This window comes from Onychostoma macrolepis, chromosome 09, assembly GCF_012432095.1.
Source record: "Onychostoma macrolepis isolate SWU-2019 chromosome 09, ASM1243209v1, whole genome shotgun sequence".
In the NCBI taxonomy this organism is placed as follows: Eukaryota; Metazoa; Chordata; class Actinopteri; order Cypriniformes; family Cyprinidae; genus Onychostoma; species Onychostoma macrolepis.
Genome location: NC_081163.1, coordinates 175,574 through 247,662, shown reverse-complemented (window position 1 = coordinate 247,662; position 72,089 = coordinate 175,574). Strand labels below are relative to the sequence as shown.

General features: G+C 37.4%; 2 protein-coding genes across 4 annotated transcripts; both read right to left on the bottom strand.

Annotated features, from left to right (window-relative positions):
• Positions 1-2,893: 2,893 nt before the first annotated feature.
• On the bottom strand, positions 2,894-20,604 carry LOC131546587 (NACHT, LRR and PYD domains-containing protein 3-like). Of its 3 annotated transcripts, none has more exons than XM_058786268.1 (9): positions 20,474-20,604; positions 20,154-20,235; positions 19,786-19,899; positions 19,088-19,201; positions 17,193-18,986; positions 15,095-15,265; positions 9,124-9,297; positions 5,013-5,191; positions 2,894-4,669 (listed from the first exon to the last, which is right to left on the bottom strand). In XM_058786268.1, exons 2-9 carry the CDS (start codon positions 20,201-20,203, stop codon positions 4,614-4,616), a joined length of 2,652 nt encoding a protein of 883 aa, XP_058642251.1. In that variant the 5' UTR covers positions 20,204-20,235; positions 20,474-20,604; the 3' UTR covers positions 2,894-4,613. The 3 variants fall into 3 exon arrangements, with proteins under 3 accessions (XP_058642251.1, XP_058642252.1, XP_058642253.1); XM_058786269.1 differs by having other exon boundaries at positions 2,894-4,661; XM_058786270.1 differs by lacking the exon at positions 9,124-9,297.
• Positions 20,605-27,235: 6,631 nt separating this feature from the next.
• Positions 27,236-65,306, bottom strand: LOC131547487 (NACHT, LRR and PYD domains-containing protein 12-like). Its single transcript, XM_058788085.1, is given in 13 exon segments — positions 27,236-27,654; positions 27,987-28,165; positions 31,097-31,267; positions 33,436-33,606; positions 36,729-36,834; positions 36,837-36,898; positions 53,762-53,944; positions 55,599-55,772; positions 61,516-61,689; positions 62,348-64,141; positions 64,222-64,335; positions 64,411-64,524; positions 65,224-65,306. Coding segments are annotated over 13 exon segments (3,378 nt in total). The 3' UTR covers positions 27,236-27,601.
• Between the last annotated feature and the right edge of the window lie 6,783 nt (positions 65,307-72,089).

The window sequence follows — 72,089 nt, the reverse complement described above, 5'->3', positions numbered from 1 at the left end:
CAGTTCCGTGAGCACCAGAGACAGGTCCCAAGAGGGTACCTCTAAGGAACCTGACGACCAGGTCGTGCTTACCAAGGGACTTACCATCAACTGCGTCGTGATGTGCAGCAATTGCGGCAACATACACCTTCAGGGTGGAGGGAGACAGCCTACCTCTCCTGCAGGAAGGAAAGCACGACTCTGACCGGACATCTTCGGGGGTCTTCCGGTGGGAAGAACACCAATCAACTATGGAGTCAATTTAATGCCGCATATATATGCAAAAGAAAATAAGTTTTGCAAAGAAAAATAAAGAATTGCAAAAGAAAATGAAGTATTGCAAAAAGAAAATAAGTTTTGCAAATAAAAATAAAGAATTGCAAAATAGATAAATAAAACAGAGCAAAAGCAATGATTTTGCAATACATATTTTCCATGGCCATATCTACTAATTTATTTGCAATGCAGCTTTTATTTTGCGTTTCAGTCAAGTTTGAGCTTGCGATACCGTTTTCCCTTTGCGCTTCACGTTTCTGCGTCTCACTTTGTGGCGCTGTTTTGACATGGGGTGGAGTCAGGGGACGGGGCGTGTCCAACAGGCCTGGGCATGCCTCCCTGGAAGTGACGCCATCGCCCAAGACGCAGATCACAGCTGATCCAGGCACCGTCATTGAGCAGAGGCATGCGGGCGGATCGTTTCCTTTTATTCACTAGCTTTAAAACATGCATGCTTTCATTTTATTAACAAATGTATATGTGCATTAGCAGCGTTTGCTCAAGTTAAAGAAGTTGTTAATATGAACATCTGCTGTTTATTTCTCTCAATGTGTGCACACTTTTATAGCATTAAAATGTGTATTGTTTCATCCTTCTTAACTAAATGTGCATTAATAGTGCTTGTTTAAAATCTCTTAACCTGTGCACAGCGCTCTTTGTTTACATTAGTTCAGAGTTACTGCTAGTTTTAATGTAAAAGAATGCAATTAACTTCACAAACTATACATCATTAAAAAGGTCTAAGACTCAAGCTTCATATCCATCTCGATTTCGTTTTTCATTTACATAACTCCTGGCATAAATTAAGAAATGACTGTCACTGGAAGTTTAAAAAAAGATTAAAAAGTCATTTTGGTTTAGTTTTGTCGTGGCCACGAGATATTAAGTCGTGGGAACATGATAATACTGTATGTCGTGGCCATGAGTTTAATCATGCATAAACAAACCCGCGTGACCATAGCAACCTGGAATTATCAGAGATTGATCAAATATATTTATCCATCCCACAGTCTGTTGATCGTGTCTTTTTATGTAATATATGTGTAATGTGTATATTAGGCTATTATTATTATTATTATTATTATTATTATTATACAGCCCTGAACGTTAAGAGATGTACCTCTTAGCCGCCCCGCCATCGAGGGTAGTGAGGGAGGGGTAGTGTACCTCCTCATGCACTTCCAGAAAGAAAGGTACTGGGGCGGAGCGCTGAGAACCAGCACGGGCCACCCCAAGAAACCAATCGTCCAGCCACGGTGGCCCAGGAAAGCATAGCTGCCATCTCTGGGTCAGACTCGGGCAACGCTGCCACACCCAAAGGGGGCAGCGCAGCCGAATCTTCATCCCCGGAGGACATACGCTCACCCTCCGATGCAGCGATCGACGTCTGGTCCTCCGGGGGAGCCCCAAAAGTGACGACTGGTACCGCACGAGGCGGATCAGCACGCCCTCTTGGAAGCTCCACTGGTTGCAGTGTCATGGAGGAGTGATGAGCCCGAGGAGGTTGACTCGGCGGGGTATTCCTCACTATAACCCTCAGGTCACCTAGGTTATTAACCGAAGTAGGCTTCTTCTGAGCTGGCCCAGAAGAAGGACTAGATCGGGATATATACAAAGGAGCTCCAGTCTCCTCAAGATACTGGAGTCTCGACCTTAACACTGAGATGGTCATGTTCCCGCAGTCAGAACATGTATCATCCATGAGTGCCACCTCAGCGTGTGCGAGGCCCAAACACGTGAGGCAGTAATCATGACCATCACCGGGGGGCAGGTAGCGACCGCATCCAGTAGCACATGGTCTGAATGACATCTTGAAAAAGACGCAGGGTCAACCCGTTTGTGCTCTTTTAGGAATTTGCTCTCTACTGGTGCTGAAACGCACAGGGAAATCCAATCGACTGTTGGTGCTGATTAATCATCAAAACTGATCAATCAGTCGACCTCTAATATTCATTGCTGTTGAAACAGAAATCCAGCAATACATCCAAGCTATTTCATCCTCAAAGAACTCCAACGTTCTTAAGATGATAAACCTTTGCCAGCATTTATTTTTATAAATTTTAAGTCTATATTCTGTATTTCATTTATAATTGATATTTTGCTTTCATTATCAGTTTATTTAAATAGGTACTTTTACACTTACTATTTATTTATGTTTTGATACCTTGGCGATAATAAAAAAATAAAAATTATTATTTTTATTTTTTTGGGTGACCTCAATATAGCTGAAGCTCATTTCAAAATAAGAGTTTTGAAGTGTATTTAAATCAAGACATGGCAGGGCACACATTTCTCTAGACGGTATCAAGTGGAAGCCCTCTTCTCGAGACGGCACATATTTTAATAAACGTACATACAAAGGCTACACACTCAAATTTTAGACTAGATTAAGTACAAGAAAATGTACAAGTGATAAGTTGTCTGTTTCTGAATTTCAAAATACACAGTTATGATGATCTATATTAAATCTATGCCTGAGAAGCTGGACAGCTCAGGATATAAGAAAATCTTACATTGATTTTCCTTGGTTTTCAGTGGTGTATAAACATATCAACAATTTTCTTAATGTCCTTTGGATAACAAAAACATTGACACCCCATTATTACTATGTTGTTTTGTAAATGTGTGATGACCTCTGTCTTATGTGGGGTTTTCCTCCCGAGTGATTGTTCTCTGGTAGTTTCACTGATGATGCCTGTTGTTGACTTCCTTTTGGGCCTTTTAAAAGAAACGAGATGAATGGCCACGAGAGAGCTGCATACTGGACTTGATTTAGTTTAGATTCCTTTAAGCTTGTTTCTTTTGTACATCCAACACTGCTACACTACATTACACTTCCATGCATTCATTTAACTTTACATCACTGATTCCTGACTGTTACTGTTACCGGGCTGACGAGACGAGAGGTGTGCTGATCCATTTGCAGACTTTTATTGGCAAAAGACATGGTAATAACAGGCAGGGTCAAACAGGGGCAAACAGGTATAACGTGGGCGAGACAAAGAGTAAACAGAGGCAAGCGTGAGACGGCGATCGGCGAACAATATCCAAAGGGGTGAGACAGGAGGGGTAAACCGAAACGTCAGCGATAGTCCAGGCAGGGGAAAACACAATCCAACAAAGGCAAGGCTAGGCTAGGCAAGGCAAGGCAAGGCAAGGAAAACTAACGGGGCTCCATAGGGCAGCGATGAAGCATACAATACTCGGCAACGAGGGAGAGAATGTCCAGGGTTGAAATAGTGTGTGTGATCAGTGATGCTGTGTGATCAGGTGTGCGTGTGATTAGTGCAATGAGTGATTATTGACAGCTGTGTGCGTGTGCTTGGTGAGATGGCTGATGGGAAATGCAGTCCATGTGATGTGTGGTGTGAAAGTCAATATGATGAGCGAGTGACCTCTGGTGGTGAATGAACGGGAGTGCAGACCAGATTCGTGACAGATACATTCTGTGTTGTTCTTTCTTTTTTTTAATAAAGATTGTATTCTACTTCTTTCTTTCTTGTATGTCGCTGTTTTTGTTCCGTCTCTTTTGAGCCACGGGGCGTAACAAATGGGGACTCGTCCTCGTCGCAGTAGGATCCAATCAGTGTGAGGACGATTTGGAAATATTTGATAATTTTTGTCGTTTCATCGTATTTTGTCGTTTTTTATTCTTTTGAACATATTTGGAAATGTTTGGTGATGACATTTTGAGGGAAAACCAGTTTGAATTATTTTACATCACAGTAAGACGTCCTGCAGTGAAAGACCCTCAAGACATGTTTTTATTTTTTTGCAGAATTATATATTGTAACTTCGCACATCATTAAAACAATTACTATATTATAGTAGATGATAAACATCACACACTCCTACCTCTTTTTTTTTTTTTTTGTCAGAAGTGACCAGTGTGTCTCATAGTGCCGTTTATATTGCAAACTTTTCTCACAACCATGGGTCATGATTAAACATACCAGTCTGAGTTGACCTCAAAGAACATACCTTTCGTTCCATTTCTCCTCAAATATTCACCCTTACAGCTCAAACTTCTTCTTTTGGACATGTTTAAAATCACAAGCTGACACACAAGCATCAGTTACAACGCAGCTATCATCAATTAGATCCTGCTCCAGATTCTGGCGCTGCTTGATCCATTACACACATGTTAGTGTCTCAAGGCATAACATCAATGCAAATGAGCAAACCAAAAAAATTGCAATTGGTTCCAGTTTAAATTAAAAAATATTGTAATGAATTTTCACACCTGCCATTGCTAGCTCTGCCTATAAGCCCTGTGTTTTAACTTTCTGTGATGCTGTGTGTCTCTGTGTCTTCAGTCTCTGTTGATTGTGTGACTGTGACATCTCTGTAGCGGCTCCTTATTCACCATCAGCTGATCCTGAGGAAACTGGACTGATGTCTGAATACTGAAAGTCTCCAATAAAACACACAGACAGTCACATATGAGTATGATATATTACTGCTGTCACATCACATCAGCAGTTCAGAAAAAACTGTATATTCACATTACAGCCAGAGATATGAATTATAGATTAATAACAGTGAATGATGAACAACTCTCTCTTTATCATTTACACACAGAGACACTGGAAGAGATTAAAATATTCATATATTCATAGATCACAGAATTAAACACAGTAGAATGTACTGGGACTAAAGTGAAGCTGAATTATTATCTTATATTCTCCAATTACACACATATGAGGCCTGTTACTCACCTTTGGCCATTTTAAAGATTTAAATAATAATAAACTCACAATAGTACAATCTCTCCAGTTTATAATGTGGATCATCTTTCAGATCAGTGAGTGACTTCACTCCTGATTCTCCTGGTTTATTCCTAGTCAGATCCAGATCTCTCAGGTGTGAGGGGTTTGATCTCAGAGCTGAAGCCAGAACAGCACAACCTTCATCTGTGACGCCACAATCATTCAACCTGTAGAGAACAATGACACAATGTAAATTGTAGTTGAAGTGTCTGTAGTTTGTTATTGACTCTGGTCTCAGAGCAGGAGAGGAGATATAACGACAAGCATTGCCACAAACTGGTGCTGATAGAATGAGATTTATGCATGTTGATGCTCAGTGGTGCTGTTTGAAACTGTCATGTGCTTCAGGACTGAACAGATAGACAAAGCTGAATGTGAGATATTGTTTCATAATGATATAAGGAAACAGTCCCTTTAAGGCAAGTCATTTCACTCGGTGACCATCTTTGAAACGCCTCTCGGGCGTGCAAGTGCAGCTCCTATCTCTTTCAATGGGGAAACATCAAATTCTCCAAAACTGGTGGCCAAGCTTATGATTACATTTCATATTTGAAATCACCAATGAAATCTGGCAACAACTGTATCGTAACTGTTGTTTATTTTGCTAAAATAGCATTAAAAGCAGCTTATTTCTCAGGCTAGATCAGCCAGTGCACATGCGCAGTCCTAAATGCGCGTCTCAGAACGCTTTCTGGGAGCTTTCCGCAGCTGCAGTGACACGCTGATTTTACCGATTAGGGATTGGCTCTTTTCCTCAGAAGCCGGGGCTTCGTTCGATAGTGCAGCCATATTGACCATTTGCATTTTTCCCCATTCAAAAACGTCTTGGGTGTTCTATAGTCTTTGAAAAGGATGGATCTATCTGGAGAAACAGTCAGTTGTTTCTCTAATAAACACCTACCAGTGGCCTAGCCACAAGGGGGCCCTAGGCCCCCTCATTTACATGTCCGGCAGATTTCTCAGATTTCTGAAGGCTTAAAAAAAAAAAAAAAAAAAAAAACTTTTAAGCCTTTATCACACTTCCGCGTTCGAAAAGCAGAAAATTCAAATAGTAGTGCGAGCCATTCATGTCGCGCCTAAAAACGCTTGGAAAACGTTGCTTTATCCTTATTTCAAAGCGCTCTGTAGCTTGCGTGCTAGGCTTGCGCTCCCGTGGTATCTGCCATTGCTAAGCAACCTAGACCCGTGCTCTCCATGAAGACGCAAGTTTCGGCAAAGGATAAATGGATTCATTTAAAATGGCTATCCCTGTACAGCTATGATCAGCTGTTCCTCCATCTCGGCTGAGCTTTCAATGTTGTTATGGGAAAGGATGAAGCTGATCGGTTGGTTCTTGTCAAATGACCCACGGTACGCTTGCGGCATTCTGAAAAGTTACGTTTTTATCTCGATGCGGTGCGGACGCACCTGGAAAAAATGAGCGCGCCTGCACATTTGAAATAACGGACTTGAGCGCGCAAAAGACGCAATATGAGAACTTCTGCTGTAGCCTCTATTAGGGCTGGGCGATATGAGCAAAAATTAATATCTCTGTATTTTTTGGCTGATGTGCGGTATATGGTATATATCTCGTTTTTTTGTATTTGGATTAAACAAATAAAGTGAATGTAAGCATGTAGGCATATATTATGTGCAAAAACGGTTAAAATCACATTACATTCTAACATTGCAATCTAAAAATAAAAATAATGCTTTTAAAGTAGAAGTTAAATTTACTAAACTAAAAATAAAAATTAGACTAATTGAGTAAAGAGGCTATTTTGATTACCCCATTACACATTACAGTTAGTGCTATCATACAAATATACTTTTTTGTACATGTCACATTTGTTGTCCAACTACAAATATTTCAGCAAAATGCATATTTTAGTCAGAGTTATTGTGCTCCTATTACATTGCGCTCCGTCTGTTTGGCACGCATGTGCGCGGTGGAGCTCGTTCTAAATAGTCTGTGAAGTTTACCGGACAATCGCAAAGCAAAAGCTCACGCACTTCTGACAGCAAAATGGACATATTTCCAAGGCTTTCTAACATTTAGAGATGGAAAATATACCTGTGAAATGTAAGTTATGCATTAAGGAAAACCGCACATCTCAAACACATCAAACAGCGTGTCTCTGTCAGCAGCCTTTCTGTCAGAGCATCTGACGGGGCGAGCCGCTTTAAAACTACTGTATATCGATATTAACGGTATTGCTTCATACCATATCGCTTATAAGGAATATATCGATATATCGTGCAAACTCGATATACTGCCCAGCCCTAGCCTCTATCAATGGCTGTGCCCATAGCACGGCATTGTTGTGGATTATTTATGTAGAATTCAGCATAGATACGTCTTCTAAAGACACCAATCTCAGTTTACAACAATTAATTGAGTATTATGAAACCAAGGAACATGTTGCCAAGATATCCCGATGCATATTTCGCAACTTAAACAGAAGCGTGTGAGCAATACTGTATGTGTATAGGCAATTCTTCACTGTCTGATCACATTATTTCATTACAGAACAGCGAGAAAACTATACAAATAACATATTACATTAAAAAGCATTAGAATTAGCGAAGCTTAAAATTATTTACGACTGAAGGCTGTATAGAAGGATTAAATTAAAGGTTTAGGGCAAACTTGTTGTATTAAATATAATGCTCACATTTTTCATGTGCTGACTTTATGATTTAAATAAAGAAATATTTCCAGCCCATAGACGATAATTAAAAATAAGTTTGATCATCTTAATCTATATCAATAAATATAATGAAAAAATAAACAAAATAATATTAAAAATAAAATTAAATCAGTCCGAGTATTCCTCTGGCAGTAAGTTGAGCTGCGTGCTTGTGTGCACGCAAGTATAAACCAGGCTTTAACTGTCATGCAGTGCAAGCGCGCTGCTATTCAGCTTCCACACGCTGCACAAACACTTGAAAATGCGCACATTTAATATTGACATTATAGCCTACATGTAATATAGAGCGGCCCCCTCATTTTAAGATGAGCTTACTTAAAGGGGGTCATATGATGCTATTTTAAAGAACATTATTTTGTGTATTTGGTGTAACAGAATATGTTGACATGCTTTAATGTTCAAAAAACACATTATTTTTCAAATACTGTATGTTATTGTAGTTCCTCTATGCCCCGCCTCTCTCAAATGCGTCGTTTTCTACAAAGCCCCTCCTTCCAACAAGTGCAGTCTGCTCTGATTGGCCAGCTGACCCAGTGCATTGTGATTGGTCGAACACCACAAGCATGTGTCGGAAATGTAATGCCCCTTACAATAATCGCGAGCTTCAGCTTTCAAAGTAAATATAAAGACAGTTAATAATGTCCTTAGTTTTACCATCAGTTCAAACCCGAGAGGGGAACAGAATTGCGTGACAGACACAGTGATAATGCTCGTGTGTATTTGCACACAAGCCGCGGTTAAAACAGCTGACTCCACTGTGATGTGACCCTGTCTCTCTCTCTCACACACACACACACGTGCAATGCACAAAACTCTGTGTTTGAACAGTCAATAGCAAATACTTAAACTAATAACAAAACATACTTACAGTCGCTGATTCAGAAGAATTCCAAATTGTCATAGCAAAGTCAGAATTACCTCCTCTCCTAGGTTCACAAAATGGTCATCCATAAAATGCATTGCACAAATTCGAACATCTTGGTTGTGCTGTTCTGTTGTAAATAATCTTAATGATTCCTAAATGCATCTATTTTCAGTAGGCAGTGCTTTTGCTTTCGCATAGAAACACACAGCATCTCCCTGACATGGCTGCATCAACACTACTGCGGTTACTGAAACCACGCCGCCTTTCTTTGCGTGAACATTTGGGCAGCATTACGCAAATATTTCCACACCGTGACGTAGACATGTGGGGGCGTGTGTGAATGAGCCGTTTTAGGAGGGCGTGGACAAGTCTTAACTTTTACAAAGAATATCTCTTTGGTTTTGAGACTTTAGTCTTTGCTACTTCAGGGATCTTATCTATGCACAAACAGCTTGTAACACTCCAAAGAGAAAGGAAAACTTGAAATCGCATCATATGACCCCTTTAATACAAAGACATGAGACTATCAGAGAGATGATCTTACCACAGTTTCTCCAGTTTACAGTGAGGATCCTCCAGTCCAGCACAGAGAAGCTTCACACCCAAATCTCCTATTTTATTCCCAGACAGACTCAGTTGTCTCAGGTTTGAGGGGGTTGATCTCAGAGCTGAAGCCAGAGCAGCACAACCGTCATTTGTGACGCCACAATAACACAACCTGTAGAGAACAATGGCACACTCTTCACTCTCTCAGATCAGATCAGTTTAGCAGTGAATCCATTAATAAAGAGAAAGTACAAATCAATATGTGATGCATCATTGGACTGAGATTTAAAATGTCAAAGAACAAAAAACATGATCTTTAATCATTTAAAAACTCATTCAAGAAAAATAAGTACTATTTCTTTATTGCACTGTCAGTATTTTTAACCAAATTGTCTGTCTTATGTAGAAATTCATACAAATCTGTTTAATTACACTATTCATTACACAGCTGAGCTTTATAGTGTTATTATGATCTGTTTTAATATGTATGGAGTAGTGGTTGATGTGTGTGTGTGTGTCTCATCCATCACCCAAAGACAGCAAAGCCTGAGATCACCTACACTGTGAGATATTATTTATAGGGTACAACGGGCTAAAGGCCCACCTTAAGAAAAAATGTGCTATTCAATGCGCCTAAAATGTATAATTGAAGAAAAATATATACGTTTGTATTGAACTGGAGCAACAGATTTTGTGTGAAAATAAATAATTCAAGTTGTTTATTTTGTTTAAAAATCTTATTAATGTATGAGGTGGCAAGAGGGGCCTTTTACCCCACACACAGGGTATCGATACAAATACTTCAGCTAAAATAATGTTTTTTTAAAAAATAATGTCTAAGTTAATACTTGTTCAAAACAATCACTTTAGCGAAGTTTGTACAATTTTCTGCTTATTTTGAAAAATAAAAGAATACATTTTTGTTCAACAAATATACTGCCATTAAAATATAGTTAAGTTAAGTTAAGTTAAGTTAAGTTAACAACTTTATTAATCCCACAAGGGGCAATTCAAGTAGGGTAGTAGCATCATATAGCAGACACAAAATATCACATAAACGGTACAAAAAGTAAATAAATAAAAAAGGTAAAAACACAACCTGACATGGTTCATAAATAAAAAAAAAATAAAAAATGAAATTTTGAATTGCAAAAATGAAAAGCCTCTGGAACAAAAGTACATTTATATCTATTAGATAAGCATTTAATGCTTCTAAAATTTTCTTCCAGATGGCACTGCAGTACTTCAAAGTAAACCTTCAAGGGATGAGAGTCATCTCCCGTGATACTCCGAGTTTTCCTTAGCATTTGTTGCTTGTAGAATTCTGCTAGACTCCGCAAAGGCACACCAATAATTTTTGAGCAAGTCCTAACTAAGGTCTGCAAACGATTCTTATTCCTAAGAGAGAGTGATGAGTACCAGTATAAAAAAGAAAAACTCAAGATACTCTCAATAAAGGTAGTATAAAAAGTTCTTACTATCTTTTTTTTTGTACACAGAAAGAGTTCAATTTCCTAAGAACATACATTATTTGATTCACTTTCTTAATAATGACCTCTGTGTTCTGCTGGAACTTTAAAGTAGTATCAAATATAGTTCCAAGATACTTATACTCCTGTACCCTTTCAACTTCTTTTCCATAAAAGTACACAGGTTTCACCTTTGAAGCATTTTTCCTAAAATCAATTACCATCTCTTTCGTTTTACTAATATTCAGTTGTAGTTCAGCTTTTTTGCACCACTCAAAGAACTCATTGTGATCATTACTGTCATCACATTCTGCACTAGTTAACAAGGATAAAAACTGTGTCATCAGCATATTTAACTACATGACAGTTATCCTTAGTGCTGCAACATTCATTTGTGTAAAGTATAAAGAAAATTGAAGACAGTACACATCCCTGAGGAGATCCAATTGACGTAACCAGCGTATCTGACAGCACTCCATTCAGCATGACTCTTTGCTGCCTACATGTCAAAAAATCTAAGATCCATAAAACCAAACCATGACTTACATCAAATTCACATACAAGTTTCTTCGCTAAAATTATAGGATTCGTTGTGTTGAACGCAGAGGAGAAATCAACAAACAACATTCTAGCAAATGTGCCTCCCTTCTCTAATAATTTTCACGTCATAGTTCAGACGAGGGCCGGGCCTCGGGCCTGTTTTAGTTTTCTCCTTATTTTTATATTTTAGACATCCATCAATGTCTAAGCCAAGTGCTTAGAAAAGCGCTATATAAATGTAAGGAATTATTATTATTGTCAATTAGTGATGAAAAAAATTGCCGCGCTGGTGGAAACAACACGAGACTGTGCCGCGACTGTGAAGAGCGGCTCGACGGTGTTTAGTGTCCCGCAGCAGCGATCGCGCCGTCAGCGCAGCTGTTCTGCGTTCAAACACACGCAATAAAGCTTGCCGTAAAGCCCCAGCAAAAGTAATTACATGAATGTGTCCGAGGGAAATAGTAAGGAGATATTTGAATTACTTGCTAATAAACTAGTGTTTTCTGTGTCAGTGTGGATTAATCTCCTCATTAGACGCGCCTTTAGAGAGAAGTGCATCTTCACGGATTATGATTATAATGAATGAGTTTTTGTTATCGATTTGATTTATTTCGTTAAGTAGTAATTTAAAGCTTTCTATAGATATATCATGTCTGTGAGGCATGTATTCGCTGACTTTCGGTTCATTTTTGTGAAACGCTCCTGTTCAAGACGAGACGGCAGAAAGCGTATCGTTTTCTTAAAAGCATGATGATTTGTTGATATTGTGAGTGCACACAAATAGAAGTAGACCCTTTACAGTTCCGAATGATGTATTACTCTTACCTTTATGAGCAAAAATTATGGCCTATTTTAAGTTGTTTCCATTGAAAAAAAAAATGCAATTGATTGCGCTGGTGCCTCCATGTCCTGCGCTTTAGCTTCGACTCTCCGCACAAACTATTGGATGCAGCGCACATTTATCTAGGTTTAATGTTTAAACTTTGTTATATGCTTGAACTGTTTTAGTATATCTATAGATTTTATTTTAGGCAAGTCGTGATGATTTGAGAAGGCTAAATTGATCAAACATGCTATGATCAGCCTGCCGGTCTGCCGCTGGCTGCTTGGTCGTTACTTTAAGAAAGAAATAACTTGTTTAAAGAACAAAAAATGCTCCAAACGTTTTTCAAAATTAACTTAATAAAAAAAAAAAAAAAGGAAAAAAACGAAATATAATCACTTTGCCATTACATACAAAACTGAACTATTTTAATAGCTGAAACATGAGCCGTTTTGGGAGAAGGGGGAAAAAAACGATGGGCTCGGGTCGGACTCGGGCCGGTAATTCTGTTAAGCTGTCGCACATGGGCCGGGCTAGGGCCTGAGCATCTCGGGCCAGGGCCGGGCTAGGGCCTAAATTTGAGGCCCGTGCAGGGCTCTAGTTGACTTTACACGCTAATCCCCAAGACTTCAAAACTTTCAAGTTTATAACTGACCAACTTCTAAAAACAAATTTATAGTTGTCTTTGTAAAAAAATATGTCGCTTTGGAGCCGCTGCTGTGACGCTGAACAAACGCTTCCAGTGTGAATACTCTGGCGAGCCTGCAGCTGCAGTGACGCTGTAGTTACGCTGACGTGACGCTGCAGCGAAGCTGACGCTTGTGGTGTGAAACCGGCGTTACAACTGGCGTGTATGCTGAAGTCAGAAGAATTGTGTTATGATCGGCTGACCCCAGCAGAGGCAGGGGAACAGACTTATAAGCACCTTGAATCACACCATAACACCTGTCCAGAATCTTGTCCGCACGCGTTGCACATGAGACATACTGATAGTATCCTTTTAAAACATTGTCCAAATAACACTGATTAAAATCACCTAAAATAAATTTAGGAGAATCTGGAGATTTGGCGTCTAGTTTGTTCAAAGTTTTCATCAGCACATCTGAAGCTATATCCATTTTTGCGCGAGGATGAATATACACAACAAGAAAGTAAAGTTTGGGAAACTCACGTGGGAAAAAATTCCCACACAATTACATTGTTGCACCAGCTCTCCTTAATGTACACAAACTCCACCAACATGCTTTTTCCCCGTAGTCTCTTTATCTCTATCCAGCCATACAGGTCCAGAGTATCCACTGAGCCATAGATAGTTGTCATTAACCGAATCATCCAACTACGTTTCTGTTAGCACCACCATGTGCGAGTTTCTGTACTCGTGAAGGAAGGCATGTGGCATGTCCCTTGCAACTCCTCCATCTTGTGTCAAAGGGAGCGCACTAACTACATGTTAATATAAAAAATACATTTTAAAATACAGAAACAAAATCAGTTTAATAAGCAAAGATTCTGAAAGTACTGAAAGAGATCAAATAATAATTATATATATATATATATATTTACAGTAGTAACAACAAATTATATTTTATTATATGATACGATTAATATCATGTTTTTAAATATGATGATTTCATTCTAAACATGGTGATTATCTCTTATATGGACACCCAACATAATATATGATATTTACCATCTGAATCTAACCATGTCATGTCAACAAATGGAAAAGTCAGCCATCTATTAATTATCATGTTAATTACTGTGCGCCTTTAGTCCCAACAGCAGGTGCGCTTTATACTCCAAATAGCATACTTTTACATATTCTTTCATTATTTAAAAATTGTTTCCTTAAAAAAAATTAAAAAAAATCATAAAGAAGACCTTTGTCTCAAAATATATGCATTTATTTTAGCGATTCTCATTTACTACTTAAATCTACAACATTTTAAAAAGCATAAAATATTAGATCAAGTAAGCACAGAATCAACTTTGCACTGCTGCGCCTTGACGTTTTTGTGCCATCTAGTGGTTTAGATGAAAATAATATCAAAGGCGCCTTTTACCCCGGGGCACGTTTAGCCCCGTTGTACCCTACTAGTGAGATATTATTTATACTTGGTGTAAATTGTGGCATATAGTACTTACACCTCAATGTATTGCAGTGCTTTACAAAACAGTACGTAATAACATATTCTTTATATGATTCTATTCATTATAAACAGATGCTGCCTTATAGTGTCCTTACTTGTGTGTATTCCTAAAGCCCCCGCTACACCTGCTCCTAATCACACTGAAGCTGCTGATCAGTAAAGCTGTTCTTGAAGCTGCAGGAAGAGACTCACGGTTTTGAGTTTGGGAACAACATGAGCTGCATGTGTTTGATTCACCAGAACATCAGATCAACGTGAGGATTTAACTGTCATAGGCCAGTAAGTGCTGTTGTGCGTAAACCTCACTCCCCTGATCTCAAGAGGTGCTCTAGCAATTGATACTAGGGGCCGTGGTCTTTAGCCTCCTTGTTAGAGTGCCCGCCTCCCATGCCGGAGACCACGGATCAAATCCCGCTCGGAGCGGGGCGAGTAGAATCGGTTACAAGGACATCACATACAAGTTTAATTATATACATTAGACATATTATTTCCATGTTTTGAATATTTTCTTATGTTTTCTTTAATATAAACACCTCTCTGAGCTAATATACAATGGAAAAAAGGAGAAATGCAGATTTGTACTCGGGTTGGTCGCCTCAAAAGCCCACTGTCCTTACTCTCTCACTTATCTGACTGGTTTCTTTAGTAATTTTGTCTGCTAACAGTCAAGCCTTTGCTAACAAAACGAGCTATTAGCACTTAGTGTAAACAGACAATCCAATTAAAGGTTTTGTTAATACAAAAACAGGTTTAACATGAACACAGAAGTCCACACATGTACAAGAAACAAAGCCACACAATGTTTTACTTTCTGTATCTCTGTACCTTGGTTGACAGTTGTCTCATCCAATCAGTAATAAGTATTCCATTCACAAACAATACATCATTTTTACATTTTGTCTGACTTGTTATTGTGTTTTCAGACTTTTTTGGGTAATTTGTTTTTCACTTCACACATATTTTACAGTGCGTCATATATAATCTTACCACAGTTTCTCCAGTTTACAGCGAGGATCCTGTAGTACATCAGAGAGCAGCTTCACTGATTTTCCTATTTTATTCTTAGACAGATCCAGTTGTCTCAGGTGTGAGGGGTTTGATCTCAGAGCTGAAGCCAGAGCAGCACAACCTTCATCTGTGACGCCACAATCACTCAACCTGTAGAGAACAATGACACACTCTTCACTCTCTCAGATCAGATCAGTTTAGCTGTGAATCCATTAATAAAATTACAGTACAAACACAAAAAAACAAATAAACATGTTTGATGATCATTGGACTGAGATCTAAAATGTCACAGAACAAAAACATGAGCCTCATTTAGGAAAGATAAATAATATTACTTTGTTGCACAATAGTGGTTTAAAGGGGTCATGAACTGAGAAACCAAAATTCCCTTGATTTTTTTACATAAGAGGACAGTGTACTATAAAAACATCCTGTAAGTTTCAGAACTCAAAACTTTGTCGTTAGTCTAAAAACAGCTTATATTGAAGCCAAAACGACAGTTTGTGGAATGTTCTACTCTATGATGTAATAGTGTGGATAAGCTCCGCCTCCGCAGAAGAAGATCGACATCACTGTCTGTTTAGCCCCGCTCACAGATTCACATACAGTGTTTACGAGACAGAGGCAGACATGCAGGTCTATGCAGAAACCAAACGATAAAGATGCTCTGAAGACAAGAAGATGTTGGTCAGTGCCAAGCTGTGGAAAAAACAGTCTTTGCATTGCCTTCCTTCTGATCCCAATGTTAGGAAAGAGTGAGTGAACTTTATTTCATTCACTCTTACACATCAGTAAGAAATCTGTCTTTTGTTCACTCATTTTCCCGTGAATTATTTTACAAACAAAAATTTGATGTGGGATTTTCAAAAAGACAAACTAAAAGACGATGTTGTGCCAACTATATCGGAGTGTCTATTTACACTAACTTCGCCCACCAACGTCCGATAGGGATAATCAACACTGAAAAAAGACACTTGTCAAACATCAGTTTCAGTGGTGTATATGGTAAGGCACATGCTTTTTGACGTGATCAACCTGGGTTCAATACCGCCTTTTGCTGAACTTTCTTTCTCCCTTTTCAAATCTCATATCGCATTGGGAAGGCATTTATTTTCAATAAAAATTAAGGAAATAATCAAAAAGTTGAAAATAAAGTATCGGGTAGGGTTAGGCTAGGTGTAGGGAGGGCTTTATTGCCCAATAAGGTGGCATCCATTTATTAATTTGAATTAAAATTATAATTTAGACTCAATACATTATTATTGCGTGCTGTTTTATAATTCACTACAATACTGAGGTGCAGATAATTGCTACCATTTGCAATAAGTAGTATAAATAGCAGAAAATCTTGCTGTTTTAACAGTGTAAATAGAATCTATAGCTATTTGCACTTAGTGTAAATATCATATTGTTAAAAAATACTGCTATTTTCACTTAGTGTAAATAGTATCTATCGCTGCCCGAATATATTGGATCTGATGTGGCACCACACAAGTGTGAGTAACTGTTTTTATTACGTGATCACTATTGCTTTGTCTCTTCTTACAGATTGTTTGATATGTATTGAGTTTTTTAAATGTGTTTTTGACCTTAATCACAGAAGCGCGTGAAGGACGTAGACTGTAAAAACACACAACTATTAGCCAATCACAGCAGTGGGCGTTTACTTCTGAGTCTACAATCCTCCACGTCTATTCAAACAGAGCGTTCTGATGAGGGGGTCACAAACAGGACAGAAAATAGCTTATTACTCCTAAATCTTGACATTGGCCAGTGGACCTCAGAGAACAATACAAAATAATACACAGAGGCAGTTCATGACCCTTTAAAAATTACAATTACTTAAATTCCTTTTTTTTTTTAAAAGACATTTTTACTTATTGACAAAGCCAAATAATTTATCATATGACACTTCTCTGTCTCTGAATCTTGCAGTCTCACTGATTTGATATAAAACACATCAAAATACTGACCACTAAACTCTGGACAACATCTGCAGCACTGAAGATTTATGAGCTTTTAACTTTGATTTTCTTAATGTTTTAACAGTGAAGTGATTGTTCTCAGTGATACTTACTGAACTGATCTGGATTCTTTAATCACAGGCAGCAGCTTCTGAAGAACTTCCATATTTTCAGCCTTATTCTTACCTTTAACAAATTTATCAAGACAAAACTCATTCAGTTCCTCGTCTGATGTCAACAACACAAAAACTAAAGCTGACCACTCAGATGAAGAGAGTTTGGTTTCCTTTATTCTTCCAGATTTCAGATACTGTTGTATTTCCTCCACTAGTGAACGATCACCCAGTTCATTCAGACAGTGGAACAGATTGATGGATTTCTCTGGAGAGTCAATGGTCCTGATCTTCTTCTTGATGTACTCAACGGTTTTCTTATTTCTGTCAGATCTGCTTCTTTTCAGTGTCATTATTTGTTGTAGGAGAATCTGATGAGACTCCACTGACAAACCCAGAAGGAACCGCAAGAAAAGATCCAGATGCCCATTTTTACTCTGAAGAGCCTCATCCACAGCTCTCTGATGCAGCTCAGATAATGAAACATGTTGAAACCGGGTCTTCACTTTAGACTGTAAACTCTGTTTGGTGATTGGCTCAAACACATTTATGTTGTTGTTTGTACAGGAGAGGTGCACATATAGAGCTGCTAGATGTTCCTGTATGCTCAGATGAACAAAGCAGAAGACTTTCCCCTGATACAAGCCCAACTCCTCTCTGAAGATCTGAGTGCACAATCCTGAGTACACTGATGCTTCTGTCACATCAATGCCACACTCTCTCAGGTCTTCCTCATAGAAGATCAGGTTGCCTTTCACAAGCTGCTCAAAAGCCACTTTCCCCAGTTTGAGGATCATGTCTTCATCTGTCACCTTCTTCTCATAGTCCTTCTCATGTTTGATGTTGGTCTGAAGGATCAGGAAGTGTGTGTACATTTGAGTGAGAGTCTTGGGAATCTCTCCACTCTCTGCTGGACTCAACATCTTCTCCAGAACAGCGGCTGAGATCCAGCAGAACACTGGGATGTGGCACATGATGTAGAGGCTCCTTGATGACTTCAGGTGTGAGATTATTTTTTTAGCCAGTCTCTTTTTTTTTATTCTCTTCCTGAAGTATTCCTGCTTCTGTGGCTCATTGAAGCCTCGTACCTCTGTCAATCGATGGACACACTCAAAGGGGACGAGATCAGCTGCTGCTGGTCTGGAGGTGATCCAGATGAGAGCAGAGGGAAGCAGATTCCCCACAATCAGGTTCATCAGCAGCACGTCCACTGAGGCTGATTCACTTATATTACATAACCTCACAGCGCTCTGAAAATCCAGAGACAGACGACACTCATCCAGACCATCAAAGATGAACAACACTTTATATTCATCACTGGATATTTCCATTTCTTTAGTTTCAGGGAAAAACACATGAAGAAGATCTGAAAGACTGAGTGTTTTGTCCTTCATCAGGTTGATTTCTCTGAAAGGCAGTGGAAATATGAGCTGGACGTCCTGATTCTCTTTCCCTTCAGCCCAGTCCAGGATCAACTTCTGCACAGAGACTGTTTTTCCAATGCCAGCGACTCCCTTTGTCAGCACAGTTCTGATGGCTTTGTCTTGTCCAGGTAAAGGTCTAAAGATGTCATTGCATTTGATGGCTGTGTCCTCTGTTGCTGCTCTCCTGGATTGTGTCTCAATCTGTCTCACCTCATGCTCATTACTGATCTCTCCACTCTCACTCTCTGTGATGTAGAGCTCTGTGTAGATCTCATTCAGGAGTGTTGGGTTTCCCTGCGTCGCTGTTCCCTCATACAGACGACCAAACTTCTTCATCAGATTTGATCTAAACCTGTTGAGGACTTCATGCCTGGAAAATTAAAATACTGCATTATTAAATCAGCTAATGAGCACAGTGTATTCCATGTATTCTGTATCATAATCAAATAATATTTTACAGAAATATTATACCTGAGATATGTCTTTGTATCTCTACTCTTAAACTCTATTGGAGGAATCATAGACTCGTCACTCCTCATAGACACACAGCTGGACTCTGCTTCTGATCTCTTCTGATGAACTGAACTATAACAGAGAGAGATTAAAGTCAATCCTTTACCATATTCAACAAAGTACATACTCATATTATTTAAACAATCACTTTAAAGAACACTTCATGGTCATTTTGTTTACAATATTTTATTACAAAAGATGTTAAATAGAACAATGCTTTCACAAATGCATCTCTCTGTGTAACACTATGTTAAAATATCAGATGAAGATATTTAAAGATAAAGATAACAATATGTGGATAATATAAAATGGCATGCTATTAGTGCTGGACAACGATTAATTGCGATTAACTGCATCCAAAATAAAAGTTTTTGTGTACATAATATATGTGTGTACTGTGTATATTTATTATGCATATATAAATACACCCACATGTACAGTCTACATTTTGAAAATATTTACATGTACATATTTGTATTCATATAATTTATACGATATATAATTATATTTAATATATAAACAAAGCATATTTTTCTTAAATATATACATGGATGTGTGTGTATTTATATAGACATAATAAATATACACAGTACACACATATATTATGTACACAAACACTTTTATTTTGTATGCGATTAATCGTTGCCCAAACGTACCTAAGATCAATCTTTGTATCTCGAGTCTTAAACAGTATTGGAGGATCCATAGACGCTTCACTCCTCAGAGACACACAGCTGGACTCTGCTTCTGATCTCTTCTGCTGAACTGGACTATAACAAAACAGATTTAATCCTTTATGATGATAATATCTTTCTTTTCAGGTCTACAAGTATTTTTCATCAAAAATACTGCAATGAGGAGGCTTTTTGACCTTACTATTATTATTTTAAACATAATCTTCATTTTAACTTAAAAGCCTCCAGACAATTAAAAAACAAAAAAACAAAAAACAAAAAAAAAAAACAATAGAGACTCCCATCTCCCATCATTCAAGGTGATTTAATACAGTGTTTATTCAAAGTACCTGCATCCTGGAGAAAACTCTTCATCTGTGGATGTTTGTGTGTGATCCATGATGAAACAGAATCTGATCTCCAGCACTGACTCTGAATGGAAATGACAATCAAACACAATAATTCATCTGAACGGATCCTGAGAGAAACAGATCGTGAGACGCGGTTCACTCAGATATACAATGTTAGTCATGTGTTAACAAATGATCAAATAAACCACAGACAACACCAAACACCAATCAAACCACGTTCATCTGCTTCAAAAAGAAAAATATTTAGAATAAATATGAATGCGGAAGTCACTGTAAAGCACCTGATCATCAGCACTCACCTTATTTCTATGAAGCAGCTACACGTAAATCATGGCTTAGCTTTGATAAAGGTTCCTATGAAACACTGATATTCTGTATAGAGTCGATTCTGGCTGTTTAAATGGAGAAACATCAACTCTGAACATTTGCTTTCACTTTTTGTGCCGCGAAAAACAAAGATGGCGTCACTTCACTCACCTGTAGTGTTTAAGGGAGCGTCTGTAAAATACAAAACACACTTAACACAGACAGAGACAGAACAATTCAGGAAACCCAGGAAACATAGGAGTATAAATACTAAACCAAACGAGTACTAATGGGCTAATTAACAGACAACACGTGAAATGAGTATGACAGACAAGGGGCAAAAAAATTAAATAAAAGAACTTGCAGCAGCTAAACATTTTAGCTATACATAAGTATAAAAACATAATTCAATCAGGTAAAGCTTTAAGCATAAATGGTTCATGGGTTTAGAGTGACTTACAAACATTTAATAACATATTAATGCTGCCTTCACATGCTATTGGAATTACTGTATATGAGTTTCCTAATCGGAAATTGGACATGAACAGCCTCTCAAGTCGTATTTACTTATACATTCACAATACACACACACACACACACACACACACACACACACACACACATATATGAAAAATGTTGAATAGGCTGTCATTCATTTCAACGTGCAGCAGGTTTTTATTCACATAGTCTAATGCTCTTTTCACATAATTAACTTTCTCTAATCCAACCTGTTACATTTCCTAATTACGGTAATGAAATGAACATTAACTTCTACTCAGCCAACAACAAGAAGGCAGAGGCTCTCAAAATAATGAAGAACAGATGAAGAGGAGATGGCCACAATACCAAATATTGGAAGAATATTAAAATCCAACAGGAAAAATAATAACTGTTGCTTTTGAATTTGTAGGAAATAAAGATGACCAAATACATTGTGAATCATTAGTATTTTATAAACAGCGTGGTGGTGGTTACAGCATATATATTGTATACTCTTCCATCTGACATTAATCTGTTTCATTTTCAGGAGATGTGATGATGGGAATATGAGTCATCAATGCATCCAACCACACTGGAAATCCTAAAGGAAATACTAATTATTAGGTTAATAACTAAATGTCCATGTAACTCCCTAAGAATGAATGCATCCTCATCTCCTCAAATGCTTTTCTTACTTAGTATTTTTGTCTTCTTGTTTACAGTCAAAATATCTAAATACTCTTAAATCAAGATGCATTTTCTACATAAGAAAAAAATAAAATATATTTGGTCTTGCTTCCTGGGTGAAAAAAAAAAAAGAAAAATCTTATTTTGTTCCTGTGGCTCAGTGGTAGAGCATTGCGTTAGCAGCGCAAAAGGTTGTGGGTTCAATTCCCAGGGAACACACATACTGATAAAACAAAAATGTATAGCCTGAATGCACTGTAAGTCGCTTTGGATAAAAGCGTCTGCTAAATGTAAATGTATCAATGTATTTTGCAAATTTTCAGCCAATAGGGTAAGACAAATAAAATATAATCTTGTTTCTGTTCGCATAAAGATTATTTTTCTTACCCCATGGTGGATAATTTTACTTGTTTTAGGTAAAATGCACTTAAATACACTTGTTTCCCCAGGAGACTAAATCTCTTTTATTATTTTAAAATACTCAGAATTAGTATTATGAGAAAAAAGTCAGAATTGCGAGACTAAAAAGTATGAATGGTGGGATATAAGAGAAAAAGCTGCAGTTCTCTTCTTTAATGTGTTTATTGTGTGTCTTCCGTGTCGGTGTCTTCCTCGCAGGAGCAGACCTGTACCCTGGTTAAATGTTGATACACGTGCTCTTAGACAGACTTGCAGAAGAGCTGAAAGTAGATGGAAGAAAGATAAACTCCAGATTTCTTATGAAATCTTAAGGTCTTCTTTATCTCAATTTCAGAAAGCCGTAAGATCATGTTCATAGACCAAGAATGCTCTTCAATACTATAAATGCGGTTGTGAATCCACCTGTTTGTAATTATCTTTCTGAAACAGTTGATACGTGTGAAAGTTTTTGTCATTTTTTTGTAGAGAAGATAAGGAAAATTAGACAAAATATCAGGCCTGCTACGTTTAGCCAGTTCAGTTCTATTCCCTTTTCTTTCCTACATGAGATTGTTAATCAGCTAAAGCCGTCTGGGTCTCCTTGTGATCTCCTCGTCTTTTTAAAGACGTTTTTGATGTGGTTGGCCCTGAAGCTCCACAGCAGCTGAACGAAGTCTTGCGAGGGTAAATAAAGATCTTGCTGTTTGAATAAGTACAGCGTTTTCTGTACGTGAGAAACACTATGTCTATAAAGGCTCATATTTGATGTATTTGAGGTCTGAGACGTGTGGGACCGGAGAGAGAGGGCTAGAGTTTGCCATCTAGTTGTAGCCAATACACTTAAACAGCCTGTGCATACAGTCACATTTCATCTCTTTTATAAAATTAGATTTTGGCCAAATGTATTTTACAACAGGAAAAACTGAGCGCCCATATAGCTACAACAAACTGTAACCTGAAAACGTAATGTGATGCCGCCGTTTTAATGAAGGACAAAATGCACATTTGCCAACCCGATCTCATGAAAGTGCGTATAAATAAAAACAAAAACTCGTGGTATTGATACGAAAAATGGACTTTAGCGTGTATATGCTGCGCGATGGGTTGGATTAGGATTGTAGGTAGATGTGTATCATATGCACGTGAAAACTGTATTATATGCACGCTAAACGCGTGCCTATCATATGAACACCAAAGTCAATTTTTGCTTGTCAATACCACGAGTTTTCGTTTTTATTTGGCGTACTATTTATACTCATTTTCATGAGACCGCGGCTCATTTGCACACATTCGCTGGTCAAAAACCCCGTAACTGCTTTTGAGTTTTACACAAAGCGACTGAGTGATCCTCGTCACCTATGTAAAATATATTTCTAAAAAATGTCTTCTTTAATTTATGATTGCTGATACACCTCATTTATTAACATTTAATCATATATGGTCGCATGGTTCATGTTGACTGTTACGGGGCTGACGAGACGAGAGGCGTGCGGATCCATGTGCAAGCTTTTATTAGGCAGAGACATGGTCATAACAGGCAGGGTCAAACAATGGCAAACAGGTATGGCAGGGACAAGACAACGAGTAAAACTTAGGGCAAGCGTGGGTCGACGATCAGCTAACAGTATCCAGAGGGGCGAGACAGGAGAGATAATCCAACAACGTAAGCGATAGTCCAGGCAGGGGAAAACAATCGGAACAAAGGCAGGGCAAGGCAAGACTAGGAAAACTAACGGGGCTCTGTAGGGCAGCGATAATGCATACGTTGTGATGTCCAGGGTTGAAATAGTGTGTGTGATCAGTGATGCTGTGTGATCAGGTGTGCATGTGATTAGTGCAATGAATGATTGGTGACAGCTGTGTGCGTGTGATTGGTGAGATGGCTGATGGGAAATGCAGTCCATGTGATGTGTGGTGTGAAAGTCCATGTTGTGAGCGGGTGACCTCTAGTGGTGAGTGACCAGGAGTGCAGACCAGATTCGTGACATTGACGCTGTTAATATGCAGGTGTTCTCTAGTTAGCTCATTTCTTTATCTAGTATTCTATAGCCTACTCTCTGCTCGTCTTCACATGTATAAATGTAGTAAAACATGGTTTTAAGTAATGTTTTCGTAATTAAAAAATAAATAAATAAAAAACATTACAGAATCAGACCACAGATTTCACAATCTTTATATTTTATCATGCAGAATGTCATACTCTGTATATATTCTGTATACAAAATATATTATATATTAATAAATTAGTATTAATTTATAATAATTAATATATAATTGTATAATTTTTTTCATTGCTGGCTTATCTTAGACCTTCATGAGACCAACATCTCTGGTCCTCAACAGTATCAAGTTTTTGTCAGGTAGGCGGATACATGTTGGATATGCTATATGGCTATAGTTTATTATAATCTCCTATTTTGACTGGAATTGTGTTGGACATAATTATTTAAATTATATTTCAAAATAGTTTGGCAAAAATACTTGACTCATTGCTTTACCTTCCCCTCTTCTCAATGACATACATAAACATGTTAACCAAATAAAACAAATTAGCTTATAAAACCAAACAGAATAGCTAAAAAAAATAAATATATATATTTTTCTTCAAACTATATTATTTTTATGGTTATTAATTGTGAATAAATCTAAAGCTTTTGAGACTATGATTTGATTAAAAAAATAAATAAAAGCACTGGGACACACACCACCTGTCAGAAGCCTGGGGTCAGTAAGATTTTTAATTATTCTTTTATAAGTCTCTTCTGCTCACCAAGGATGCATTTATGTGATCAAAAATACAGTAAAATTATGAAATTATTACAATTTAAAATGTTAAACTGTCATTGACTGCTGTTATCAAAGCTGTATTTTCAGCATCATTACTGCAGTCTTCAGTGTCACATGATCTTCAGAAATAATTCTAATATGCTGATTTGCTGCTCAAGAAACATTTCTGATTATTATCAATATTGAAAACAGTTGTGCGGCACACATATTTTTGTGGAAACTCTTATACATTTTAATTTTCAGGATTTACTGAAAGTTCAAAAGAACAGCATTTATTTACTGTCTCAACTCTACCTCTCATTCCAACCAGATGATCCGACGGTAGCTGCCCGCATTGCAGCCTGTCTGAGTGACATCTCTAAATGGATGAAAGACCATCACTTTCAGCTCAACCTTGCCAAGACAGAACTGCTCGTGGTTTCAGCCTCACTCCACCACAACTTCTCTATACAGCTGGGTTCGTCAACCATAACTTCTTCCAGGACAGCCAGGAACCTTGGAGTTGTGATCGATGATCAGTTAAGCTTCACAGACCATATTGCTACAACTGTCCGGTCCTGCAGATTCGCCTTATACAACATTAGGAAGATTAGACCCTTCCTGTTCGAGCATGCCGCACAACTCATCGTCCAAGCTGTTGTTCTCTCCAGACTGGACTATTGTAACGCACTCTTGGCAGGCCTTCCCACATGTACTATCAAGCCTCTGCAACTGATCCAGAATGCAGCAGCCAGAGTGGTCTTTAATGAACCAAAGAAAGCTCACGTTACCCCTCTCTTCATGACCAACTAATACTAACACTTACCTATTCTATTTAAAAAAAATAAAAAAATAAATAAAAAAAATACCTAGCTACGTGTACTGTGCTGGGCTAACTGAAACTTGTCATGGCACTTGTATACTGCTGCACTCTCAATGGTCTTATTGCTTCTATTGTTCTCATATTGTACGTCGCTTTGGATAAAAGTGTCTGCTAAATGATTAAATGTTAAATGTTTATTGTCACTTCTGATTAATCCAATGTGTCCTTGATGAATAAAATTAATTTCTTCTTTTTTAAAAACATTTTTTTTACACAAACACCAAACTTTTGAATCACAGTTTGTATCACAGATTCCACAAAAAAAATATATTAGACATGGTTTTTACATATTAGAATGATTTCTGAAGATCATGTGACACTGAAGACTGGAGTAATGATGCTGAAAATACAGCCGCGCATCACAGAAATAAATTACAGTTTAAAACATATTCACATAGAAAACAGCTGTTTTACATTAGAATAATATTTCACAATTTTTACTGTATTTTTTTTTTATCAAATAAGCAGAAGAGATGTCTTTCCAAAAAAAAAAAAAAAATCAATCTCATTATTGCAAACTCTTGGCCCGTACTGGCTGATGTTATCATTATGTAATTATTTGCAGATTAGTTTAAATTGATTTTGTAAATGAGGCGACTGAAACACAGGTTTGTGCTGCTAGAGCGTCTCCTTCACAAAGAGTCAGAATGTTTGCTCTGATAAACGGTTTCATCAAGAGTTCAGCAGTATAGAAGTGATATCGTGTTTGATTGAATTACACACTGAGTTTTTGGGAAATTCTTTTAAATTGAAGAGCAAAGCAGATGTTCATCGATGTCATGGAAAATATTAATTTTAATTAATGCAGACATTAATTTCAAGAGAAACTCCAGCGTGCGTCTCATTTTGAGCTCGCTGCTCCTGATATCCTTCAGAGAAACAAACACTTTTTTCAGGAAACGTCATCCACTTATTGTTGGACAGATGTTTTGCTCTGTAGATCACCAGTGCTGATTACTGCTCGACTCACTGAAGATATATAGAGAATTAGCAAAATCACTAATTAAACTCAATCGGACGTCTTCTGATACCTGTTTTATTGAAAATGTAATGCTTTACATGAAGCTTAATATAATGCATCATAATGAAAGTGGAAAAAAAAAAAAAAAGTGAAAGTGACGTGTGGCCAAGTATGGTAACCCATACTTGGAATTTATGCTCTGCGTTTAACCCATCCAAGTGCACACACACAGCAGTGAACACACACCCGGAGCAGTGGGCAGCCAGCAGCGCAGCAGTTCCGTCTCTTTTGAGTCACGGGGCGTAACAAATGAGGACTCGTCCTCGTCACAGTAGGATCCAATCAATGTGAGGACGATTTGGAAATATTTGATCATTTTTGTCATTTCATCGTATTTTGCTGTTTTTGATTCTTTTGATCATGTTTGCTGATGATGTTTTGAGGGAAATCCAGATTGAATAATTTGACGTCAATAAGACGTCCTGCAGTGAAAGACTCTAGATGTGTTTTTGTTTTTTGCAGAATTACATATCGTCACCTCACACATCATTAAAACAATTATATTTACTTTTTACGACATTTACTTTTTTCATCCTAAGTGACCAGTGCGTCTCATAGATCAGTTTATATTGCAAACTTTACCTCAACCACGGGTCATGATTAAACACATAACATAACACAGAACATACCTTTCTTTCCATTTCTCCTCAAATATCCACCCTTACAGCTCAAACTACTTCTCTTGGACATGTTTAAAATCACAAGCTGACACACAAGCATCAGTTACAACACAGCTATCATCAATTAGATCCTGCTCCAGATTCTGGCGCTGCTTGATCCATTACACACATATAAGCCCTGTGTTTTAACTTTCTGTGATGCTGTGTGTCTCTGTGTCTTCAGTCTCTGTTGATTGTGTGACTGTGACGTCTCTGTAGCGGCTCCTTATTCACCATCAGCTGATCCTGAGGAAACTGGACTGACGTATAAATACTGACCTACAATAAAACACACAGACAGTCACATATGAGTATGAGACATTACTGCTGTCACATCACATCAGCAAATCCATTTCAGAAAAAAAAAAAAACAGTATATTCTTATTACAGCCAGAGATATGAATGTATAACTGATCATAGATTAATAACAGTGAATGATCAACAACTCTCTCTTTATCATTTATACACAGAGATGTGCTATTATTAAACAGTTTAATGTACTGGGACTAAACTGAAGCTGAATTATTATCTTATATTCTCCAATTACACACATATGAGGCCTGTTACTCACCTTTGGCCATTTTAAAAGATTTAAATAATAAAATACTCACAATGGTATAATGTCTCCAGTTTATAATGTGGATCATCTTTAATATCAGAGAGTAACTTCACTCCTGATTCTCCGAGTTTATTCTTAGACAGATCCAGGTGTCTCAGGTGTGAGGGGTTTGATCTCAGAGCTGAAGCCAGAGAAGCACAACCTTCATCTGTGACGCCACAATTATACAACCTGTAGAGAAATAATAAATCATAAATCATGTAAAGCCTCATTCAATAAAAATAAGTAATATTTCTTTATTGCACTGTCAGTATTTTTAACCAAATTGTCTGTTTTATGTAGATATTCATACAAATCTGTTTAATCACACTATTCATTACACAGCTGAGCTTTACACTGTTACTTTGATCTATATTAATGTGTGTGTGTGTGTGTGTGTGTGTTTGTGACAAATGAGGACATAGATTTGTATAATGACAAGGGTATGACAGGTATTACAAGGAGAAGGTGACTTTTCAGGACATTATCCCATGTCCCCCCTTTTCAAAACGCTTATAAATCACAAAGAATGGAGTGTATTGAAAATCTGAAATAGCAGACAGTCTCCTGTAAGGGGTAGGTTTAGGTGTAGGGTTGGTGTAGGACAATAGCACATACAGTTTGTACAGTATAAAAACCATTACGCCTATGGGATGTCCCCACTTTTCACAAAAACAAACGTGTGTGTGTGTGTGTGTGTGTTACCCTAGGAAGCAAAGCAAAACCTGAGATCAGCTACACTGTGAGATATTATTTATACTTAGTGTAAATTGTGGCATATAGTACTTACACCTCAATGTATTGCAGTGCTTTACAAAACAGTACGTAATAACATATTCTTTATATGATTCTCTTCATTATAAACAGATGCTGTCTTATAGTGTGGTTACTTGTGTGTATTCCTAAAGCCCCCGCTACACCTGCTCCTAATCACACTGAAGCTGCTGATCAGTAAAGCTGTTCTTGAAGCTGCAGGAAGAGACTCACGCTTTTGAGTTTGAGAACAATATGAGCTGCATGTGTTTGATTCACCAGAACATCTGATCAACGTGACGACACCACATATAACTTTAATTATATACATGTTAGATATTTTATAATATTTTCTTATGTTTTCTTTAGGGCTGAAACGATTCCTCGAGTAACTCGATTACAAAAAAATCATCTCGAGGCTTCGTTTAGTCCATTTACTGTAACTACACACAGAACACTGTGTTTCTCCACGGACCGTTATTACTGACGCACTGATATTAGTCATGTTCAATACTATTTAGGTCAGATAGGGTGGATAGTATGCACACTGACACCACAGTTGCAGAGTCCACGTATTATATGTGACTTTGGTCTTCTTTTTTTGTAAAGTTGCTTAAAAAAAATCCTGGTCGCGGGTTACGGTTCTTTGGGCTTATTTAAAAAAATATGGTTGCTTGTTGGGGAAATCTGACAAGCAACTTTGTTTCTTTATTTATGTTCGCCGTATTCTCCAGTGCATTGATGAATTTTGTTGATACTGATATCATTTGTTTGGTAACAGCCCAAATGTCTTATTCTAATTGACTGATTAAATGTAAGAATTTGACTCAAAAGATGATGCACACTTTTAGAAAAAAAAAAGAAAAAGAAAAAGAAAAAAAGGCTTTATAAAGGTAAAAATGCCCATAAAATGTAAAAATCTATTTAAACTTATTGGAACAGATTAATTTCTATCACTGCTGTGAACTGACCAGCACACAGAATATGAAGGATATCAAAAACAAGTTACATACACACACACACACACACACACACACACACACACACACACACACACACACACACACACACGTTCGTTTTTGTGAAAAGTGGGGACATCCCATAGGCGTAATGGTTTTTATAGTGTACTTACTGTATGTGCTATTGCCCTACACCAACCCTACACCTAAACCTACCCCTTACAGGAGACTGTGCATTTCAACTTTTTCCAAAAAAAAAGTGGGGACATGGGTCAATGTCCTGAGATGTCACCTTCACCTTGTAATACCTGTCATACCTTTGTCATTATACAAATCTATGTCCTGACTTTTCACAAAAAGGCGCACACACACACACACACACACACACACACACACGTAGAGAGACATTTAAGAGGGTTTATTCTCCAAATAACTATAATTTCATGTTGCAGAAAAATGTGTTTAGAAATGGTGTATGCACTCTTGTTCTTGCTCCAAGTTACCGTCCTGTCCACTGATTAAAGCCTCTCACAAAAGCCACAAAGCCTTCCAAGAAGACAGTAAAGGCTTGTGTCATGCTGAGCTTTAGTTAGGATCAAACTTGAAAGTTAAGCTGCGCGACATAAATGCAATATTTAGGTATTATTTTGATGACTATTATTTTGATTTATGCCTTAGTTTTAGTTTGTACCTTTTTTAAAGTAATGTGAAATTGATTTTTATATTGATATATATATATTTTGAATGTAATTTGGCAATTAAATGCATTAAATGGGTTTAATGTTAACAGCAATTAATATGCAATTTCAGCAGTACAAATATTTATTTTTTCTAAAAAGGAAACAAATTAGTTGTTTATTTTAAGAGACCCATCTTATTTTCTCTTGTATATCTAGTATTGCTCTTTAATAAAGAACAATTACTTCTTATCCGATTACTCGATTAATCGATGGAATAATCTGCAGAATACTCGATTACTAAAATAATCAATAGCTACAGCCCTAGTTTTCTTTAATATAAACACCTCTCTGAGCTAATATACAATGGAGTAAATGAGAAGAAATGCAGATTTGTACTCGGGTTGGTCGTCTCAAAAGCGCACTGTCCTTACTCTCTCACTTATCTGACTGGTTTCTTTAGTAATTTTGTCTGCTAACAGTCAAGCCTTTGCTAACAAGACGGCTATTAGCACTTAGTGTAAACAGACAATCCATTTAAAGGTTTAACATGAACACAGAAGTCCACACATGTACAAGAAACAAAGCCACACAATGTTTTACTTTCTGTATCTCTGTATCTTGATTGACAGTTGTCTCATCCAATCAGTAGTAAGTATTCCATTCGCAAACAATACCTAATTTCTTGGCTGATTTGTCACAAATACTTTACAGTGTGTCATATATAATCTTACCACAGTTTCTCCAGTTTACAGCGAGGATCCTGTAGTACATCACAGAGCAGATTCACTGATTCTCCGAGTTTATTCTTAGACAGACTCAGTTCTCTCAGGTGTGAGGGGTTTGATCTCAGAGCTGAAGCCAGAGCAGCACAACCTTCATCTGTGACGCCACAATCACTCAACCTGTAGATAATAATATAAGTGCCGTAGCGTAATTTTCCATTTGTTCCACCCCCTCATTGGAGAAAAATCACATTGAATAAGGCGGCGCGTGACGCTGTAATCCAAGCGATGATAGATGTAGACGTATAGGAGTGTCACGCGGTGGTGGTTGTAGTAGGAGGCAGAGACGGAGTAAACGTAAAGAGGTATTTAATGAGCATCAACACACATAGACTACCATTGAAAATAACAATCCAAGACAAAGACTGGAGAGAACTGAGGACTTATAAAGACGGAACAAAGGAGCAAACAAGATGATTAATACAAAACAGCTGATAATATTAAACGATGATTAACTAATAACAGGAACTACCAAATAAAGAAAAACAGGAACATACATGTGACGAGGAGTGGGACGACTTTCTTTCAGCCTAATTTTTACAATGTTTTTGTAATGTATTAATTATCACGGGCTGTAATAAGACACAAGTAGTCATATCCTAATACTGAGTAAATACATTTGGTTTGAATAGCCTGGTATGGCAAGATGTCTTAAAATGTATTTCTTTTTTTTTAACATTTAAACTTAGACCACATTATTAGATTACCTTTTGACTTCATGAATACACATAAATGACAGCTTAATGATTTTTGATCTTTTTTATAATATTTTTAATACTATTATATAATATAATGTTTTCTTTTTAATATAATGTATATATACACATCTATGTCCTGACTTTTCACAAAAAAAAACGCACGCGCACACACACACACACGCGCAGACACACAGAGAGATATTTAAGAGGGTTTATTCTCCAAATATCTCTAATTTCATGTTGCAGAAAAATGTGTTTAGAAATGGTGTATGGACTCTTGTTCTTGCTCCAAGTTACTGTCCTGTCCACTGATTAATGCCTCTCACAAAGCCACAAAGCCTTCCAAGAAGACAGTAAAGGCTTGTGTCACGCTGAGCTTTAGTTAGGATCAAACTTGAAAGTTAAGTTGCACAACATAAATGCAATATTTAGGTATTATTTTGATGACTATTATTTTGATTTATGCCTTAGTTTTAGTTTGTACCTTTTTTAAAATAATGTGAAATTGATTTTTATATTTATTTATACATATTTTACAAATAAATTATATATATATATATATAGAATGTAATTTCGCCATTAAATGGGTTTAATGTTAACAGTAATTAATGTATGCAATTTCAGCAGTACAAATATTAATTTTTCTAAAAAGGAAACTGTTACGTCTTAAGTGTCTAGGGGTGTAAAGATAACGTAACAATATTAAGGGTTTGAAAAGAGCATTAGCCCAAGCCCCTGCCACAGCATAACAACAACAACCACCATCCTTTAACAGGTTTTATTCACAGCTCAGAGAGTATACAATAGCTTGCAGACAAGGAAAAGTTAAAGCAAAAGCGTTAGGCACAAAGGTTAGCTAGCTTCTAGCCACAACAGAAGGTTAATCAACAGTTAGATTAGTGAAGATAACCATACAGAACTCCAAAAGGCTTCAACAAACTGAGCTGAGCAGGGCTGGGCTGGGCTGGGCACAGGACATGCTCTGGAGAGAAGTTCTCTTCTTCTGAGGGTTCTGCTTGGCTTTTATACTACTGCTTCCTCAGCTGGTAAGCAGGTGCAGCTGGAAAGGGCAATCAGCCACCTGCCAGAGTGGAAAAAAGTGGGAGGAGCCAGAGAAGCAGGAGGCAGAGAGAGAGAAAAACCACAACAACAAGAGGAAAACATCACAATACACAACGCAGTGAATACGTCATTGGACGTAACAAAACCAATTAGTTGTTTATTTTAAGAGACCCATCTTATTTTATCTTGTATATCTAGTATTGCTCTTTAATAAAGAACAATTACTTCTTATCTGACTACTCGATTAATCGATGGAATAATCTGCAGAATACTCGATTACTAAAATAATCAATAGCTACAGCCCTAGTTTTCTTTAATATAAACACCTCTCTGAGCTAATATACAATGGAGTAAATGAGAAGAAATGCAGATTTGTACTCGGGTTGGTCGCCTCAAAAGCGCACTGTTCTTACTCTCACACTTATCTGACTGGTTTCTTTAGTAATTTTGTCTGCTAACAGTCAAGCCTTTGCTAACAAGACTGGCTATTAGCACTTATATTTTACAGTGTGTCATATATAATCTTACCACAGTTTCTCCAGTTTACAGTCAGGATCCTGTAGTACATCAGAGAGAAGATTCACTGATTCTCCGAGTTTATTCCCAGACAGATCCAGGTGTCTCAGGTGTGAGGGGTTTGATCTCAGAGCTGAAGCCAGAGCAGCACAACCTTCATCTGTGACGCCACAATCACTCAAACTGTAGAGAACAATGACACACTCTTCACTCTCAGATCAGATCAGTTTAGCTGTGAATTCATTAATAAAGTATGAACACAAATCAGCATGTTTGATGGATCATTGGATTGAGATCTAAAATGTCAAAAGAGTAAAAAAAAAAAAAAAAAAAACCTGATCATAATTTAAATTCTCATTCTAAAAATATAATTAATATTTCTTTATTGCACTGTCAGTATTTTTAACCAAATTGTCTGTCTTATGTATACAATCATAAAAATCTGTTTAAACACACTATTCATTACACAGCTGAGCTTTATACTGTTATTTTGATCTGTATTAATATGTATGGAGTAGTGGTGTGTGTGTGTGTGTGTGTGTGTGTGTGTGTGTGTGTGTGTGTGTGTGTGTGTGTGTGTGTGTGTGTGTGTGTGTGACACAAGGACAGCAAAACCTGAGATCAGCTACACTGTGAGATATTATTTATACTTAGTGTAAATTGTGGCAGATAGTACTTGCATCTCAATGTATTGCAGTGCTTTACAAAACAGTACGTAATAACATATTCTTTATATGATTCTCTTCATTATAAACAGATGCTGTCTTATAGTGTGGTTACTTGTGTGTATTCCTAAAGCCCCCGCTACACCTGCTCCTAATCACACTGAAGCTGCTGATCAGTAAAGCTGTTCTTGAAGCTGCAGGAAGAGACTCACGCTTTTGAGTTTGAGAACAATATGAGCTGCATGTGTTTGATTCACCAGAACATCTGATCAACGTGACGACACCACATATAACTTTAACTATATACATGTTAGACATTTAATTTCCATGTTTTTAATATTTTCTTTAATATAAACACCTCTCTGAGCTAATATACAATGGAATAAATGAGAAGAAATGCAGATTTGTACTCGGGTTGGTCGCCTCAAAAGCGCACTGTCCTTACTCTCTCACTTATCTGACTGTTTTCTTTAGTAATTTTGTCTGCTAACACTCAAGCCTTTGCTAACAAGACGGCTATTAGCACTTAGTGTAAACAGACAATCTAGGGGTGACCCCGAATAGTCGACGATTCGCGGGGTGTTATGATCGTGCCATTTTAGCTATAGGGGGGTGCTCAATGTCTGATTTCACATAGAACTACCGGTTTTCTCCCAATAAGTTAATACACAGCCTATTATGATAATGTTGTAAATAAGAATCTGAAAAGAAAAAAAGCTTTAAATAAATATTTTAACGTGCGTGAATAAATCCAACCACCTCTATAGATTTAAATTTCACTTTCCATAATCCGTGACCGACAGAGGAGCATCTTGGCGGCAAGGATTTAAAACTTTAACAAGACTCAAACTGACACAGGCAGAGCGAAAGACTGTATTTTTTTTTTTCAATCAGGTAGGATACAAGTGATTTCAAAACATTTTAGCCGGTTTATATAGGCTATATCGTTTATATATTATTTATCTCGTATAAGATGCATTTTGTTGAGTCGCTGCAGTAGCCTAAAGTGCTACATTGTACGGTGATTATCTCTTCAGCACGCAGGACAAACAACTATGCAGAATATTAATGACTATGACTGGGACTGTCATATACACATAACATTATAATGAGAACAGTACTATAATAAAACGCTGTGAATTTTTTGAATTTACCGTAATGACCCGAATATAAGACGATGTTTTTTTCTTGGAAATACATCTGAAAAACGCGTCGCCTTATATTCGGGGTCTAGACTTTGACATGTCAGTAATACACCCACAACAATAGGTGGCGCCAAACACGCTTAACGAGTGTGCCACGAAATATGTAATGTAATGTGTGCTGTAAAGATCGCGAGTGAAAATAAAAGAAAAAGAAAAGCTTACAGCGGCACGAGTCGTGACTGTCATGTTAGCCAGATGGGAACAAACTTCCTCTGTAAGTGATTTTAAAACACAAGACAGTACCCAGATATGAAGACTACAATAAGATTTCACTTCTACTGATAATAAAATTGTGGTAGGCTATGATGAGATGGATAGGCTAAATGTTATATAATTCAGATGGGCTACCTGTTATTTTTATGGTAGCCTATCTCAAAAAGTGTATATTTTTCAATGTCGTTGTTGGTACATTTTACCAGTAGGGCCCATTTACCATACTTTCAAAACAAAAATTAAAATAGGAAAAATATGTAATATGAAAATAATTTAAGAAAAAATGTGTTTTACAGAGAGAGAGAAAAACAAAGAAACAAGATTTGGTTTCAAAAGCCTTTTCAAAAGGTACATCTGGAAAAAGGGGTCATCTTATATTCGGGTCAATACGGTAGTTCCCGTGTTTCTGCATGTTGTTGCGTGAAGAACGCGTCCACAAAAGGAGTTCAGAGCCGCGCAGACACGTTCATGCATCGGGGCGTTTTGTGCAGATAGCCTATAAGTTGTTATATTAACGTTATGTTGTATAAATAATGAATCGTATTCTATATGAGATAAATGAGTTAAATCCCATTGATTAAAAACCTGCTATCAAATGCTTCATTCTACTTGTCATTCAGCACGCAAAGCTCAAAACAGAAATGTAGAACATTAATAACCGTCATATACATAACATTATAATGAGAGCACTATTGTAAAAATGTTGTGAATTCTTAGGGTTTCGCTGACGTCTAATGTTAACTATCTTTTAATCAAAACATAAAACATTCACTCCGTTTGTATCTGCGAGGCGTCCGTTACACATTTTCCTGTGTATTAACGTCAGTAACTATGACTGTCTAATGTCTGACTTGACTCTTGGTAATGTATTTTGCCCGCCCACAAACATGATTAGACTATCAGTCGACTATCAGCAAGATTCGAAAATTCGATTCAACTATGAAAATCCTTAGTCGGGGACACCCTAAGACAATCCATTTATAGGTTTAACATGAACACAGAAGTCCACACATTTACAAGAAACAAAGCCACACAATGTTTTACTTTCTGTATCTCTGTATCTTGATTGACAGTTGTCTCATCCAATCAGTAGTAAGTATTCCATTCACAAACAATACATCATTTTTACATTTTGTCTGACTTGTCATTGTGTTTTCAGACTTTTTGGGTGATTTGTTTTTCACTTCACAAATATTTTACAGTGTGTCATATATAATCTTACCACAGTTTCTCCAGTTTACAGTCAGGATCCTGTAGTACATCAGAGAGCAGATTCACTGATTTTCCGAGTTTATTCCGAGACAGATCCAGGTGTCTCAGGTGTGGGGGTTTGATCTCAGAGCTGAAGCCAGAGCAGCACAACCTTCATCTGTGACGCCACAATCACTCAACCTGTAGAGAACAATGACACACTCTTCACTCTCAGATCAGATCAGTTTAGCTGTGAATACATTAATAAAGAGAAAGTACAAATCAATGTGTGACGCATCATTGGACAGATTTAAAATGACAAAGAACAAAAAAACATGATCATAAATAATTTAAAGCCTCAATCAATAAAAATAAGTAATATTTCTTTATTGCACTGTCAGTATTTTTAACCAAATTGTCTGTTTTATGCAGATATTCATACAAATCTGTTTAATCACACATAATTATGTTTTTATGTAAAAATCTTGACAACATTATAAGTGGACCTCAGAGAACAGTACAAAATAATAAACAGAGGCAGTTCATGACCCCTTTAAAAATTACAATTACTTAAATAACTTTTTTGTAAAGACATTTTTAATTATTGACAAACCCAAATAATGTATTCATCTGCCACTTCTCGGTCTCTGAATCTAACAGTGTCACTGATTTGATATAAAACACATCAAAATACTGACCACTAAACTCTGGACAACATCTGCAGCACTGAAGATTTATGAGCTTTTAACTTTGATTTTCTTAATGTTTTAACAGTGAAGTGATTGTTCTCAGTGATACTTACTGAACTGATCTGGATTCTTTAATCACAGGCAGCAGCTTCTGAAGAACTTCCATATTTTCAGCCTCATTCTTTCCTTCAACAAATGTATCAAGACGAAACACATTCAGTTCCTCTTCTGATGTCAACAACACAAAACTACAGCTGACCACTGAGATGAAGAGAGTTTGGCTTCCTTTATTCTTCCAGATTTCAGATACTGTTGTATTTCCTCCACTAGTGAACGATCACCCAGTTCATTCAGACAGTGGAACAGATTGATGGATTTCTCTGGAGAGTCAATGGTCCTGATCTTCTTCTTGATGTACTCAACTGTTTTCTTATTGCTGTCAGATCCGCTTCTTTTCAGTGTCATTATTTGTTGTAGGAGAATCTGATGAGACTTTACTGACAAACCCAGAAGGAACCGCAGGAAAAGATCCAGATGTCCATTTTTACTCTGTAGAGCCTCATCCACAGCTCTCTGATGCAGCACAGATAATGAAACATGTTCTGATGAATTGAGTTGAAACCTGTCCTTCACTTTAGACTGTAAACTCTGTTTGGTGATTGGCTCAAACACATTTCTGTTGTTGTTTGTACAGGAGAGATACACATATAGAGCTGCTAGATGTTCCTGAATGCTCAGATGAACAAAGCAGAAGACTTTCCCCTGATACAAGCCCAACTCCTCTCTGAAGATCTGAGAGCACAATCCTGAGTACACTGATGCTTCTGTCACATCAATGCCACACTCTCTCAGGTCTTCCTCATAGAAGATCAGGTTGCCTTTCACAAGCTGCTTAAAAGCCACTTTCCCCAGTTTGAGAATCATGTCTTCATCTGTTACCTTCTTCTCATAGTCCTTCTCATGTTTGATGTTGGTCTGAAGGATCAGGAAGCGTGTGTACATTTGAGTGAGAGTCTTGGGAATCTCTCCACTCTCTGCTGGACTCAACATCTTCTCCAGAACAGCGGCTGAGATTCAGCAGAACACTGGGATGTGGCACATGATGTAGAGGCTCCTTGATGACTTCAGGTGTGAGATGATCCTGTCGGCCAGACTCTGATCACTGATTCTCTTCCTGAAGTATTCCTGCTTCTGTGGCTCATTGAAGCCTCGTACCTCTGTCAATCGATGGACACACTCAGAGGGGACAAGATCAGCTGCTGGTCTGGAGGTGATCCAGATGAGAGCAGAGGGAAGCAGATTCCCCACAATCAGGTTCATCAGCAGCACATCCACTGAGGCTGATTCACTTACATCACACAACCTCACAGCGCTCTGAAAGTCCAGAGACAGACGACACTCATCCAGACCATCAAAGATGAACAACACTTTATATTCATCACTGGATATTTCCATTTCTTTAGTTTCAGGGAAAAACACATGAAGAAGATCTGAAAGACTGAGTGTTTTGTCCTTCATCAGGTTGATTTCTCTGAAAGGCAGTGGAAATATGAGCTGGACGTCCTGATTCTCTTTCCCTTCAGCCCAGTCCAGGATCAACTTCTGCACAGAGACTGTTTTTCCAATGCCAGCGACTCCCTTTGTCAGCACAGTTCTGATGGCTTTGTCTTGTCCAGGTAAAGGTCTAAAGATGTCATTACATTTGATGGCTGTGTCCTCTGTTGCTGCTCTCCTGGATTGTGTCTCAATCTGTCTCACCTCATGCTCATTACTGATCTCTCCACTCTCACTCTCTGTGATGTAGAGCTCTGTGTAGATCTCATTCAGGAGTGTTGGGTTTCCTCATGTCGCTGTTCCCTCATACAGACGACCAAACTTCTTCATCAGATTTGATCTAAACCTGTTGAGGACTTCATGCCTGGAAAATTAAAATACTGCATTATTAATTCAGCTAATGAGCACAGTGTCTTTCATGTATTCTGTATTATAATCAAATAATATTTTACAGAAATATTAGACCTGAGATCAGTCTTTGTATCTTCACTCTTATAATCTAATGGCTGATTCACAGACGCGTCACTCCTCAGAGACACACAGCTGGACTCTGCTTCTGATCTCTTCTGATGAAATGAACTATAACAGAGAGAGAATGAAGTCAATCCTTTGAATTACCATATTTAACGAAGCATATCTTCATATATTATTCAAATAATCAATTTAAAAAGCACTTCATGATCATTTCATTTACAATATTTTATTACAAAAGATGTTAAGTAGAACAGTGCTTTCACAAATGCATCTCTCTGTGTAACACTATGTTAAAATATCAGATAAAGATATTTAAAGATAAAGATAACACTATGTGGATAATATAAAATGACATGCTATTAGTGCTGGACAACGATTAATTGCGATTAACTGCATACAAAATAAAAAATTTGTGTACATAATATGTGTGTGTACTGTGTATGTTTATTATGCATATAGAAATACACACACATACAGTCTACATTTTGAAAATATTTACATGTATATATTTATATTCATATAATTTACATTTTATATAATTATATTTAATATATAAACAGCATATTTTTCTTAAATATATACATGGATGTGTTTATATATACATAATAAATATACACAGTACACACACATATATTATATAGACAAAAAACTTTTATTTTGAATGCAATTAATCGTTGCCCAGCACTAAACATAAAAATGTACCTGAGATCAGTCTTTGTATCTCGAGTCTTAAACTTTATTGGAGGATTCATAGACGCTTCACTCCTCAGAGACACACAGCTGGACTCTGCTTCTGATCTCTTCTGCTGAACTGAACTATAACAGAGAGAGATTAAAGTGAATCCTTTGAATTACCATATTTAACAAAGTACATACTCATATATTATTCAAACAATCACTTTAAAGAGCAATTCATGATCACTTCCTTTACACTATTTTATGACAAAATGTTAAATTGATCTGAGTGCTTTCACAAATGCATCTCTCTGTGTAACACTATATAGCCTATGTTAAAATATCAGATAAAGATTTTTTTTTTTTTAATTAATGAAAAAAAAAAAATCTATATCTATATATATCTATATCTACAGTACATATACATACATATATATATATATATATATTGTTTAATAGGCTATTGACCAAACATTTAATTCAGATATTAATCTTTAATTTTTAGCCACCTTTTGCTATAGATGACATAACCGCTATAATTTCAACAAAAAAACATGTGGACATCACAACCCTTACAAAAGTTAATCATGGTTTTCGTAGTAAAACTGCTTAATTTTCTTTTGCGTGATTTCTGAATGCTTGAGACCATAAAATCAATCACACCACTGCATTACTGCCATAGGTAACTGTCTAGAGCTACAATTGTAATTTGTAAATAATATAATTTAATTACAATTTATTTATTTACTCTTATATTTTATTAAAGTTCTATTTTGACCCCTATAGTATTTTTTTTTTTTTTTTTTTTTTTACTTCCATAATATTTGAGGGAGAGTGTAAGTGGCCACTGGAGGCCGCTAGAGCTAATGCACTCACTGTCCGGTCATACATGTGACTGGGTTTCAGGCTGTTTACCCTGGAATCTGTATTGCTGATTATCAGTTTGCTCTTGTCTGATTTCGCGCATCTCATAAACTCAGAGACATAATGTAAGTTAATTCAGATTGTGGAATCTTGGTGCTGTTCTCTCTGCAATATTAATTTAGTTCTGTAATTCCGTTTTTCCTGATGTTTTTGTGAAGTTGTTTTCTCTTATGTCCACACTTTTATGTGCTGTTTTAGTTCAGAGACCTTCAAGCTAGCGGCTAACACAGAAAAGCAGCAATTTTAAGTTTACACCCTTGGTGAGCGGAGCGAGGTGTGTATTATTTGGCTCCATGTATACTGACTGAAAGGCTTTAAGGATGTTAAATGTCTATATTGACTGTTACTGGAAATATGTGTTGTTATTGTTAGACAACTTTAAAGGTCATTTGATTTGCATTGCTTATACACAAGTGCATGAGAATTTACTGTAAAAGAAGTGATGCTTTATTTGTAAATTTGTGTCATGCTAAAAGTTATTTAATAAGCATATTTGTGTGTTTACTTCTAGTTTTCACGGTGCTCATGCTGAATACAATTGAATAAAAAGATTGCACCCGTTAGAGACTCTCTGCCATTATTAAGGAGCCAAGGGCTGTAACAGAGAGGGCACAACAGTACAATCCTGCTTAGGGCACCCATTTGGTCAGCAGCGGCCCTGGCAGTATGCACTGTGTACTGGGCAGTAAGCAGTATGCAAGTATGCCATTTCGAACACAGCCAGGGAGAGACAGAGGCCGTTTCTCAAACGGAAGGCTTGCATCCTCCAGAGGTCGCATTTGTAGGCTGCATACGTCACAAAGAAGATCTTATTTTAGTATATATTAAGTTATAAATTTGACCATTATTCTTAGTTATGTGTAAAATGTTATAATATGCGTTTGACTCGCAAATGTAATGCTCAGTTAACTGAAATAAACCAGGCTTGATGACGTATGCAGCCTACAAATGCGACCTCCGGAGGATGCAGCCTTCCGTTTGAGAAACGGCCAGAACAAATCAGAAAACTCTTCTTCTTCTTCTTCTTGTAAATGGCGACTAACTCTTTAGGAGCATTATCGCCATCTACTGTACTGGATATCAAGTAAACTTACATACTGTAGGTGACGAGTCTGAAATATGAGAAGGGGAAGGATTGGGGGAGGAGGGGAAGGTCAGAAAACTCAGGAAACATAGGAGTATAAATACTAAACCAAACCAGTACTAATGGGCTAATTAACGGTCATTATACATACCACTGCGTACTTTTTCAATTATAAAGTAACAGACAGAATCTTAGACATCGTATAAGTGATTTATTTGAGCACTAGAAAAATTATATTTTTTGGAGTAATAAAAAAAGAATAGATAGAGAAGAAAAGAATTATCTTTGTATGTCAAATACTCTGATTGCCAGACATACAGCATTCACACTGATAGCTGGTCATACAGTCAGTAATCACACGCTGATGTGCGGTCATACAGATGATAATCATACAGATACAGCCACATTCCCCATAACACACACACACACACACACACACATACAGTATATGAAAAATGTTGAATAGGGTATCATTCATTTCAATGTGCAGCAGCTTTTTTCACATAGTCTAATGCTCTTTTCACATAATTAACCTTCTCTAATCCAACCTGTTACATTTAATGTAGTAATGAAATTAACATTAACTTCTACTCAGCCAACAGCAAGAAGGCAGAGACTCACAAAATAATGAAGAACAGATGAAGAGGAGATGGCCACAATACCAAATATTGGAAGAATATTAAAATCCAACAGGAAAAAGAATAACTGTTGCTTTTGTATTTGTATGAAAATGAAGATGACCAGGGGCGGATCTAGAAAATAATGTTTAGGGTGGCAAAGGGGTGGCATGGGGTCTATGAGGGGTGGCAACACCAAAGCAAGCCCCCATCCATAGTTTTTGGGGATTGATTGCCTGACATGCACAGTTGTTCACAAATATTGCATTACCATTAAGTAATCATCTATACTGTTTAAAATGAAAAATAAATAACATTTCAATATCCATCATGGCACCAAGTCAAAACATAATATAAAAAACTTCATCAGGTTATAAATGTTTCTGAGCTTGTATCATTAAAGAAGACATGCGGTTCTATTAATATTGCATAGGCTACTTAGATGGTATATAAATCACGTGTTAGTGCAAGTTTAAGAGTAACACTTTTGAATTTCCTAACATTAGAAAGAAATACAATAATATCAAAGCATTGCAACTGGATCAGTTTTGAAAACAATGTTTGATTTTCTGTTATTACCAGAGATGGGAATGTCTGTAATCACCCAGACACACTATCAATAGTCTAGCAACACCCCAGCAACTGCAAGAGCCTAGCAACCATCCAGAATATCCTAGCAACCATCTAGCAACACTTTAGCAAACATCTAGAACATCTAACTGACCAAACTATTTATGACTTTAAGACAAGCCAGCATAAATGTGTCTTTCAAATTTTTCAATCTAGTTATTACAGGTATTCTTAAATACTTACAATTCAAATACACAGAAGACTTTCCTGCCCAGTGAACACTCATGAGATCAATAACACTTAACAAACAACTCTTAGGATTCAGCAATTATTATTGCAGCTCAAAGTTTGTTACAGTATACAACATAAATTACAGATAATAATAATAATAATAATTCAGCAATGAACTTTGGGGAACAGATCATTTTCATTTTACTACTGTAAAGTAATCTTGCAGTAGATGAAAAACACTAGAAAAGTTCAAATACCAAAGAATTGTATATGAACTTGGTATGCACCACATACAGTACAGTAAAAAAAAAAAATAATAAATTCAGCATGCACTGCACATTTGGTCAAATCTCATTACAGTATACAGTACTATAGCAGTTTCCTGGTCTCCTGACTCAAGACTAGCTATATCTAGGCAGTCATTTCTCAGTTCTGCAAACATGCAAGCGGTTATGAATGGCTCAGTATATGCAAGAAAAGAGCAATAATTCAATATGCAAATGTTAGAAGAAATATTGAATATGCACATATTTCTGACACCATCCATGACATCACTGAAAAAAAAAAAATCTTCGTACTTCAGCTTACAATTGTAAGTTCAGTAGCTCAAGTAGCTCTAGTTGAATCTTGTATAACTTCAAAAAATGAAGTAGAAATTGGTTAAACTGTTGTTAGAGTTAATGTAATGAAAACATTAAAAAAAAGAATTACAAGATATTAAACTCAGAATTATGAAGGAAATTACAGTTTTGTGAGATGTAAACTTGCAATTGCAATTTATAACTCACATTCTGAGGGAAAAAAGTCAAACTTTTGGGATGTGAACTCGCTATTGAAATTATATAACTCCCAATACAGAGAAAAAAAGTCAGAACTGTGAGATTCAAAAGAAAAAAGCCAATATTGTGAAATGTAAAAAAAAAAAGAAAAAAAATCCACCTACTTCAACTTAAAAATTTAAGTTATGTTCCTGCCTTAAACCTGTTTGTTTGTTTGTTTTTCTTCACTTTTATAAGACATGCTTCAGAAGGAAATACACATCTATGGTGTTTCTGTTTAAATATTAAATGATTTGTGTCTGTTCAGTTTCTGTATGCAGCTGCAGCGCCCTCTGCTGGACAGACTGAGTTCATCAAGAGCATGTTCATGTTCATCAAGCTTTATAAAGTCAGCCATTAATGTCAGATTCAGATGTTTTATTAATGATTTTGATCAACAGGATGAAACATTTTAAGTAACACAAACCAACTAAAACCACAGAACATCACAAAATAACATCCCAATTTAATTATATTGTGATCAAAGAAAAGCAAATAATATGCTTTCCCTTTTTTAAAAAAATGTTTAATGTAGAAATATTTCCAAACTTTAATACTTCACCCAGTACATTCAGACATAAAATAATGAAGAGCTGACAGTATGTGGTACAGTAGGATTGATCCTCTTCATATTAAATCATCACGTTCACCTGGAGCTCCTTCTGAATTATTCTTCATTAATGCCCTTCATTTGGCATCATTTTGACATCAGCTTATTTCTACCACAGAATAAAATTATAACAAAAAAAGACAACTGTGAATTTCACAATTCAGATTTTTATTTTTTTTCCCTTGCAATTGTGAGTTTATATCTTCCAATTACATGATTCTGATTTTTTCCTCAGAATTCTGCATGTGCATGTGGAGTCCAAACATTTCAGAATTGTGAAATGTAAACTCAATTCTGAGAAAACAGTCAATAGCAAGATGTGAAATTAGATGTGAACTTAGAATTCAGAAAAAAGTCAGCTTTAGAATTGCAAGTACATCTTGCAAGATATAAATGTCAGAAATCCGGTTCATGGTCTTCCGTCCACTCACCATCAGAGGTCGCCCTTCCACCACATTGACTGTTGCACTACACTACTATTGCACGTTACCCACAGACTACAATACCCATCATCCATTGCACTGACGACACACACACACACACACACACACACACACACTCATAGCTGATTGCACTGATCACACAGCTTACATAAACCATGGACTTTTTCAGTCACACGGCCGAGTATTGATCTGCGTATAGCACTCTTCTAGCGGTAGCTACCTTACCGAGCCATTCCATGTTTCTGTTTAATTCCTGTATTGTTCTGTGTTTTTCACGATCCTGTTTGTTGTTTTCTAATCTGTGTTCCCTGTATTTACCCTGTCTCACCGTTCGGACTCTGTTGATGCCCTGCCTGGATTATTTCTGTGTACCTGGACTATCTCTCTGCCTTGCCCTTTGGATATTGTTCGCGCCCTGCCTGGATTATTGCTCACGTTTCGGATTACCTCTCTTGTCTAGCCCTCTGTTTGCCAGTTGTTCAACCCTGCCTGTGTTTCGACCATGTTTCATAATAAAAGCCTGCAAATGGATCCGCATGCCTCACGTCTCGTCGGCTCCGTTACAAAATACTCGGCCGTGTGACTGAGAAAGTCCATGGTTTATGTAAACTGTGTGATCAGTGCAATCAGCTGTGAGTGTGTGTGTGTGTGTGTGACGTCAGTGCAATGGATGATGGGTATTGTAGTCTGTGGGTAACGTGCAATAGTAGTGTAGTGCAAGAGTCAATGTGGTGGAAGGGCGACCTCTGATGGTGAGTGGACGGAAGACCATGAACCGGATTCGTGACAATAAACTTGTAATTACAATTTCATAATCTTGCAATTTTAAAAAAGAAAGAACTGCAAGGTGTAAACTCGCAATTGCAATTTTACAACTCACAATTCTGAGACGATGGAACCAGAAGTGCTAAAATGCTAACTCGCTTCCGGGTATAGTTCCACCACTCTATAGAGCTTGGCAACCGACGTCACTGCGCAGTGCATTCTGGGACGTAAACAAGAGGGCGCCGCCATATTGTGAGGCCACATCGGGCGAGACTTACAACAATCACACGAAAAAAAATGTTGAAAAGTCGATTAAAAGAACAAAATGTACTATACAGAGGCAAACTTCTACCGTTCGCAAGAAAACGGTACCTGGAAAAGATGGCCAATATAGGTGCCAATATATAGGTGCGGGTGCACCTATATTTTTGTCTGATTTAACCGCACCCGATCGTCACATTCAGGGTTCATATACGGTCATGAAAAACCTGGAAAAGTCATGGAATTTTAAAACAGCAATTTCCAGGCCTGGAAAGTTTTGGAAAAATAAATAAACCCAAAAAGTTTTGGAAAAGTCATGTTTCACAATTCTATGTACAGTACAATTATGCTTAATCAGGTCCTGAATTTCGGTGCGGGATTGCGCATATATTACCGCAGCTTTCGACTTTAAAATGAGGGAAATTCCTGCAAAACATTTATTCAATATAGTGTGTAGGTTAGATGAGTAAATAAATTCACACAACCAGTCATTTGAAAGCAGCGTGAGTGATTCAGCTGCACTGCGTCCTCTCTCTTTGACCTTCTCTTCACATCTGCTGCACGCTGCGATACAAGACTTTAGCTCGCGTTTCGGTACAGTTGACAGAATTGTCAGTTGCCTAATCGGTCATTGTTGCATTATCCCAGAAATGTATTATTTGCACGTCTTTTTAAGTCTTTCGGTACTCGTGCGCTCCAGAGGCACTTTTCTGTGCGCTGCAGTCACATCCAAAGCGCGCGTTGCGAACAAACAAACACAGCTGGTTGCGCTTAAGTGGCCAAATACACACAAAATAACGTCAAAATGGTCCCACCGCCCAGGGGGCCCCACAAAATCCAGGAATTATACTATATAGACCCATGTTCTGTGAATAATTCTAATATTTTATTAGTTGTATAACTGAGATATTATGAAAACCACAAAAAAGCATGCAATTTGGTTAAATAAATGTTCTAATATCTGCTCCTCTACCCTCCCGAAAAATGGTTTAGTCTGATATGGAGTATCCTCAGAAGTCGCACCCCAGATTGTGAACAAGACAACCAATCAGAGTTGAGACGTCAGATGAAGTTAGCGATGTACATTAGTGATGGGAAGTTCGGATCATTTTACTGACTCATTCACCTTTGAGTCTCGTTCAGCAAAATGAACGAATCTTTTTTCGAGTCATTTCGTTCATTTTAGCAAAATATAATTCAAATGTTACGTGCTACTTCCCTAACACATCTACTACTTATGCTAACGTTGATCACACTACAAACAATAAAAAACTAATGCTATAAGAAACAGAAAAGATTAATTCATTGTTTACCTGGGTCTGTATATTATTAGCTCACCTCACCTCTTATCTGACAAGTCTTCGGGTTTGAGTCGCTCGTTCATCACGTGACAGCATCATAAGCTAAACCTATGCAGTCAGAACCGGAAGGATAATTGATTAGTTTGTAACCCGAGTCTTTCGAGTCGTTCGTTCTTTTGTCAAGTGACGTGACAGCATTGGACAGATAAATTAGTTAATTTACAAGCTTCCTTACAAACGGGTGCATAGTAGTTATTATTATTATTATTATTATTATTTACTCTTACAGTTACTGCATAGGTTACGCGTATGGGGCTGTCACGTGATGAACGAACGACTCAGATCCAAGACTCGAAACAGGTGAACTAATTCAGTGCAGAACCTATAGGATGTTGGCAAGATACACGACTGAACGAATCACTCTCCGAGACGACTCGTTCTTCCCGAGTCACATTAAAGATTCGTTCAAAAGAACGGATCGTTCAAGAACGACCCTAATGTACATGCTGACTGACAATGTCGGGGAAAAGAAAATATAAATTAGGTTACCAGAAACGGAATGAAAAGAAGGAGAGAGAGGCCGGGATAATTGCTGTATCCCAGTCTATCAAGACCTTCTTTAAGACAGGTTAGTATGTTGTCATGTAAACTATCGACCACCACTGCTGCCATCACATAATTTTATTTAGGCTACTGGCGCCAGACGGCCGCCGACCATATAGCGTAGTCAAAACCCCAGGTTTTATTTTTAGGGGTTCATTTCTATTGTATTTGTTAGGATTTATTATTATTATTATTATTATTATTATTCTGCGCTAAAACTGATCCTGCAGCCCAAATCGTAAGAGTTAGAGAGCTGAAACTTGGTCAGATGGTAGTAGTCTGGCTCGCTACTCAGGCGCAAAGGCATTAGGTTCAGTAAAAAACCTTTATATGCATTTATTTGTTAACTGTTTTGTTATTTTGTAAGAAACACCTATTAGGATATATATGGGCCTCCATGCTTGTATATTGTACAGTATATGATATGTGTGTGTGTGGGGGGGCCCACATCAATATTTTTTCAGGGGGCCCCCAATCCTCTAGCTACGGCCCTGTGTATAAGTATTGGATCCGTGAAACAGGTCTTGTGACAGCAGCCTAATAAAGCTGTGCCGTCTGTCATTAATGTTAATCAAACAACAAAAGACAGAAGAAATCCCTCAGTGCTCTTGACTAAATAATGTTTTGTTGAATAACTTTAATATGTTTATTTACAGTTTATTCAATTTCTGTATCCTATTTAAAACACGTTCATATTACAACTTCCTCTGCGTGTCGCAACAAGTGGCCTCACAAAATGGCGATTTTTCCCATCAGCCACCACGGCGCTAGAGCAGTGACGTCACGCCCCCATCCCCTATTAGAGAAGCTCATTTGCTCGTGATTGCATTTTGGCGTCTTTGTTTCCATAGCGACAGAGTCTCCAGAACGTGCACTGTTAAAGCCCTTCACAGGAGCGCTAAACCTGCGCGGTTTACAACATCTAGAGCTCACATCCGCCCTTTAAACACAAGACTCTCCAGATGTAGGGCTGAATGGGAAAGTTATCAATGGTCTGTCCTGTATCTAATGATGAACGCACAATTTGCAGAGAAGCATTCAGTTGCTCATGGTGGACTGTCTGACTTAAAGGGACAGTTCACCCAAAAATGATTTTTATTTTATTTATTATTGTTTACACACCCTCAAGTTGTTCCAAACCTGTAATTATTTCTTTCTTCTGTTGAACATAAAAGAAGATACTTTGAAGAACGTGGGTAACCAAACAGTTTCTGGTACCCAATGACTCTGATAGTATTTTTAACTATGGAAGTTACTGAGGACCAGCAACTGTTTAGTTACCCACATTCTTCAAAGTATCTTTGTGTTAAAAGAAGAAAGAACTTTATGCAGGTTTATATAATCATTTTTGGGTGAATCATACCATTAAAGTGACAGACACATCGTATAGGCCTATTGTTTTATTAAAATTTGGATAGTCTGTTAATATAATATTCCATACATTATCAGAGCTTGGTAGACATAATTATTATATTTTTAAACATGATTAGACAGATGAATTAATAGGTTATAATTAATTTTAGACCCTATTTATTAATTTTTCATTTATATTAATCATAAATATATACATAATAAATATACATATATACATAATAAATATAAATATACATACTACTACTACTACAATTTGGCACTTTAAAAAGTAAAAAGAACTGCTACATTATGTAGATAAAAATGGGACAAACAATTGCATAATAATGAGGTCCTAATTTAAGCAAATTAATAAAATAAATAAATAATAAAAATGCATCCCATCCAGGGAACAGCTGCAGAACTGTCAAAAAAGACCAATACTAATTAATCCAATTTAAAATAGCAATATTAATATGTTCTGTTGCAAGTTTACATACTTGAGCATGCTTTCTCATGCTTTATATTGGTGAGCTATGAGTTCCTCAATGATTATTTGTGTCCTTGTTTTTTTTTTTTTTGGGGGGGGGGGGTGGTTCGTGAATGGGTGTCCCTTAATTTGCCTTGCTAAAGGTGGCAACCCTAGTCGTAGCAGCCCACGGCCCCCGCGGGAGAGAAGTTCGGTGTGAAGAAATGCACCTTGAAGATGGACTCACCTGAGGTGGTCATGTTTAGGCTTGATTAGTGCAAAACAATTACAATTTAGGTTATAATATCTGTCTCGGTTGCTGTTATGCACAACTGGGTAATACACTCAATTAATATACTGTAAATATCACAAATATGACCCTGCAGCACAAAAGCAGTCATACGTAGCACAGGTATATTTGTAGCAATAGCCAACAATACATTGTATGGGTCAAAATTATAGATTTTTTTATGCCTAAAATCATTAGGATATTAATTAATTTCCTACTGTAAATATATCAAAACTTAATTTTTGATTAGTAATATGCATTGCTAAGGACTTCACTTTTTGATAACATTAAAGGCAATTTTCTCAATAATTTGATTTTTTTTTGCACCCTCAGATTCCAGATTTTCAAATAGTTTCAAAATATCTCAGCCAAATATTCTCCTATCCTAACAATATCAATGGAAAGCTTATTTATTCAGCTTTCAGATGATGTAATTAATGCTCACCGAGGCTGCATTTGTTTGATCAAAAATACTGTAAAACATTTTTTGAAATATTATTACAATGTAAAATGTTTTGTTTGTGAATATCTGTTAAACTGTAATTTATTTCTGTGATGCGCAGCTGTATTTTCAGCATCATTACTCCAGTCTTCAGTGTCACATGATCTTCAGAAATCATTCTAATATGCTGATTTGCTGCTCAACAAACATTTCTGATTATTATCAATGTTGAAAACAGTTGTGCTGCTCAATATTTTTGTGGAAACCGTGATGCATTTTATTTTTCAGGATTCATAGATGAATAGAAAGTTCAAAAGAACAGTATTTATTTACTGTCTTAATGTCACTTTTGATTATTTTAATGCGTCCTTGATGAATAAAATTTATTTCTTCTTTTTTTTTAATTGTACATATACCAAAATTTTGAATCACAGTTTGCATCACAGATTCCACAAAAACATATTAGACATGATTTTTACACATTAGAATGTTTTCTGAAGGATCATGTTACAATGAAGACTGGAGTAATGATGCTGAAAACTCAGATTTGATCGCAGAAATAAATTACATTTTAACAGATATTCACACAGAAAACAGCTGTTTTAAATTGTAAAAATATTTCACAATTTTTACTTTATTTTTTATCAAATAAGCAGAAGAGATGTCTTTCCAAAAAAAAAAAAAAAAGAAAAAGCTCATCATTGCAAACTCTAGGCCCATACTGGCTGATGTTATCATTATGTAATTATTTGCAGATTATTTTAAATTGATTTTGTAAATGAGGCGACTGAAACACAGGTTTGTGCTGCTAGAGCGTCTCCTTCAAAAAGACTCAGAATGTTTGCTCTGATAAACGGTTTCATCAAGAGTTCAGCAGTATAGAAGTGATATTGTGTTTGACTGAATTACACATTGAGTTTGGATGGAAATTCTTTTAAATTAAATTAAAGCAGATGTTCATCGATGTCATGGAAAATATTCTAGTAAATACTGTGCAGACTTTAATTTCAAGTGAAACTCCAGCGTGCGTCTCATTTTGAGCTCGCTGCTCCTGATATCCTTCAGAGAAACCAAACACTTTTTTCAGGAAACGTCATCCACTTATTGTTGGACAGATCTTTTGCTCTGTAGATCACCAGTGCTGATTACTGCTCGACTCACTGAAGATATATAGAGAATTAGCAAAATCACTAATTAAACTCAATCGGATGTCTTTCGATACCCGTTTTATTGAAAATGTAATACTTTACATGAAGCTTAATATAATACATCATAATGAAAGTGGGAAAAAAAATAAAAAAAATTGAACGTGAAGTGACGTGTGGCCAAGTACGGTGACCCATACTCATACAGAATTTATGCTCTGCATTTAACCCATCCAAGTGCACACACACACACACGCACACACACCGTGAACACACACCCGGAGCAGTGGGCAGCCAGCAGCGCAGCACCGGACTTTGAACACACTGCGTTCATGTTTATTTAATGAAATCATAGCCTTTTGAAGTTTAATCGTCACATTCAGCCATATCACAATTCTGGTCTTTCCGTCCCCACATTTAAGATCTCTTGAAATCATAATTAAGACAAATTTATGTACAATGTAAGACTTTTTAAGACCCGGCGGAAACCCTGATATTGTATTCTTCTTCTTTCTTTCTTGTGTGACCCTATTTTTGTTCCATCTAGAGCCACGGGGCGTAACAAATGAGGACTCATCCTCGAACACAGTTCAATGTGAGGATGATTTGGAAATATTTTATCATTTTTGTTGTTTCATTGTATTTTGTTGTTTTTGATTATTTTCAACATGTTTGGAAATGTTTGGTGATGACGTTTTGAGGGAAATCCAGTTTGAATAATTTGACGTCAGTAAGACGTCCTGCAGTGAAAGACTCTCAAGACGTGTTTTTGTTTGTTGCAGAATTACATAGTCACCTCACACATCATTAAAACAATTACAATATTTACTTTTTACGACATTTACTTTTTTCGTTCTAAGTGACCAGTGTGTCTCATTGTGCCGTTTATATTGCAAACTTTTACCACAGCCACGGGTCATGATTAAACACCGGTCTGAGTTGACCTCAAAGAACTTACCTTTCTTTACATTTCTCCTCAAATATCCACCCTTACAGCTCAAACTACTTCTTTTGGACATGTTTAAAATCACAAGCTGACACACAAGCATCAGTTACAACACAACTATCATCAATTAGATCCTGCTCCAGATTCTGGCGCTGCTTGATCAATTACACATGTTAGTGTCTCGAGGCGTAACATCAATGCAACTGAGCAAAAAAAAAAAGAAGCAATTGGTTCCAGTTAAACAAAATAAAACAGAAAATATTGTAGTGAATTTTCACACCTGCCATTGCTAACTCTGTCTATATAAGCCCTGTGTTTTAACTTTCTGTGATGCTGTGTGTCTCTGTGTCTTCAGTCTCTGTTGATTGTGTGACTGACGTCTCTGTAGCGGCTCCTTATTCACCATCAGCTGATCCTGAGGAAACTGGACTGACGTCTAAATACTGAGAGTCTACAATAAAACACACAGACAGTCACATATGAGTATGAGACATTACTGCTGTCACATCACATCAGCAGATCCATTTCAGAAAAACACAGTATATTCATATTACAGCCAGAGATATGAATGAACAACTGATCATAGATTAATAACAGTGAATGATCAACAACTCTCTCTTTATCATTTACACACAGAGACACTGGAAGAGATGAAAATATCAATATATTCATAGATCACAGAATTAAACAGTTTAATGTACTGGGACTAAACTGAAGCTGAATTATTATCTTATATTCTCCAATTACACACATATGAGGCCTGTTACTCACCTTTGGCCATTTTAAAAGATTTAAATAATATACTCACAATAGTATAATCTCTCCAGTTTATAATGTGGATCATGTTTCAGATCAGAGAGTAACTTCACTCCTGATTCTCCGAGTTTATTCCCAAACAGACTCAGTTCTGTCAGGTGTGAGGGGTTTGATCTCAGAGCTGAAGCCAGAGCAACACAACCTTCATCTGTGACGCCACAATCGTTCAACCTGTAGAGAACACATGTAAAGTATGCAATGAATGTGGCAACTTTAACATTTGGAAGGATACTATGGAAAAGTTATTGCTTTCCTTATTCAATTTTTTTTTTTTCTTCATGAATATATGGCTGACCTGAAGAATGAAAGCTATATCATCCACTTGGAAAAATTAAGAGCTATATCATCGCTTATCGACACTAGGGGTGTGACAATACACTTAGCTCACCAGATGAGACAAAATACAGATACTTGTTTCACTAGAATGAGACAATTCCTTAATACTATTTTTAAGAAATTTTCAATGACAAAATATTTGTTTTTTAATTACAAAAAGTAAAACAATGCAGTTGTATTTTGAAATATTTTAACTAATCTAGGGCTGTAACTAATGATTATTTTGGCAACTGAGTGATCTGATATTTTTTACCAACACAAATAGACCTAAGTGAAAACCAGGCTTTAGTATGACTATTTATATATAAACTAACGATAAGGCAATAATAATTAGCTCAAATAAAATATAAAAACCAAGTAATTACATGGTTTTATTGAACAACACTGTTAAAATACATAATATAATATGCCTATACATAATATGAACATAACCAATTTGTGTATTATAAAAAAAATACCTGCAGAGGGCACCAACGGTCTGATGACGTTTAACTTTACAGCGTGATTAAACGATGTTGAAACCCATGAAATTTTCATATTTGGCCATATGCAAACTCAGAAACTTTTATTTTGAAATCGCGATGTACAATAAATGGCATATTTCGAAACAGGTTGATGTATTCTCCTGTGTTGGCAAACGTTTATAAATGATTTACGTCACAAATCTAGTGAGATAATGAACACTGTTTTCCCAGATGAATGTTAAGCATTTCAAATCCACAGCATATGCAGATGAAGAGTTTAGCCTCTTTCACACATACAGTCTTTACTGGTAAATTACCGACAAGTTACCATTAAGAGATCATGTGTGAACAGGATCTTTTCAAAAATCCCTGTAAATATATTCTGGCAATCATATCGTTCTTATGGAGATGACATGATTACTCTGAGCTGTTTACAAAGCTCCGCTGCTTTTTAATTAATTTTTCTATGTAAATATGCGCTAGATGGACATCTTTGACAATTGCTCCTCGCTGCTTTTTCAACGTGTTGCACTTCTCCATTCATCAGGACTGCGACTCTGTAGTTGGATACTATTATGCGCGTCTCGTGTTTATGAGAGCAAAAAAATTCTGACTGGCTTGTAATGTTTCTCCTCTCATACCACTGGTAGGCAAACTCAAGGACTCGACAGTGATATCAACAAGTTTTTTTTTTTTAAATGTAGGATTATTTTTTTTTCGCAGCCAAACGCTACACGCCAGAGATCCGGCACGGTGCCGGAGAACTTTAAGCCCTGGATTTGCTTCACAGGAGCCACGTGTTCCCCATTACATCTCATTTATTAACTCTTGTGATCAAACACATCCTTGTGTCATGTTTGGATCAAAAACAGGAGCAAGAGCTCATGTGATGTGATGAAGATGAATGAAATGAACTTCATCTTCAGTCATTTGTGCTGAGTTTTAGTGTGTCTAGCCAGAATTTACATTAAAGGACACATCTTACTCAAGACAAAGACGTGAGACTATCAGAGAGATGATCTTACCACAGTATCTCCAGTTTACAGTGAGGATACTCCAGTACAGCACAGAGACGCTTCACACCCAAATCTCCCATTTCATTCCTAGACAGATTCAGTTCTCTCAGGTGTGAGGGGTTTGATTTCAGAGCTGAAGCCAGAGCAGCACAACCTTCGTATGTGACGCCACAATTAAACAACCTGTAGAGAACAATGACACACTCTTCACTCTCAGATCAGATTAGCACTGAATCCATTAATAAAGAGAAAGTACAAACACAAATCACAAAACACAATCAACATGTTTGATGGATCATTGAATTGAGATCTAAAATGTCAAAAGAGCAAAAAAAAAAAAAAAAAAACCCTAATCAAATCATTTAAATTCTCATTCCAGAAAGATAAATAATATTCATTTATTGCACTGTCAGTATTTGTCTGCGTTTTATACAGAGTTTTATACTATTATTTTGATCTGTATTAACTGTCTGAGGTCGGCTGTCTCGCCGGCGAGACGAGCTAATTTTTTTTTCTTATCAGTGCGAAAGACACTAAAAATACTCATACAGATAAGTGTTATACATCAATTGAAACTTTGCAGTGTCTATTTTTTTTTTTTTTTTTGGGTACACTCACAATAAAAACAAAATGTTGTGGTTTTGGAAAATAAGGAAAACAAACAGGGTGCGCTCTCTGTCTTCTCCGTCTCCGCGAACTGCCTTTAGAAACGCGTCACTAAAATGAACTGTAACTCAGCAAACACTCAACACAGAGACATGGGAGTTATTATAATTCCTGACTACAATACTTGAAATCGAGTAAAACATTTTTAATATGATAGGCAATTCATTGTATTTAAATTTCATACGGCGCGATGATGTTTTCATGCTCTATATAAAACAATAAAAGTAATATGAGTGTACACTGTAACATGATGAATGCTACGAGTCTAAGTATGTTTAGTACATTTATTATTAATAGCTTACTCTGTTCAGAAATTGATTTTAATAACGTGCTAAACAATAATAATTAGTTTCTCAGATATAAGATTTCTTTCTTTTTTTTATGATAGTACAAAGCATGTGTGAGTCTATGGCTACAAAACACATATACATATATATATATATACATATATATATATATATATATACACACACACACACACACAGATGTTCCTGATATTAACATGTTCACAAATGTTTTTTTTTTTTTTGGTTGTTTGTATTTTATTGAATCAGATACCAGCACCAGATGTATCCTGATGTCTCTTCAAACTGTTTTCCTCTGAGAGCGCTGTACCAACATCAGATGTTCAACTACACTGATATTCTATGTTAAAACAAGCTCCTTTTCTACTGATTATGTTTTTTTCTTCTTGAAATCCATGGAAAGAAGTAGAAACACTTAAATAACACACGTAAATATCAGGTATGATTTACTTGTTTCACTTGTTGAACAGAATCTGTTGCAGAAATGACTCAAAGTCTGTTTACATCTCTGTGCACAATAATGTGTCTTTGACCTTCATTATGTATGTTTTGATTATACGGTGTTGTAAATAAAATACAAATAATTAAAAAAAAACTTTTTTTCAATCTCCTTGCATTCTCTCTTACCTGCCTCACAGTCACAGTCACACTGATGGGCCATTAGGGGGCATTAGGGGAGGGCCCTTTGTCTCTCAGGTGAGACTCACATAATATTCAAGGCCATTGCCACTCCCTCGCATATAGTCTTTCGATCACAAAACATGTCTTGAAAAATTTAAATAAATATATTGTTTTCTGTGAATGAGTAAGCAGAATGATTTTCACATAATTGTGAAGTAAATATTCTAGCCTACAAGACTGATTACTCAATTTTATTCAGAACTATTTAGTGTGGGTTTTAAGGCCTTATTTCAGCTACATTTTTTTCCCCAAAACTTACTAAGCACGCATAATATTTTTTCTAAAAATGCAAACATGTACATTAGGGCTGGGTATCGATTCAGATGTCCCGATTCGATTCGATTTCGATTCAAAAGCTCTCGGTTCGATTCTCGATTTTTTGATTACATTCAGTGAAAATAGTTTTAATACAAAAGCTATTGATATTTCTAAAAAATGAACAGTAAACATCAGTTTACAAATGGAGAGTTAATAAAAAGAAATTAAGAACCACAGGCCTGTATTTTAAACCTTTTTTTTTTTTTTTTTTGTATAGTGTCCTTTCTTAAACAATAATAGGGCCCTATAAAATGTTCTTAATTTTTCTGGTAATCAGATGAAGGCATAAAACATTAATTTATCCTAATCAAATGAAAATTAAACCCTTTAATTTTTTGGCAAACAAAGTGCTGCACAACAGAGGTTTACTGTTAAAATGAAAAAGAAAACAAATGGGATTATTCCTTTAAAAATAAAGATTAATTAATATTTATTAGTAGTAGAAGCATTGAGTCTTAAGACTGCTCTTAGCGTTAAACTAAACTTTTATTTTGACAGGTTGCCGTGAGGAACTTGCAGCTGCTGTGTATCATGTGATATGACAGTAGTTTCCTCAAATTAAACTGTAAAATGCTAATGAAATGACTCTCAGAGCAGCAGTGTGTTAATATCATCATATAGTGAGACGACAGACGATGAAAACACCGCGAGCGTTGTCCGCGCTTTAGTATGTGTGTGGTAAACAAAACAGTGTGTTGCGCAATCCACCCTTCATTCATTCATTGCGGAAATCATGGTGCCTTATGCTTGTTATCAAATGCTTCCACAGATTTATAGTATTACTATAGCATTTCACCTCAGCATTATGAATCACGCATATGGCTTTGTTCTTGGTTCTCATCAACAGTATCTCCGCCATAAGCACTGAATGAATGACAGGCTTTCTGTTGTACCATCGCGCATCGGTAAATAAGGGTGACATCTAGTGGAGAAGACTAATGATGAGAATCACATTAATCAGATCTTGTTTTAAATGTGTGCTGAAATAAATACCGGAAAAGATTGATTCGCGGCTTTTGAGAATCGATACCGAATCGACGTCATTAGAAAAATAGATTTTTTTTTGCCCAGCCCTAATGTACATCCATCTTGGTCACATATTATTGTAACACAGTTTGTGCTGAATACAAAAAAATTATATGTTGGTCAATAGTATGTTTTAAGTATCTGAAATAAGCACAAATATCAGGGCATGTCAAAACATCTCAAGGGCCCCAAAATGACCTCAGACCCCAGAGGGTTAATATGTATGGAGTAGTGGTTGGTGTGCGTGTGTGTGTGTGTGTGTGTGCATCACCCAAGGACAGCAAAACCTGAGATCAGCTACACTGTGAGATATTATTTATACTTGGTGTAAATTGTGGCAGATAGTACTTACACCCAAATGTATTGCAATGCTTTACAAAACAGTGCATAATAACATATTCTTTATATGATTCTATTCATTATAAACAGATGCTGTCTTATGGTGTCCTTACTTGTGTGTATTCCTAAAGCCACCCCTACACCTGCTCCTAATCACACTGAAGCTGCTGATCAGTAAAGCTGTTTTTGAAGCTGTGGGAAGAGACTCACGGTTTTGAGTTTGGGAACAATATGAGCTGCATGTGATTGATTCACCAGAACATCTGATCAACGTGAGGACACCACAAATAATTTTAATTATATACATGTTAGACATTTTATTTCAATGTTTTGAATATTTTCTTATGTTTTCTTATGGGAGAAGTTGATTAATCACCAGAAGAGACGGACGGCAGCGCGTAAGTGTTTTAAGTGTTCGTAGTTCTGTTGTTTAAATTAATTACTTGCTGCTAGGAAAGAATACTTAGTTTCCTACCTATTTCTATTCTGCTTTTTCGTTGTGGTTTATATTTTTGATTGCACTTACTGATAATTATAATAATTGCCCCTTTAGCTTAGCTCCTTTCCTGCACTTAAGTGCGAAGTGTTGGTTTCGATTTGAGCCATTGGCCCTGCTATAGGCTGGTGGCTGTGCTAATTCAAGGCAGCCACAGCGACTGTAAAAACTGTATTTAAACTGCCCGGTCACTGTTAGTGAAAATGTCCAAATTGGGCCTAATTAGCCATTTTCTCTCCCAGGTGTCATGTGACTCGTTAGTGTTACAAGGTCTCAGGTGTGAATGAGGAGCAGATGTGTTAAATTTGGTGTTATCGCTCTCACTCTCTCATACTGGTCACTGGAAGTTCAACATGGCACCTCATGGCAAAGAGTTCTCTGAGGATCTGAAAAAAAATTGTTGCTCTACATAAAGATGGCGTAGGCTATAAGAAGATTGCCAAGACCCTGAAACTGAGCTGCAGCACGGTGGCCAATACCATACAGTGGTTTAACAGGACAGGTTCCACTCAGAACAGGCCTCACCATGGTCCACCAAAGAAGTTGAGTGCACGTGCTCAGCGTCATATCCAGAGGTTGTGTTTAGGAAATAGACGTATGAGTGCTGCCAGCATTGCTGCAGAGGTTGAAGGGGTGGGGGGTCAGCCTGTCAGTGCTCAGATCATACGCCGCACACTGCATCAAATTGGTCTGCATGGCTGTCATCCCAGAAGGAAGCCTCTTCTAAAGATGATGCACAAGAAAGCCTGCAAACAGTTTGCTGAAGACAAGCAGACTAAGGGCATGGATTACTGGAACCATGTCCTGTGGTCTGATGAGACCAAGATAAACTTATTTGGTTCAGATGGTGTCAAGCGTGTGTGGCGGCAACCAGGTGAGGAGTACAAAGACAAGTGTGTCTTGCCTACAGTCAAGCATGGTGGTGGGAGTGTCATGGTCTGGGGCTGCATGAGTGCTGCCGGCACTGGGGAGCTACAGTTCATTGAGGGAACCATTAATGCCAACATATACTGTGACATACTGAAGCAGAGCATGATCCCCTCCCTTTGGAGACTGGGTCGCAGGGCAGTATTCCAACATGATAACGACACACCTCCAAGACGACCACTGCCTTGCTAAAGAAGCTGAGGGTAAAGGTGATGGACTGGCCAAGCATGTCTCCAGACCTAAACCCTATTGAGCATCTGTGGGGCTTCCTCAAACAGAAGGTGGAGGAGCGCAAGGTCTCTAACATCCACCAGCTCCGTGATGTCGTCATGGAGGAGTGGAAGAGGACTCCAGTGGCAACCTGTAAAGCTCTGGTGAACTCCATGCCCAAGAGGGTTAAGGCAGTGCTGGAAAATAATGGTGGCCACACAAAATATTGACACTTTTGGACACCCAATTTGGACATTTCCACTTAGGGGTGTACTCACTTTTGTGGCCAGCGGTTTGGACACTAATAGCTGTGTGTTGAGTTATTTTGAGGGGACAGCAAATTTACACTGTTATACAAGCTGTACACTCACTACTTTACATTGTAGCAAAGTGTCATTTCTTCAGTGTTGTCACATGAAAAGATATAATAAAATATTTACAAAAATGTGAGGGGTGTACTCACTTCTGTGAGATACTGTACAATGGAATAAATGAGAAGAAATGCAGATTTGTACTCGGGTTGGTCGCCTCAAAAGTGCACTGTCCTTACTCTCCCACTTATCTGACTGGTTTCTTTAGTAATTTTGTCTGCTAACAGTCAAGCCTTTGCTAACAAGATCAACATCAGAGAGCAGATTCACTGAATCTCCTATCTTATTGCAAAACAGATTCAGTTGTCTCAGGTGTGAGGGGTTTGATTTCAGAAAAAGTGGAAAATAAGAGGAAAATAAACTCTTACACAGAGATGGGCAGGTGAAGGAGTATTAATCAAACTAGCAACTGAAACTCCAGTAATTTTTTTGTGGCCAAAAACACAAGCAAGAGCTCATGTGATGTGATGATGAATGAAATGAACTTCATCTTCAGTCATTTGTGCTGAGATTTACTGTGTCTAGTCAGAATTTACATTAAAAGGACACATGAGACAAAGACATGAGACTATAAGAGATGATCTTACCACAGTATCTCCAGTTTACAGCGAGAATCGTCCAGTACAGCACAGAGATGCTTCACACCCAAATCTCCTATTTTATTCACAGTCAGATCCAGACGTCTCAGGTGTGAGGGGTTTGATCTCAGAGCTGAAGCCAGAGCAGCACAACCTTCATCTGTGACACCACAATCATACAACCTGTAGAGAACAATTACACACTCTTCACTCTCTCAGATCAGATCACACATACAGTGTTTACGAGAGAGAGGAAAACAGGCAGGTCTATGCAGAAACCAAACGATAAAGATGCTCTGAAGACAAGATGATGCTGTTCAGTGCCAAGCTGTGGAAAAAACAGTCTTTGCATTGCCTTCCTTCTGATCCCAATGTTAGGAAAGAGTGAATGAACTTTATTTTTAAGGAAGATCCAGACTGCGTCAGTAAGAAATCTGTCTTTTGTTCACTTCATTTTACCGCAGATTTGTTTACAAACAAGGCACAATTTGATGCAGGATTTTCAGAAAGATTGAAACTAAAAGACGATGTTGTGCCAACCATATTCAATTATAGAAACATTATAAGTGGACCTCAGATAATAGTACAAAATAGAAACAGAGGCAGTTCATAACCCCTTTAAAAATTACAATTACTTAAATTATTGACAAACCCAAATAATTTATTCATCTGCCACTTCTTTGTCTCAGAATCTAACGGTGTCACTGATTTGATATAAAACACATCAAAATACTGACCACTAAACCCTGGACAACATCTGCAGCACTGAAGATTCATGAGCTTTTAACTTTGATTTTCTTAATGTTTTAACAGTGAAGTGATTGTTCTCAGTGATACTTACTGAACTGATCTGGATTCTTTAATCACAGGCAGCAGCTTCTGAAGAACTTTCATATTTTCAGGCTCATTCTTTCCTTTAACAAATTTATGAAGACAAAACTCATTCAGTTCCTCTTCTGATGTCAGCAACACAAAAACTACAGCTGACCACTGAGATGAAGAGAGTTTGGCTTCCTTTATTCTTCCAGATTTCAGATACTGTTGTATTTCCTCCACTAGTGAACGATCACCCAGTTCATTCAGACAGTGGAACAGATTGATGGATTTCTCTGGAGAGTCAATGGTCCTGATCTTCTTCTTGATGTACTGAACTGTTTTCTCATTGCTGTCAGAGCTGCTTCTTTTCAGTGTCATTATTTGTCGTAGGAGAATCTGATGAGACTCCACTGACAAGCCCAGAAGGAACCGCAGGAAAAGATCCAGATGTCCATTTTTACTCTGTAGAGCCTCATCCACAGCTCTCTGATGCAGCTCAGATAAAGAAACATGTTGAAACCAGTCCAGAACTTTAGACGGGGCATTTTGTGTTGTGATGGGCTCAAACACATTTCTGTTGCTGTTTGTACAGGAGAGATGCACATATAGAGCTGCTAGATGCTCCTGGATGCTCAGATGAACAAAGCAGAAGATTTTCCCCTGATACAAGCCCAACTCCTCTCTGAAGATCTGAGTGCACAATCCTGAGTACACTGTTGCTTCTGTCACATCAATGCCACACTCTCTCAGGTCCTCCTCATAGAAGATCAGGTTGCCTTTCACAAGCTGCTGAAAAGCCACTTTCCCCAGTTTGAGGATCATGTCTTCATCTGTCACCTTCTTCTCATAGTCCTTCTCATGTTTGATGTTGGTCTGAAGGATCAGGAAGCGTGTGTACATTTGAGTGAGAGTCTTGGGAATCTCTCCACTCTCTGCTCGACTCAACATCTTCTCCAGAACAGCGGCTGAGATCCAGCAGAACACTGGGATGTGGCACATGATGTAGAGGCTCCTTGATGACTTCAGGTGTGAGATGATTGTATTGGCCAGACTCTGATCACTGATTCTCTTCCTGAAGTATTCCTCCTTCTGTGGATCATTGAAGCCTCGTACCTCTGTCACTCGATGGACACACTCAGAGGGGACGAGATCAGCTGCTGCTGGTCTGGAGGTGATCCAGATGAGAGCAGAGGGAAGCAGATTCCCCACAATCAGGTTCATCAGCAGCACATCCACTGAGGCTGATTCACTTACATCACACAACCTCACAGCGCTCTGAAAGTCCAGAGACAGACGACACTCATCCAGACCATCAAAGATGAACAACACTTTATATTCATCACTGGATATTTCCATTTCTTTAGTTTCAGGGAAAAAGACATGAAGAAGATCTGAAAGACTGAGTGTTTTGTCCTTCATCAGATTGATTTCTCTGAAAGGCAGTGGAAATATGAGCTGGACGTCCTGATTCTCTTTCCCTTCAGCCCAGTCCAGGATCAACTTCTGCACAGAGACTGTTTTTCCAATGCCAGCGACTCCCTTTGTCAGCACAGTTCTGATGGCTTTGTCTTGTCCAGGTAAAGGTCTAAAGATGTCATTGCATTTGATGGCTGTGTCCTCTGTTGCTGCTCTCCTGGATTGTGTCTCAATCTGTCTCACCTCATGCTCATTACTGATCTCTCCACTCTCACTCTCTGTGATGTAGAGCTCTGTGTAGATCTCATTCAGGAGTGTTGGGTTTCCCTGCGTCGCTGTTCCCTCATACAGACGACCAAACTTCTTCATCAGATTTGATCTAAATTTGGTGAGGACTTCATGTCTGTAAAAATAAAACATTGCATTATTAAATAAGCTATATTCTGTATCATAACCAAATAATATTTTACAGATATATTAGACCTGAGATCAGTCTTTGTATCTCTACTCTTATAATCTAATGGCTGATTCACAGATGCGTCACTCCTCATAGACACACAGCTAGACTCTGCTTCTGATCTCTTCTGATGAACTGAACTATAACACAGAGAGAATAAAGTGAATCCTTTGAATTACCATATTCCACCAAATTATCCTTATCTAAAAATGTACCTGAGATCAGTATTTGCATCTCCACTCTTAAAATGTATTGGATGTCCCATAGACCCGTCACTCCTCAGAGACACACAGCTGGACTCTGCTTCTGATCTCTTCTGCTGAAATGAACTATAACAAAACAGATTTAATCCTTTATGACAAACACTTGTATTAAGTGTTTTTATTTATTTAAAATTTTGTCTTTTATACATGATGGCTGATTTTTGGATAATTTTGGGCCTGCTGGCATTTGTTTTACAACCAGTTTCGGCTTTATGGACAACGGTGGTAAACACCTGTTCAACGACAACGCCGACCGGAGCGTGTGCATTAGCCGCAAAAAACTTGGTTTATTCGCAGGAGCTTTTGCTGGACTTGCATTTGTTTGCTGTTTGACCACCTATGGATTCGGTGATTTTTAAAGATGTCCCACAATGTCTCCTGCTTGGCCTTGGCTGGAAAAAGTATAAAGGGAAATGGAGGAAAAGAGGATCAAGAGGAGGAATACGTAAAAGGCTACAGAGAAGAGTCTGAAGGCTGCCCTTACCTGCCATCATCTTATCAAGTGTCAGATTTCTGAGGAATAAACTCATTGAGCTGTCTGCATTAATCAGATATGATGAGGATTATCGTAGCACAAGCCATTTTTGTTTTACCTAGACTTGGCTCTCTCAGGAAACAGAGGACTTTCAGTGGAGTGTGTTCCAGCCACCTTCGTTCGCTATGCCAAACACCACAGTCGACTATGGATTCGCTGCAGATTAGGATGGCTCTGATCAACGCTAGATCAATGGTAAACAAGACGTTTATCCTCAATTACTTTTTTACTTCCCGCGATCTTGACTTCCTCCGTTACTGAAACTTGGCTTACTCCGGGGGATTTGAGTCCGTTCTCTGAACTGGTACCTCATGACTGTACATTTTTTAATACTCCTCGATCTTTGGGACGAGGGGGAGGACTGGCTTCTATTTTTAAACAGAACTTTTGTTGTTGGACATTAGGGAATGAAGTTTTTTCGAGCTTTGAACTTCAACTGTTCATACTTGAACTTGATAACCCAGTGGCGATTTCAGTAATTTATCATCCACCTAAACTACACAAAGATTTTATTAACGAGTTATCTGACTTTTTAGGGGGAATTGTTCCTAATTTTGATAGGCTTTTAATTTTAGGTGATTTTAATGTTCATGTGTGCTGTGCTTATTATTGACTCTTGATTTGGTACAGTTTGTGAATGTTCCCACCCATGTTCATGGTCATACTCTTGATCTTGTGTTATCACATGGCCTGACAGTATGTGATCTTGAAATAGAGGACCATGTCATTTCTGATCATAAGCCCACTGTATTTACAGTTCCTATTAGTTTTAATGTTACCCTGCCTTCTAAGGCTGTTCACTGGTCTCAGACATTTTCATCAACTACTAGCATTGATTTTTCTGCTGTTTTTAAGTCTCTCATGCATCCGACCAGTTTTACTATGATGGGAATGGTGCAGAGTATCGCAATAAGTTTAATACTACCTGCACTAATATTTTAAATTCTATAGCTTCTTTGAAAGCCAAAAAATGTAAATCTAAGTCGGAACTCTGGCTTAATGATACTACTCGAGCTTTAAGTCAGAGTTGTCGGAGGGCAGAAAGAAAGTGGAAAAAAGATAAGCTTCAAATCTCGTATGAGATACTAAGTAATACGTTGTTACAGTATCAGAAAGCAGTGAGATCGGCAAAGTCCAAGTATTTTTCAGATCTTACTGAAAAGAACTGTCATAGTCCTAGAATACGTTTTAATACTATAAATGCTGCTGTTAACCCCTTTGTTGGTTTGTACCCTATATCGTCTTTGTCTATGTTTGATACATTTTTGACGTTTTTTGTGGACAAGATTAGGGACATTAGGTTGAATATTGTGACTTCTCTTTATGATCCTTCTGTCCCTCCTATTTGCACTAGTATTTTGTATCAGTTTGAACCTGTAACTTTGCCTTTTTGCAAGATATCGTAGGTCAGCTTAAACCATCTGGGTCTGACCTTGATGTTCTTCCCCTAAGTTTTTTAAAGAAATTTTTGAGGTGATTGGATTTAATGTTCAAATGATTATGAACAATTGCCTTGTGAATGGATTTGTACCAGAGGAGATGATGGATGCCATTATTCATCCACTTCTTAAAAAGCCCAACTTAGTCCCAGCAGTTTTGTCAAATTTTAGGCCAGTTTCTACCCTTTCTTTTATGTCTAAGATTCTGGAGAGAATAGTATTTCATCAACTGCAGAGCTTTCTGAACGGAAACAAAATTTTTGAAGCATTCCAGTCAGGTTTTAGAAAATACCACTCCACAGAAACAGCACTGGTAAAGGTTTTAAATGAGATTTTATTAACTGTTGACTCTGGCAAATCTGCGGTGCTAGTGCTGTTAGATCTCAGTGCAGCGTTTGACACAGTTGACCATACAGTTCTCATTTCACGATTGGAGCATTGTGCAGGCATTCAGGGAAATGCTCTTAAATGGTTTCAGTCTTATCTTTATAACAGGAGCTTTTCTGTTAATTTTGGAGAGTTTATGACAGGTGCAGTCCCTCTTAGCTGCGGCGTTCCGCAAGGTTCTATCCTTCCTCCAATTTTATTCTCATTGTATATGCTTCCTCTGGGGTAAATTTTTAAGAAACACAATATTTCATTTCATTGTTATGCGGACGATACCCAGATTTATCTGCCCCTGGAATCTGATAAGAGAGGTATGGATACGCTGTTGGCTTGTCTTGCAGACGTGAAGGCATGGATGTCCGTAAATTCTTCATCTCAATGAAAACAAAACTGAGATTATAGTTTTTGAATCCTCTGATACATTCAGCTCCTCCTGTTTAGATTTTGGTCTGCTGTCTCCATTTGTCAAACCATTAATAAAGAACTTGGGTGTGTTTTTTGCTCTCTTAAATTTAACAAACAGATTAGTTCTGTGGTCAAAACCAGTTGTTTCCATTTTAGAGTCCTAGCTAAGGAATACCATTCCTTTCTTTTAAGGACTTTGAAAAAGTGATTCATGCTTTTGTTTCAACAAGATTAGACTACTGTACTCCTTTATAGGGACATTAATCAGTCATCTTTGGCCCGTCTTCAGATGGTACAGAATGCGCTGCCAGTCTTCTTACAGATGTTCGGCGAGAACACATTACTCCAATTAATTTCTCTGCACTGGCTTCCAGTCTGTTTCAGAATTGATTTTAAAGTGTTGCTACTGGTTTTAAATGTTTGAACGGTCTAGCACCTGAATATTTGTCTGATCTACTCTCCATTCACAACCCAGTAAGGTCTCTGAGGTCATCCAACCAGAGACAACTAAATGTTCTGCGGGCTAGGATGATGAACTTTACGCTGAGGGAAACCAAGTGTTTAAAACACTATGAAATCTTGGTGGTTTCCTTTCGTCCACATTATCTTCCACGAGTGGAAGTAATACTGGTATATGCTCCGGGACCTGATTTTATGCTTGCTGTTAAGAACATTGCTGACACTTTTAATAATATTGCAAACGTAGTTGAAAGTGAAAGTGACCAGCCGGTTGGTGAGTTGGTGATTAGACGGTGTTTCTGCTTGGAGATTTTAATCGATGTGACGTTACTACATTTTTGCAGAATCTGGAGCAATACGTCACATCTGCAACTAGACTGGATAAAACATTGGATCGATGTTATGAAAATATACCTGGTGCTTACATTTCTAAGGTACGTCCCCCTCTGGGTTGATCTGATCATAATGCTGTTCTTCTCTTACCAAAAGCTAAAGACTAAAGAAAGTGCAAACCAGGTCTTTTCAGGTATGGGACTTTGATTCCATTGAAACACTAAAAGGATGTTTCGAAGTTACAGATTGGAATGTATTTTTAAAGGACTGTGAACATGATGTTGATATCGTTGCTGTCAGGCAGAATCCTCGCATCTCCAAAACCATTATTTTCAGGAAATGTAAAAAAAAAAACTGCATATTTTTTTTAGTTATTAAACACTGTATTGTTAAAGTTGGTATTATACCTTATACTGCTATCATATGCTGTTGTGTACCAACATTAACACAACATTTCCCCCGAAATCATGTTTAATCGGAGATACAAGACTTATGACTTGGGAGCAGGGAGATACGAGATTACGCTGTCATTGATAAGAATGGTACAGACACAGACGTCACGTTGAGCCTTTTGAGAGAGAAAAGAGAAAAGGCTTCAATAGTTAACCAAAGCTAACGACTGTGGTTACATACATCTTCCTAAACTCTATTTTAAAGGTTTAAGAGCTATAAGTGATGAGCTGACTAGGCTGTCTAATAGGCGGAAATTAGCCTAATCTGCTCGCAAATTTACCTCCGTGGCTCACGGGCTTCCTTCTGCACCGAAGCATTACAGCTATCGATTTTTAACAAAACAGATTCACAGAATCATGAATAACCAGTGTTTTGAGGACATTTACCTCAGTGGATGTGTTGCTCGATGAGGATACGTTGCGACTTTCAATCTTGAGGAGACATAATGCCGCGAGGCTCCCACGGAGTGAACAAGAGGTGGAGTTACGAGACTTCTCAGACAGTTGAAGTGCCAGTGGAGTTAAGAGATTTGCTCTCCAGCTATTTTCAACACTTTAGATTGGTTAATAATTTGTAGAAATAACAGACCCACGTGGGGACTGACCAATAGCATCGATTTGTGAAAAAATATGAAATTGACAAAATTTGGACATAGGAGGTCTCCGCCCGACAGCGACGATATGTTAAATGCTTCCATTTCTGGGTATGTGGACTTTTGTGTACACAGTGTTATTCCTGTGAAACGTGTAAAATGTTACCCTAACAACAAACCTTGGTTTACAAAAGATCTTAAACGCTGTTTGAATCTTTAAAAAGTAGCTTTTTTTAAAATGGAGATAAACATGGTTAAATAGGGGTGGGACAATATATCGATATATTGTGATCCTTCTCCATGCGATACGAGAATCGATATCTGGTGCCAAATATCTATATTTTAATTAATACAATAAGGTGCTCTAAATAGATTTCCCTGCTCACAGTGTCTAAAAATGCATGGAAATTGCGGCCGCACCATTTCTACCTTCATTCCAAAGCGCTCTGAGCAACTATGAACCGTGTGCTCTATGAAGATGGGGAAGCACGAGGAACCGAAGGATAAACAGATTTCCAGCCACTGTATTAGCCTTACTGCTATATATGTTTATGGAGATGAAAACTAAAAAAACCCTAACAGCTATCAGCGTGGACCGTAAGCACAGATCACGTTATAATTGCAGAGCGCATATTCAGTTCATGACCCTTCATAGCCTAACCTCTCCGCTCGTATCGCAGCTGGATTTCCCTCACGATAAGAGTAAGAGAGAGCGCCGCCGGTGCGTCCAGTTTTATGTGAACAAACTGACGTTCTCCCTCACTCTGAGATATTACAAGTGTGCGTTATGCAGTGTGAACAGTGGGCAGAAACATAAATCTGGACCTATGGCATGGAGGACGAAACAAAACCTTGTCAGAGCCACAATGTGGCACAGAAGTGTGCAGTGTGTGTGCTTGCTGCGCATCTACATTTAAAATGACGATCCTGACCGCACAAAAGACGCGATGTGAATGGCTATTTTTTCTTGTGGGGCTCCGTTTTTATGATGAGCGGAGTAGAAAGGTTGAGAAAGCACTCAAATTTTTAATATATATACACACACACACACACACACATATACATATACACACACACACACACACACATATATATATATATATATATATATATATACACTGTATGGAAGTTTTTTTTTCTGTTTGAAAAGCAGTTAAATGTGTTTGTTTACACAAGAAAAGTGTAAGCTTTTAATAAGTCCAATAATAAAATGATTAATTCAGCCTACTCAACATGTTAAAATTAATTTTGCTGTTTTCTAACAGTTTGGACTTGAATAAAGAAAGAAAACTTGCACTTGACCTTTTCACTGGCATTTTGTTAGACATATCGTGATGTATCATTTTAGGATTTTCTAGAAATATATTGATTATCGCAGAATCGCTGTATTGTGATGTTATCGTTATCGTGAGCCATGTATCGTGATTATGTCGTATCGTGAGGTACCCTGCGATTCCCACCCCTAGTGTTAAACTCCTGCAAAAAGAATTAAAGCAAAAAACTAGGGAGGCTAAACTGAAGTATAAACAGAAGGTTGAGGAAAAGTTTAAAGTGGGTAATGCGTGGTTGGCCTGGCAAGGCCTAAATAGAATGATGGGGAGGAATCAGAGGCAACATAACATTCAGTGTCCCGGTTCTGCCTGTTTTGCCACTGAACTGAATCAGTTTTATGCTCGTTTTAATAATAATTCTGATGAGAAATGGACTCCAACAGGGCATCCTGTATTACCCCCTATACTAATAGAAGAAAAGACAGTGGAAAAAGTTTTATTACGAGTTAAACCTCAAAAGACAACAGGGCCTGATGGAATAAAGGGGAAGGTGCTGAGGGAATGTGCAACACAGCTGAGGGGAGTGTTAACACAGCTTTTTCAGCTGTCATTAGATTTTAATGTTGTACCTCAGGCCTGGAAAGAGAGTACCATTATTCCTCTGCCAAAAAAGCCACATGCTAAGGTTCTTATTTACTACAGACCAGTGGCTTTAACATCTGTGCTCTGTAAGTGTAAGTGTCAACAACTCTCCCAAGCAATGATTGGGAAATTGGATCCTCTGCAGTTTGCCTATAGAGTTGGGTGTGGAGTTGAAGATGCCACCCTCACTCTAATGGATAAAGTTGGAAAGTAACCTGGATGCGGCAGATTGTTGTGTTAGGATTTTATTCATGGATTTTTCATCTGCTTTTAATACTGTGAGTATAAATATTCTTTTGAGGCGGCTGGAGGAGATGCAGGTGCACCAAACTCTTATTTTATGGATTAAGAGTTTTTTATGGAACCGTCCACAGCATGTATTGGTAAATGGCAAAAAGTCGGAGAATGTGGTTTTAAACACATGCCTTCCACAGGGGTGTGTTTTATCACCAATTTTATTTTCTATTTATATAAATGAAAATATGCAGATGATATGGCATTAGTGGGACGTGTAAAGGATATTCAGTCATTAGATACTTTCCTTAATTTTGTTAACTACATCACAGTTTGGACAGAGGAGAGTTCTTTGCAGCTTAATATTAGTAAAACCAAAGAAATGTGTTGTGGGGCTAATAGTGTACTAGCACTTTGTGAGCCTTTGTCAGTTAATGGAGAGGAAGTTGAACCGGTGGGGTCTTTTAAATATTCAGGTACAAAGATTGATTCTCAATTTTCATTTGATAATCATTCAGATAATGTTTTTAAAAAGGCTTATCACAAGGACTTTCAAGAACTACGGCACATCTTAGAATTCAGCCAAGAACAGATAGACACTCTCACCAAAGAAAATAATTTAAGGACTCTGTTCACTCTCTTACCGCTCAACTCACCTCCGTTGTCACACAAAACAAAACCATGAAAGAGAACATTCTGGACTTACAAGCGCGAAGCATGAGGGACAATCAAGTTTTCACAGGCATTCCGGAACAAACCCCAGACGACCCCGAACAATCAGTAAAGGACTTCATGATAAAACAGCTCAAATTACCATCTGAAACTGTACAGGATATCACTTTTCACCGCGTGCATTGAATCAGATCCCAGAACAGCAACAA

Excerpts from the sequence above, each read along its gene's own strand:
- LOC131546587 (XM_058786268.1), bottom strand. The coding sequence starts at position 20,203 with ATGGATCACACACAAACATCCACAGATGAAGAGTTTTCTCCAGGATGC. Across the intron at positions 19,202-19,785 it reads GATACAAAGATTGATCTTAG|TTCAGTTCATCAGAAGAGAT; the intron begins GTACGTTTGGGC and ends TCTCTGTTATAG. Across the intron at positions 18,987-19,087 it reads GATACAAAGACATATCTCAG|GCATGAAGTCCTCAACAGGT; the intron begins GTATAATATTTC and ends TTAATTTTCCAG.